Genomic DNA, 72,089 nt, shown 5'->3' with positions numbered 1-72,089 from the left:
CATACATGCTAAAAATAAATTTCATACAACTAACTATATAGTATACAACTTATTTACAACTTATCTATAACTTTCATATATTATTTTTATCCAGTTAAAATATATCTACAACAACATACAACTTAAATATAATTTTCATATAAATTTTATACAATATGTCTTTTGTATATTTTATATCTGATTTGTATATATTTTGTATGTGGTGTGTGCTTCTTTCTCTCTAAAATTCCAATCAAAACTCTCTCTTAATACAATTTTAATACATATCAACAACTTTATGTAAAAAAATAGTATTGATAACTTAAATACAAATTTTATACAACGATTCATACATTATACAACTATTTTTCAACTTTCATACAACATTCGAATAAAAAAAATAACAATAATAGAATACAATTTACATACAATTTCATAAGTATATTATATGTCATGTGTTCTTCTTCTTCTTCTTCGAGTTTCAATCTGAAATTCAGCCAAAATCAAGTCTAATCTTCATCAAACACCCTCAAAATTGAGATACAAACTTCAAACTAAATTCCCAATTGTTTGCAACAACACCCAATCAAAATAAATAATAATTTTCGAAAATTCAAATTCGAATTCAAAGCTTCAAAGCTTTTTAATGGCTGGGAATTCATTAGAGGAATGTGTCCAATAAAAATTGTTTGCTCTTGCATATCCCTACTATTTTTCCAAATTAATCACATGGATACATATAATTCAGAAGAATACGTGAGTAATTCATACACAACATTTCTTTCCTTTATCAAGGGTTCGACCAATTGATATGTTTCCACAAATAATTGAAATTCAATTTCTTGAGCTGTATCTTCAATTTTTGGAAACTCATAAAGTTCTTCCGTCAAAGCTTGATCAATGAACCTACAAAATCCTTTAAATTATATCTGATTAAATCCATGTATTATAGATATTCTCCCATTTTCATCCCTGAGCATTTTTAATTTCAAAAAATATCACTATCGGTTCATTCTTCATCTAGTTAGATAGATTAGATAAATGATCTAGCAATGATGGCATTTCTATTTTGTTTTACGAATCACATGAAATTTTACCCAACTCCATATCTGGAATGTATGAAATACGTATGAACATAGGAAGAAAGAGAATTTTCTTCTTAAGTTGAATTGGAATTTTCAACAGATACAAATGGAAAGAAATTGATAAAACATCCCTAGAAACAACATTTCATCTCTGATGGCACTTTTTTAGTTAGTGATAGGAATGGAGATAGTTATTCCATCTATTTTGATATTGAAAATCAGATTTTTGAGATTGACAACGATCATTCTTTTCTGAGTGAACTAGAAAGTTCTTTTTATAGTTATCGAAACTCAAATTATCTGAATAATGGATTTAGGGGAGAAGATCCCTACTATAATTATTACATGTATGATACTTAATATAGTTGGAATAATCACATTAATAGTTGCATTGATAGTTATCTTCAGTCTCAAATCTGTATAGATACTTCCATTATAAGCGGTAGTGAGAAATACAGTGACAATTACATTTATACGGCCATTTATGGTGGTGAAAGTCGAAATAGTAGTGAAAACGAGGGTTCTAGTAGACGAACTCGCACGAAGGGCAGTGATTTGACTATAAGAGAAAGTTCTAATGAGCTCGAGGTAACTCAAAAATACAGGCACTTGTAAGTTCAATGCGAAAATTGTTATGGATTAAATTATATTAAAATTTTGAAATCAAAAATGAATATTTGTGAACAATGTGGATGTCATTTGAAAATGAGTAGTTCAAATATAATTGAACTTTTGATCGATCCGGGTACTTGGTATCCTATGGATGAAGACATGGTCTCTCTGGATCCCATTGAATTTCATTCGGAGGTGGAGCCTTATAAAGATCGTATTAATTCTTATCAAAGAAAGACAGAATTAACTGAGGCTGTTCAAACAGGCATAAGACAACTAAACGACATTTCCGTAGCAATGGGGTTATGGATTTTCAGTTTATAGGGGTAGTATGGGATCCGTAGTCGGAGAGAAAATCACCCGTTTGATTGAACACGCTGCCAATCAAATTTTACCCCTTATTATAGTGTTTGCTTCTAGAGGAGGGGGGGAGGGCACATGCAGGAAGTTTGAGCTTTATGCAAATGGCTAAAATAGCATCTGCTTTATATGATTATCAATTAAATAAAAAGTTATTTCATGGATTAATCCTTACATCTCCGACAACTATTGGAGTGACAACTAATTTTGGTATATTGGGGGATATCATTATTGCCGAACCCAATGCCTACATTGCAGTTGCAGGTAAAAGAGTAATTGAACAAACAGTGAATAAAATAGTACCCGAAGGTTCACAAGCAGCTGAATATTTATTCCAGAAGGGTTTATTCGACCTAATTGTACCACATAATCTTTTAAAAAGTGTTCTGAGTGAGTTATTTAAGCTCCACACCTTCTTTCCTTTGAATCAAAAGTCAAGCAAAATCAAGTAGAGTACTAAGTTCAATTATTTTATTTGTGTTTTGTATTTCAAATCTTGTATACCTAAATAATTATATACTTAGTCAAAATATATGCAATAGAATCTTTGTTATATTCGGCTCAATCCTTTTAGTAAAAGATTAGGCCGAGTTTAATTGCAATTCAATTAAGAGAACGAAAGATAATTACTTGAGTTCTTTCTCCTTATCCTTCTTTATTTCTTGCTAATTTATCTGCTAATGTCTACTATTTTTACTTATCCAAAACGTCCACTGCTGCAAAATTAAATACGATCTCTTTCCATACTTCACAAGCATCAGCTAGTTCCGAGCTCCATTTGCAAGCTTCGCGATTAATTTCATTACATTCTTGAGTAAGATTTCCTTCATTACGAGCTTATACAAATGCTTCTAGAGCTACTCTATTAGCTACGGCACTTGGTGCATTACCCCAAGGATGTTCTAAAGTTCCTCCACCGAACTGTAGTACGAAATCATCCCCAAAGATCTCGGTCAAAGCGGGCATATGCCAAACGTGAATACCTCCTGAAGCCACGGGTAGAACACCTGGTAAACAGACACAATCTTGAGTGAAATAAATACCGCAACTTTGATCTTGTTCAACAAAATCATCACGCAGTAAATCAACAAAGCCCAAAGTTATGTCTCTTTGACCTTCAAGTTTACCTACTGTGGTACCAGAGTGAATATGATCTCCACCAGACATACGTAACGCTTTTGCTAATACTCGAAAGTGGATACCATGATTCTTCTGTCTATCAATAACCGGATGCATTGCATGGTGGATGTGAAGAAGTAGACCACTATCTTGGCAATAATGAGCCAAGCTAGTATTTACGGTGAATCCCCCCTCCCCCGTTAAGTAGTCATGCATTACGATCAAAACGCCTAATTCTCTAGCAGATACAACTCTTTGATCATTTCTTCGCATGTACCTGCAGTAGCATTCAAGTAATGTCCTTTGATTTCACCTATTTCAGCATGTGCTTTATAAATTGCTTCGGCAAAAAATAAGAAACGATCTCTCCAACGTATAAATAGTTGTGAGTTCACGTTCTCATCATCTTTGGTAAAATCAAGTCCACCGCGAAGATATTCATAAATAGTTCTACCGTAGTTTTTACCAGATAACCCCAATTTAGGTTTAATAGTACATACCAACAGGGGCGACCATACTTTTTCAATTTATCTCTTTCAACATGGATCCCATGAGGCGGACCTTGGAAAGTTTTAACATAAGCATGAAGGATTCCCAAAACTTCCAGACGTAGAGTGCGCAGGTGTATAGTCAAACACCTTCAAAATTTATTGATTGACAATTTTAATTTGAACACTAATTGTGCAACATAAAAGGAAATTGCTAAGTTAAAACGATTGATATCCATTGATGAATTTCATTAAAACTCTATACAACAAGAAAGCATAAAAACAGAGAACATCAAATGAAGAAAAATTGGAAAAAAATATCAGAGAAGGAGAGTAGATAGACGAAGACAGAGACAGAGAGAGACGGAGAGAGAGTGGGCAAGTATAAAGGGATAAGGAATTAATTGATATTCCTTATTCAATTCTTAATATAAAGGGATACTCATTTAAAACTTATTTATATATAATTGGTAAATTGTATATGACCATGTAATTAAATTGAAACTTGAGTACGGAGAGTAATAAGATTTCAAATAGTGTATAGGAAGGTTAAAATCCCTCTATTATGTGTATGACCCAATATATTAAGGCCCATAATTAATATTTAATGAAAGACAAATCTCGTCCGTCCGATCGATCGGTTACTTGATAAACGTACCGGATCAAATGAGAACCTCCATAAATTGGTTATCTCCCCACTCATTAGGGTTACCGTATTTTCTATTCTCTCTCCCACCACTAAAATCGGCGGCGCGAGAAACCAATTTCAATTAACGCTTTCGCTTCACGAAATAGCTTTCACTTCAGGTATGTTTTCTGTAACGATTTTGTATAAGATTATCATGTTCAAGATCCCGATATAAATTAAAGTTTATGTTTACATGTGGTATCATGAGCCTGGATAGTATGAACAAATAATCTTCGTTTACTCGTACGCCGTGGCTTTTGTCGAGAAAATTTTTCAATGACACTGTATAAGATTGATCTATTCTATTTTCTTTTTCCTTAAACAAACTTGGCATAATGTAAAGCCTTGAAGGTGGCACCGAAAGGAAAGAACGAAACATGTTTATAGTTTCTGGCATATTTTATAAACTTAGGTTATTGTGCAATATAATTATGAGTATTTAGAAAAAAAAAGAAAAAAAAGGGAATAAATTGTTTATGTTGAAGTTTAGACTATGACTTCAAGAATAATAATTCCTTAAAATTAACCATGAGGATTCTGCTAGAAACTTTTGGTGTTTAAATTGGTTGACAGAAAGAATTCACTGTTGACAATATTGAACCCGTTAAGCACATATTTTATGATGTGAGTTATGTGTAGGAATGATATGGCAATTTTTTTAATCCGTATCTTGTCCTATATATTTTGAAGCCATTATGTTATTATTTATTTTATGTATGTGACTAATATTTATATAGTTTGTTAGTCACCAAAGTGACCAAACTAGAATGTTTAAAATATACACATACATGATACTTTTATTTTATGCATGTACTAATGTTCATATAGTTTAGTCACTAAAGTGATCAAACCAGATTGTTTAAAGTATTTACATGCATAAAATCTTATGATATTTATTTTTTGTGTACACTTATTTTTATATAGTTTGTTAGTCACCAAAGTGACCAAACTAGTTTTTATGAAATTATGCATACATAAAATTATAGTTTATCTATAAAACTAATGAAATGCCTATTAAAAAAATAAATAAATTAATTTTTACTATTGCTAGAACTTAAGAATTTACAAAAGGCGAATCAATTAATCTATGAATAGTGAATATGATGAGGTAAAATTAATATTCTTTAGTCAAATATATATTGTATGTCCGCCGATGTCATATATATATGGGTAAAAATATTTAATTACCTATTAAAGATAAAATGACATTTAAATTATGATAGTGTGTCGTATATTTAACCAAAGGAGAATTGCGATATACTTTTATTATTTTACTGAATCTATATTGATTTGTGGGCATGTATTATCTATTTTGCAGTTATTCCTCTTCATTTGCATGCTTCGTCTGTTACTGTGTTCAATGGATTGAACTTCTCTAAATAGCATGAACAAGTCCAGTTCCACTTAGATGTAATGAATCTTGACTTGGCTATGCTGAATGATAAGCCTACTGCCATTACTGATATGAGCAGTGTAGATGAGAAGTCTTTCCATAAAGCATGGGAACGCTCTAATAGGCTGAACCTTATGTTTATGCGAATGAGTATTATCAACAATATTAAGAGTACTACTCCACAAACAGAAAGTGCTAGGGAATACCTGAAGTTTGGGGAATAACATTTTCGTTCTGCAGATAAATCTCTCGCTGGTACACTAATGGCTGAACTCACGACCATAAAGTTTGATGGGTCGATTAGTATGCAAAATCATATCATCGAGATGACTAACATTGCAGCAAGACTTCAGACTTTGGGGATGAAAGTTGATGACTCCTTCTTGGTTCAGTTTATTCTAAACTCATTGCCACCTGAGTATGAACCTTTTCAAATTAACTATAATATTATTAAGGATAAGTGGAATGTTAGTGAATTGTCTCATATGCTTACTCAAGAGGAGTCAAGACTTAAGAAACAAAGGAGTCATTCAATTAACTTCATGGGTCAAGGAGCTGGTAAAGGACTTAAAGTGAAGGCCAACAAGTTCAAGAAAAAGAAAGCACATGCTAAAGCTCCACAAGATGCAAACAAGAAACATAAGGTATATATGTGTCATTTTGTAACAAGGAAGAACACTATAAGAAAGATTGCTTTAAACGTAAAGCTTGGTTCGTAAAAAAGGTACAGTTTGTAACGGCCCAACCAGTCATTTTGAGCTCTAGCGTGTCGTTCGGTAGTTTGAGGCCATGAGTAGCTTCACTTCAAGCATTATGACTTGCATGCATGGTCGAAATTGAATTTTGGGAAGTTCGGAGTTGATTTGAAAAGCAAATTCTCATTTCAAAAGCTTTAAGTTGAAAGAATTGACTAAGGTTCTATTTTTGAGTAAACGACCTCGGAATTAGGATTTGAAGGTTCCAACAGGTTCGTATGATTATTTTGGACTTGGTCTTATGTACGAATCGGGTTTTGGATGATCCCGGAGCGTTTCGAAGCCTATTGTGGAAGTTGGCATTTTGGAAGAATTTCATAAATTTGGGTTGCAGTGCATTTCAATGTTATCGATGTACGTTTGGGATTTTGAGTCTGGGAATAGCTCTGTATGGTGCTTCTGGTATTGGGAGCGTGTTAAGAAGTGGATTCCGAGGTCCGTAAGTCATTTTGGGGTCATTTGGCAAAAGTTAGAAATTTGAAGGTTTTTGGAAAGTTTAACCGGAAGTGGACTTTTTGATATTGTGGTCGGATTCTGATTCCTAAAATAGGAGTAGGTTCGTAATGTCGAATGTGACTTGTGTGCAAAACTTAAGGTCAATCGGACGTGATTTGATAGGTTTCGGCATCGAATGTAGAAGTTTGAACTTCTAAAGTTCATTAAGCTTGAATTGGTGTGAGATTCATGATTTTGATGTTGTTTGATGTGATTTGAGGCCTCGAGCAAATTCGTGTCATGTTTTGTGATAGGTTGGTGTGATTGGACGGGGTCCCGAGGGCCTCAGGTGTGTTTTGAATCGTTTTGGGATACTTTGGATGCTGATTTACTGATATCTGGAATTGTTCTTCGCGTTCGCGAGGATCCTCTCACGTTCGCGAAGAAGGATCTGGCTTCTAGGATTTTGTTCTTCGCGTTCGCGAAGAAGGAAATCTCTGTTTCACAGGTCTGACTTCGAAGGCTCATATCTCGCAATCTATAAAGAAATTTGGAGATAATCCAAAATGAAAATTGTAGCCCTTTGTGGCTAGTTTTCATAAAAGTAAACCATTTAGTATTTTGATTTGTGTACAAAAAGTTATGGTTTGTAAACTACAAGCTATCCGGGAAGATGAAGAAGAAATTTATGTTGCATAGGGCTTAATTTGGCAGCTTATATCTCGAAATCTATAAGGAATTGGGAGATGACAAAAACTTGAAAGTTGTACATCTTGGTGTCTAGTTTTCAGAAAGTTAAATCATTTTTCATTTGGGGTTTGTACAAAAAGGTATGACCATTATACTAGAGGCCGTCTGAGAAGAATTTGGAAATGGCTTTCGAGGATTTTGTTCATCGCGAACGCGATGGGAAGCCCACGAACATGAAGAAGGGTTGCCTAGCAGTGTATGAGTTTAAAAAATGGGTTTGGCTCATTCAACTCATTTCCTCCATGGGAGACGACCTAGGAGCAATTTTGGAGCTTCATCTTTATCATTTATGTCAAGGTAAATGATTCCCACCTATTACAAGTTAAATACTTGGATTATATATAGATTTTAACATGGAAATTTATGGAAAATTAGTGAAAAGTTGGGGTTTTGGTAGAAAACCTAAAAAATTGGTATTTTTGGATTTTGATCACGAATTTGGGCATGGGATTGAGAATAAGTTATATATTTGAGTTCATGATGTTATGGGTAATGTTTATCTTTGAAAATTTTTGGAATTCGGGCATGTGGGCCCGAGGGTTGATTTTATTGACTTTTCGAGCAGAGTTGAAAATTATTGTAAATTGGATTATAATAAGTATTGGAGTATATATTTATGGATTTGCACATTTATTGACTTTTTTTGGAGCATTGGGCATCGGTTTGAATTGTTGGAAAGGCTTGGGAGCCAGTTATGGAACTTTGGAGCGAGATAAGTCTCCTTTCTAACCTTGTTAGAGGGAATTAATCCCATAGGTGAACTAAATTAATATGTGCTTCTATTTGTGGGGGTTACGTATGCACGAGATGATGAGAGTCCGTATGTAGCTACTAGTTATGCCTATGTCCTGGTAGTTTTAGGTTACATCATGCCTTGTTGATATTATTATTAGATTTATGGTTATTGTTGCCTTGAGAAAGAGCGAGATTGAGGTTGCTTATTAATTGTCTTGAAAAGAGTTGAAATTGAGGAATTTTAAATGTTTAAAAGTTTTCATTTGGACTTCGTATTTTCGAAAATAATTGAGGAATATAATAATAACTTATGAAATCTATGTGTAATCGCATCACAATTATATTCCACGAGCGGGGTAAATTTCCACTACTCTCATGGGAGCAGGTCATTCGTCTCGGCAAGTTAATAGATGTATCTATGGTTCGTGTCATTCGACCCTCGGCAGTGCACAATTTATATTTATATGTTGGATCGGGTCGTACGACCTCGGCATGAATTGCGCATGATTGAATTGATTGCTTTGAAATTTATAAGAAATGATATTGCCTCTTTGGCCTGAGATAAATTGTTAAATGATGAGAAATAAATTTGGAGATTTCTTAGTTATAAAAGAATTGCCTACTTACTTGAAAAGATTGAGCCTGCAACCATTTTATATAACACATGTTTAAATTATATCATTGACAATTTTATTTATAACCCATAGTATGTGTCGGAGTCGACTCCTTGTCACTACTTTTTGAGGTTAGACGGGATACTTACTAGGAACGCGTTGTTTTCGTACTCATACTACATTTGTTGTACATTTTGTTGTACAGTAACATTTATGTCAAGTGACCTTGTGGGCGCAGTGGCGTGGTTGATACTGGGACTTAGGTGAGTTGCATCTTATGTTACGATCCGCAGCTGGCAGAGTCTCCTTTAAAATATTTATAATTTTTTCTCTCCTGTCCAAAGTTGTATTCCGGACAGATGTTTATTTTTCCTAGTTCATGCTCATGCACTTGTGACACCGGGTTCTGGGATGATTATGCGTTATTCAGTATTGAGATTGTGAAAATATTATTATTTACTCTAAAATTTCCATCTTCTACTATTTAATTGAAGGAAAACTATAATTTCGAAAATACTAAAAAGAGAACCAAATTAATTATTTATTGTTGGCTTGCATGATAGCGGTGTCCGTCACAATCACGACCTTTAATTGATTTTGGGTTGTGACAACATGGTATCAGAGCACTAGGTTCATTTAGGTCTCACGAGTCTTGAGCGAGTCTAGTAGAGTCTTGCTGATCAATACAGAGACATCTGTACTTATCTTCGAGAGGCTACATGGTTGTTAGGAGCACTTTCCTTCTTAATTCCTCATCGTGCAATTTGATTCCTTTGAGGCTTATGCCTTCATTTCCTTCTTATTCAATCATATGCGACATGAAACACTTGTTACAAATTGGGAATCGAGGAATTGTAATGGTACTACTGATGTGGTATAGGATGTTTCTCCCTGCATACTTGATTGGGATATTGTCGTCGCCTTGCAAAAAAAACATTCTGCCATTTCCGTTTAGTATCAGTATTACCTAAGGTTGTGAGATTTTCCATTGGTGGTTATGACGATTTGTGTGTTTCTATCACACAGTGTTGTGTAATGGTAGGATGTTTTTCTATGCATTGAGGCAGTGAATGACATGAAAGGAGGTTTACTCAGTGCATAATCCAGAGATTCAGTATTTTATTTCCAGCGGAGGAAAGACAATCGGCCTACGAATGGTGAGATTTGGGTTGATGGAGTAATGAGACTTGGTATTTTTGAGCGTGGTAGAATTTTCATCAATAATGTGGTGTCATCGCCCTTTATTGAATGTGTTAAGTTCGTCGGTGTTATGGTCTTCGTCAAAATCTCCGTCGGGGCATGGTAGTGTGAAATAGTGCCAGAGAAGCGACTATCTGAGATAGCGGAGTACAACAATTTCAGAATCGAGTGGGTATTTATAATGATGGTGGCTCGAGAAAAATGATCTTCGGAAAGGTTTAAAGTTGGTAGCGATATATTGATCCAGATGCTACAGAGATGGATTTCTGATTTAAGGCAATGACTGGGCAGCGAAGGATGAGGAAGGACATGTGAGAGGAGTCTTGCGGTGGTTAAATTTCTAGAAGGCCAGGTGTAAAAAACAAGAATCCGGTAGTTTCTTAAATTAGTGAGTTGACCAAAGTGGGAGAGTGGTAGAGTAACATATGGATTCTGTGGTAGGATGACTACACACCTTGAGAAAAGTTTAGAGTGATTTGGGATTCATGTTGAACAGTGACTAGGTCTACGGACTTAATTTGGAACATTGGCTATTATACGGCGGGAGATTGGATACGACAGAAAGGAGTTGCTTGATATGAAGAAGGATACAACATAACTTTGGATTGGAATATATTGTCGCACCTTTAGTTGAGGCCCATGAGGAGTGAACGGACTTGTACAGCTGTAATGACCTGGCCGGTGTTTTATGAGTTACCGCTCCATTTTCCCAATTTCTGCTTATTATTGCCTTGTTCAGCTGTATTTTTGTGTTATCGGGTTGGTTGGCTTGGGTTCGGAGAGGTTTTGGTAAGGTTTGAGACACTTAGTCTCTTTTGAGTAAGCTTAAGTTGGAAAACTCAACCGGATGTTGACTTATGTGTTAAAGGGCTCAGATGTAAGTTTCGATGGTTCAAATATCTTTGGGAAGTGATTTGGGACTTAGGAGCGTGATCAGAATGTGTTTTGGAGGTACGGAGTCGATTTAGGCTTGAATTGGCGAAATTAGAATTTTGGCATTTTCCGGTTGATAGATGAGATTTTGATATATGGGTCAGAATGGAATTCCTGGAGTTGCAGTAGGTCCTTGTATCATTTGGGATGTGTGTGAAAAATTTCAGGTCATTCAGATGTCGTTTGATAGACTTTTTGATCAAAAGAGGAATTTGGAAGATTTTGGAATTCTTAGGCTTGAATCCGATGCAAATTTGGTGTTTTGATGTTATTTTAAATGTTCTGAAGGTTGGAACAAGTTTTAATGATGTTATGGGATATGTTGCCATGTTTGGTTGAGGTCTCGATGGCCTCGGGGGAGTTTCGGGTAGTTAAACGGACCATTTCAAGTTGGATAAAATTGCAGAAAATCTGCTGTGAGGGTTGCAGACCGTTGGCCTTCACGTTCGTGAGTGGGCCCTCACATTCGCAAAGGGTTAGGATGAGAGGCTAGAGATTTGTCCTTCATGCTCGCGATGGAGGTCCGACATTCGCGAAGAGTTGGAGTCAGGAAGCTACGCGTTCGCGAGAGGGAAGTCGCGTTCACGATGGATTGTGTAGCTGAGTCTTCGCATTCGCGTATCAGGGGTCGCATTCGCGAAGAAGGAGAAAGTGGTCAACGCAAAGTTTTTCTTCATGAACGCGAGGCGTTGACCGCGTTCGCGATGAAGGATTTTTAAGTACTGGGAAGAATGTTTAAAAGACCCATTTTCGCGAGTTTGGGTCTAAGTTCCTCCATTTTTGGGCGATTTTGAAACTTTTTGAAGGGGATTGAAGAGGGAATCAAGGGGGAACACTTGGAGGTAAGATTTATGGACTTAATACTCAATCCTAATGTGTTTTCTACCTAATTAATCATGGAATTTATAGAAATTAAGCCTAAATATTGAAGAACTAGGGCTTGTAATTGGAGACCTAAAATTAGGGATTTGAGGGGTCATTTGTGGTTGGATTTTGGTACTTTTGATATGATTGAACTCGGGGAGTGATAAAGAGTTTATTGATGTAATTTTTATTGGATTCCTAGACGTGGGCCCGGGGGTTGGGTTTGGCCAATTTCAGGATTTGTGTTGTAATTTGATTACTTTCAAGTGGGATTTGTTCCCTTATCATATTTTGATGGTTGTGCACTGATTTTTGTTAGATTTGGAGCATCCAGAGACCGATTCAAGAGGCAAAGGTATCGCGTGCTAGAGTTTGGACCGGATAGAGGTGAGTAATGATTGTAAATGTTGTTTTAAGGGTATGAAACCCTAGATTTCACATCGTTTTTCTATATTGAGGTGACGCACATGCTAGATGACGAGCATGGGGTCGTGCACCGTTGGGGATTTGTGACTTAGTCCATCCCGTATGATTGTTTTACTGCGAATATGATTGAAAAATGTTTGCTATCATTATGTTTTGGGCTGAATGCCTTGGGCCTCATGCCAACTGTTTTGGACCCTTAGGGGATTTTTACTGCTCTTTCCTTACTGTTTTGATTTTATATCTGTACTCAGTCATGCTATATTCTACTATTTTCATAACTTAGCCATGTTTAACACTTTAAATGATATTTTGGGCTGAACACCATATTTTACTGTTCCCGAGTAGCTTTTAGAAATTTCTGACTGAGTAGGGCCGAGGGCCTGTGTTGTGAGGATCATTATGGGATCGGGCTGCAAGCCGCAAAAATGTTGTACTGATTATGATTATGAGGTCGAGGGCCTGAGTTGTACGCCACAAGGTGGCTTGATATGAGGTCAAGAGCCTATTGATTATGCCACGAGATGGCTTGATATTGTGCTTGGGCTGTAAGGGGCCCCTCCCAGAGTCTGTACACCCCCAGTGAGCGCAGGTACCCAGTGTGATATGTGATATAGCCCGAGGGGCTGGTGTTGTTTCATGTTATTGCCTGAGGGGCTAATTCTGTTGATATTGTGCCTGATGGGCTGATTTTATGTGTTTATTTTATCTCGCTGCTTTTTATTTACTTGTTTAACCGTTAAAAGGGTGTTTTAAAGAAGCTTATACTGAACTAAGGTGTTTTTATAAGATCTTACTATTTTATTGCATTGTATTGGTTTTACACTGCCTCTTTGTAGCATTTTGCTGTGTTTTATGTGTTTTTTTATCGCTCAGTCTTCATTTATTTTCATTACTCATTGAGTTGGAGTACTCACTTTACTCCCTGCACCTTGTGTGCAGATTCAGGAGCTTCGAGTTCCACCAGTGAGGGTTGATTGCTCCCAGCAGGCTATTCGGAGTCCACTAGGTAGCTGCTCGGCGTTCGCGACCCAGTGTTTCTCCCTCCTATTTTACTTCTCTTGTTCTAGTTTTGTAATAGATTGTATAAACTCCTTCATACTCTCAGACTTATGTTAGATGCTCATGACTGGTGACACCCTGCTATCGGGCTATGTTGGTTTCCGCAAATTGTACTAGTTCACTTTTATTTTGGGATTATTAGCATATTAATGACTTAAATTTTGTTATTATAATTATTTAAAATGAATTAGGTGTTGTGTCGGCAGGCATTGTCTTCACGAGAGGCGCCATCATGAACGAGTCTGGGTTTAGGGTCGTGACAACAGCTGGTGAATGAGCACGGGCTCAGGATGGGTTACTGAGTTTGTAGTAATTGTACCCAGTGCGGCGACGTTGGAAGATGTCAGCATGTAATTTCCACAGGTGGGTTATCTCCTGTGGGCAGGTCAGCGGTCGCGTGATTGACGAACCTTCTACGAAGAATTCTACTGGCTATCTAGTAAGAGGTCGAATATGTAAAGGTGGTTAGTGATTCCGAGTGTTTATGAAATGCTAACAGAAGGATTTCGAGGAATTTTGGCGGGTTGATTGTGCAAGACCATGTCAATGGGGGATAAGGAATCTCGGTGTATTCTAGAGTTATGTAATAGGTGGCTTCAAGCTAAGTGGGAGAGCCCTACCGCCTACGATTAGATTGTATGGTTATCTGCTTGTGATGTTTCTGGTTATCGGCATATTGGTGGGTTATTACGACTAAGGAAAGAGAACATTAGTGGTGATTTGACCAAAGGATTTGAGGAAATATGTGCTATAATTGGCTTATCAATTTATGTTCAGGCTTTGGGAAGACTCATGATTTATGTTTCGTGTAGAGGTGATTTAGAAGAAAGGTGATTTAGCCGACCGTTTCTTTGAGAAGAGCGTTCATGTGCTAGCATGTCACGGCCCAATTTCCCCTCCGTTGGGTTTCGTGATCGCACCTAATCCATATAGGTAAGCCTAATATTTACGGAATAACAACAATAATAAATAACATCTAAAATATTTCTGGAATGAATCCTTTATACAATGAACATATTCCCAAAATCTGGTAGTATAAGTCATAAGCTCTATAGAGTTAGCTACCACTTATAGATATAACTATTTGGAAAAGAGTGAAAACAGTTGAATACAAGTATGATGGTGACTCCAAAGCCTGCAAACGCAGCAACAGGTTTACCTTGAGTCGCCTCAGCAATGATCCGCACAACTACTAACAATCAACACCTGGATCTGCACACAAAAAATGTGTAGAAGAGTAGCATGAACACACCACAGGGTGCCCAGTAAGTATCAAAACTAACCTTGGTGGAGTAGTGACGAGGAACAGTCAAGACACCTACTGGTTTAATAACTGTACAAATATAAGCATAGGAACAACAGAACACGATGTATATATAAAGACTACATGATATGGCTAACAATACAACAATCACAATAAGGGAAAAAAAGCAACAAGTAACAGCGAAAATACCATAATAATGACATAGAAGAGAGAGCAAAAACACAACCCAAATCCTACATCACAAATACAGTAAAGGTAAGCAATAACTTAGAACCTACGATAGTGTTCACATCAGGTCTTAGCCAACAAACTCCACGAAGTACCGAACCTCGGACAAACTTACAGCTCGCGGGTCCCAATACCTGAACCCTAACACATGGCATCTTGTACCCCCATCACACCTCATGATCATGCTGACAACTCACTTGCTAACTAGAGCCACTCTTACATATAGCCCACCTTGTCTCGCCATGTGTGCAATAATAATATAGTGAGTGCCCGCCTTGTTTTGCCACATGTGCAACAATAATGTTCCCACCTTGTCTCGCCACATGCACAGCCCACATATAAGCATATATATACATCCCGTCTTGTCACGCCGCATGTTCAATATATCAATAGTAACAATAGCACGGCAGAAACCTCGTGCAACTCCATAACAACAACCACACGACAGAGACCTCATGCAACTATATAACAACAGTCGCACGATAGAAACCTCATGCACCAAAACAATCAACACAATAACAACACTGACAGTAATACAAAATACAATGAGTGAATCCACTCCAAAACTTTAAATCACAAGGAAATGCTAGAACCAAATCATAAGGAATAACCACAGTAAGGAAAAGAAAGGCATAAAGGGAACAGTTCAACGAAAGGGAAAACTAACATGTAGTAACAATCCCACAATATACAAGTCAATAACAAGGAAAATAACACGAGTCTAGTAGTCCAAAATAAAGGCAAATCAACTAAGACATAGGTTATCTAAACTCCTTTTAAGGTTGGAAAGTTACGAGAATATTTGACAATTCAATTAAGGAAAGGTGATCTTAGCTTCACTTAAGACTAGACAATTATAGGAGGGACGATAATAAATCTCAAATAACACAGGCAGTTATATAAAAGTAGCATGACAATAAGAGAGACGAAATTTTTCAGTTACATCAAATAGGATGACAATTAGGCAATAAGAGGGAATTATGAAGCAATTAATTTCAATTAAGCATGTAGAGATGAAACTAATAAGCAGGAACTCAATCATATCAAGAATAACTCCATACATAGTGAATAAAAGAACCTAAGAACCCTAAAAGGCCAACCAAAAATAAGTTCGAGTACGCACTCTTCACCTCGCGTACACGAACTACAATTAACACAGAAGACTCAAATCCTAAGGGGGGAGTCTCCCGCACAAGGTTAGGCAATATTCTTACCTCAAAGACGACAAACCGATACTCAAAACTGCACTTCTCGGGTGAAAAGACCTCAGGACAACTCAAATCCAACCAAAATAACTTCAAAGCACAAATAAATCACATAAGAAACTATTTCGGATCATAAAGTCTCAATTTTTAACAAAATCCAAAAATCGGTCCAAAAGTCAACCCCCGAGCCCGCACCTCGGAACTCAACAAATTTTATCAAATTCGAATACCCATTCTAATATGAGTTCAACCATACAAAATTTATTAAATTTCGATACCATTTGGTCCCTCAAATCATGATTTTTCATTTTAAGATTTTTTTTCAAAAACCAACATTTTCCTCAACCCAAAATACAAATTAAAAGATAAAAATAAAGATAGATTCATGGAGTATTTTAGATTCTAGGTGAAGAACACTTACCCAACTGATTTACTTGAAAACCCCCAAAAGAAGCTCCCAAATCCGAAGTTTAAACCTCAAAATATAAAGAAAATGGCCAACCCTCGATATAAAGAATTCTTCTAGGACTTCCGCATCTGCAGTCAAGAAACCACATCTGTGGGACCGCATTTGCGAGAAAAAGACCGCATATACGAATTTGGGCTAATTGGCCTGGGACCACATCTGCGGATATACAGCCGCCCCACCGGCGCCGCAGAAGCGAAAGGGAACCACAAGAGCGTAAATTCTCCGCAGGTGCGATCGCTGGACCGCAAAAGCGTGCAAGCTTCCAAGCCTCTATGACAACAAAAGCGACCGAGCTCATGCAGAAGCGGAGCCGCACCTGCGCTCCAAGGTTGCAGGTGCAAAAACACCAGAACCAGACCTGTTTCAAAATCATGCAAAACATCTAAAACTCATCTGAAATACACCCGAGGCCCCCGTCTAAACACACACACAAGTTTTATAAACAAGAATGGACTCGCTCGAGGTCTTAAATCATATTGAACAACGCCGAAAATACACCTCGCGCCAAGAATCAAACTATGAACTTCCAAATCATCCAACTTTGAAAACTCGTGCCGAACCCAATCAAATCAACTCGGAATCACGCCAAATTTTGCAGACAATCCAAACTGACATAATGGAGCTTCTCCAACTCTCGGAATCACATTCCAACCCCGATATAACAAAAGTCAACTATGGGTCAAACTTCTCCATTTTCCAAACTTAAACTTTTTCAACTTTGACCGAAACGCTTCAATTTACCTTACGGACCTCCAAATCCGAATCCGGACGCATGCCTAAGACCCAAATCACAATACAAAGCTATTGAAATCACTCAAAATCCATTCCGGAGTCGTTTACTCAAAAGTCCAATTTCAGTCAAATTCACACCGTTTAAGCTTCCAAAACTAGATTCCTTCTCCTATTTTGACTCTGAACCATCCGTTAACTGAATTAAACTATGCATGCAAGTCGATACCCATATTATGAAGTTGTTCCAAATTTTGCTCCGCTGAATGGAGCATAAATTTTCAAAACGACCGGGCGAATCGTTACATAGCAGAGCCTAGGAGTTTAATCATATTTGGAAACAAGTCAAAGTGGGTGACTCTCAACAACGGTCCTAGTGGATTCTAAAGTTAAAGTGCGGTGTCTAAGGATTTCGAGTTCATAGTATGGTTAAGTATCGAGCTTTTGCAGCGGATTATGAAAGGGGCTTGGAATGTTCTATGTTATTTTCGGTCTGCGATGTAGCATTGGAGGAATAGGAGAAAATAAATTCGGACTCATAGAGGAATAATCTGAATGGGTATACCAGTTGAAGATGCAAATATGCGCACAAGGAGGTATGAGATGGTTCGTGTGATTTGGGACAACGTGATCTTGTGAAATAAGGTTACTCGGGATGAGTGCAGATTTAGGTTCACGATGTAATGAAGGGAGCTATTATTATTTCTAAGGAAAGTTAAGAATAAATTGGGAGAAGACGTGTCGGCTAACAATGGTTGAATTGGCATGATGGTGGCAATGATCAGTTCCTTCAGTGCGTGGAGTTATGCGTGTGATTTGTGGCGGTACGTGCGAGGCTTGATGGCTGACATAATTGATTTTATTTGGAGGTATTCAAGTATTATGGCATGTTATGTGTAGATGGATTTCGGAAGGATCATGGTGGTTTAGACCACTGCTTGAGGATTATATTTTCTGCGTTTATGAGAATTCAATCGTGTGTTGCTATGGTTCTCCTGAAATGAGTTAAGTGAAAGTTTTCTATATGATGAAGTGTTTAATTTATTAGTGGTTTAGGAGTTATGATGAAATTCTTGTACTGTCGCGTATTTACATGTTAGGTGCAGTGAGCGACATGGGAATTAGAAGTTGAGGATCAAGGTTGCCATTTGGTGTGGCAAGAATATCACGAGCTCGGGTGAGCAAGAAAGGATTCATATGGTTAGAGTAAGATGGTATTGTCTTTAGTGACACCTGAGATCGATGTCCTATGTAAGAGGATTTGCATACTGATTCCGGATTCTTGATTTTCTTTACGAATTAGTGTGACCGGTGGTATGGATGTGCAGACTTATTACCTGGTGCAGAAGGTCGTGAGAGCTTATCCCACGGGAAGATTGTATAAGTGTGGCATGTAGTCACTTGATTGATAGAAGATTGAAACCAAGTGTGGAGATTTTTGACACTATCGCTAATGTGAGAGTTTAGGCCTGAAAGGTGCTTTATTCAATTGGTTATCAATTGTGGAAGTTTGGTCTGGATTCAACGATTGTTCTTATATGTCATGAATAGGTCATTATGGGTCCTTGAGAGGTTATTTGCCCAAGCATGGTATGATCAAAATCGAATGAGGTCTGTTGATGGGTTCAAATGTGGATGTGTTCTCTACACCAGCCTGGGTGTGTTCATTCAACATAGCACTCTTTATCGAAGAGTATTCGGACGTTGGATGTTATTTAGTCATTGGCTATTTCATGTAATACTCTATTGTGCCATGTGGGATGTGAGATGGTTTGATTAATTGCACATGTGTTGAGGTTCCGCATAGAGATAGTGTTATGTGAGCAGGATGGCTCTCAAAATCCAGATCATATATCGCACCTTAGTCGTGTTTGAGTTTTGTGGTGTACGATGCTATCTGTCTCTCCAGGGATGGTGTTATGCATTCGGCGTGCTTGTGGTCGATATTCGGGTATTTCGTAGTTATGCACATTTTAGCTCGGTAAGTATTTCCTTATAGATTCTTATATGTGGAGCGGGTGGCATACCGCAAAGGGTATCATGGTTGGATCAGGATGAACGCCGCAACAGTATCATGATTGGATCGAGTTGCACACCGCAACAGTGTGATGTTGAGTACAGTTTCCCATATCTATTCTTGTGTGTTTTGCTTTTCATTTATGAGGAAGGTTCATAACATCTTTTCGCTTATTAAATTAGTTATGTGGGTTGAGAAGTTCTTTCTAGAGCTCATTTCTCCTTACGTTTCGCATTCAAGGTTGTGGCTTGTTACCACTCTGTGGCATCATATGAGACTTTTTGCAGTGTCTGAGGTGGCTTATTGCATGAGCAGATTACACTGGGTGAGACGAGATAATTGGACCTTGGATAAGTGCGATCAGATTTATATGAGGCACATTAAAGAGTAAATATTAATATTCAGTCTAAAGTGAGGTAGTTGTTCTTGTTGGGAGGAGAGACTCTATGAATTATGACTCGGCAGGTGGTTATGAGTTTCTACATATCTCTTCTATCATGGCAGTATTGCAAGAGTTGAAACGGGACTTATATGATTCATGAGGTGTGTTGAGGGCATCAGATTCGTAGAATTTCGACTATTTGCTTTAGAGAATGATATTATGGTCACGTGAATTATGTGGTGCATGGTGTGAATTCGTCAAGGGCATGCAATCATGTTTCGGAACAGCGTGTAGTGACTGATATGTATTCGTATGTTTAAAGGGGGCATGGTGGAAAATTTCGGATGTTGGAATTTGGCTCTAAGGCTAATTTGACTAAGCAAAAGCGGAATCTTCAGATTTTCTCGAGAAAATATCCTCAACTGAGTTGTGGTAGCACGAGTAGGTGCATGAGGTATTAAATCATAACTTTAGACAACTCCAGTGTAGTTCTTAGCACGTTCGAGGATGAACGTATGCTTAAGTGGGTGAGAATGTAACGACCCGACCGATCGTTTTAAGCTCTAGCGCGTCGTTTGGTAGTTTGAGGCCATGAGTAGCTTCACTTCAGGCATTATGACTTGCACGCATGGTCGGAATTGAATTTCGGGAAGTTCGGAGTTGATCTGGAAAGAAAATTCTCATTTTAGAAGCTTTAAGTTTAAAGAATTGGCTAAGGTTTATTTTTTAATAAACAACCTCGGAATTGGGATTTGAAGGTTCCAACAGGTTTGTATGATAATTTTGGACTTGGGCGTATGTCCGAGATCGGGTTTTGGATGACTAAGGAGTGTTTCAGTGCCTATTGTGGAAGTTGGCATTTTGGAAGAATTTCATAAATTTGGGTTGCAGTGCATTTCAATGTTATCAATATCTATTTGGGATTTCGAGTCTGGGAATAGCTCTGTATGATGATTCTAGTATTGGGATCATGTCCCGAAGTGGATTCGGAGGTTAGTAGGTCATTTTGGGGTCATTTGGCAAAAGTTAGAAATTTGAAGGTTTTTCAGAAATTGACGGGAAGTGGACTTTTTGATATCAAAGTCGGATTCTGATTCTGAAAGTTGGAGTAGGTCCGTAATGTCGAATGTGACTTGTGTGCAAAATTTGAGGTCAATCGGACATGATTTGATAGGTTTCGGCATCGAATGTAGAAGTTTGAAGTTCCAAAGTTTATTAAGCTTGAATTGGGGTGCGATTCATGATTTCGATGTTGTTTGATGGGATTTGAGGCCTCAAGCAAGTTTGTGTCATATTTTGGGACAGGTTGGTGTGATTGGACGGGGTCCCAGGGGCCTCGTATGTGTTTCGGGTCATTTTGGGCTACTTTGGATGTTGATTCACTGATATCTTGTGTTGTTCTTCGCGTTCGCGAGGATTGTCTCGCATTCGCGAAGAAAGATCTAGCTTCTGGGATTTTGTTCTTTGCGTTCGCGAAGAAGGATGTAACGACCCGACCGGTTGTATTGCTTTCTAGAACCCGATTCCCCTAAATAGGACTTCTCGTACTTGCTTTTACTGATTTATAACTTGTTGGGATGGTTAGTTCGGGATTTGGAAGAGTTTGTGTTGAAATCAGGACACTTGGTTCCTGAAGGTTGGCTTAAAAGGCCAAGTTTGACTTCGGTCAACATTTTGAGTAAACGACCTCGGAATCGAGATTTGAAGGTTCCAATAGGTTCGTACGATGATTTTGGACTTGGGCGTATGTTCGGATCGGGTTTTGGATGACCCAGGAGCATTTTGGCGCCAAATAGTGAAAGTTGGTTCTTGAAGGTTTTAGAAGTTCCTTAAATTTGGTTTGGAGTGGATTTTGGTGATATCAAGGTCCAAACGGAATTCCGAGGCTGGGAATAGTTCTGTAGTCTTATTTATGACTTGCACGCAAAATTTTTTGTCATTCCGAGTAGTATAAGTACGTTTCTGCGCATTGGAAGTAAATTGAAGAACTTGAAGTTCTTAAGTTTGATTCAATTGGTTTTAGGGTGTGATTCTTAGCCTTAATGTTGTTTCGGGCTTTCCGAGAGTTCGAGCGAGTCCGTTTTATGATTCCAAACTTATTGGTATGTTCGAGCGGGGCCCGTGGGCCCCGAGTGCCAATCGGACGAGGCTCGGACCAAGTTGAGAATTTGGAACCACAACTGAGTGCACCAGATCTTTCATAACCGCACCTGTGGTTGGTCAGCCGCAGGTGCGATCCAAGATGCGCAAAAGCGGTCCAGGAGGGGTAGGCCAGGCTTTGCAGGTGCGGCCCTCCTTCCGCAGAAGCGGTACCCTTCCGCAGGTGCAATGCCAGCCAACCCAGCCCATTTCTGCAGAAGTGGACACTTGTCCGCAGAAGCGAGGGTGTGAATGCGGCACTCTGACCGCAAGTGCGGAAACGCTGGATGCATTGGCTTTCATTTAATACGGGACTTAGGCATTTTGACTTATTTTTCTTCCACAATTGGGCAATTGGAGAGCTTTCAAAGAGGGGATTACGACCTAGCTTTCGGAGGTAAGTAATTGATCGTGGCCAACCCTGCACCACTACAAAGTACCGAGAGTGGTCGAAGCAGCTTTTACCCTAGAATGTCGGGATCGATTTCCACAAGGAGCTAGAAATGGGAATTGAGTTTCTATCTAAATTGGAGTTTCGTAATTGTCCCTAATTGCACTTCTATTCATAGTTGGTTTAGATATTACTTCTAAATTTAGACTACTAAGACGCTAAATTAAGTTAAGTTGAGCTAAGAGTAAACTATTGAAGGTTGTCTAAATAGTTAAGAAGGCACTAGCGAAGTGACTTTCTCCTAGGTGGATACTTGACGGGTTCTCGAGTCTAAGGCTAGGTTTTCATATTTGGGGATTACGATATAACCATCGCACGATACTACTCACTCTATACCTCTCGGTAGTCTGAGTGCTTTTTCCCTAATTGACTTTCTCAAGACCAATTGGGTATGATAATTTGTGCAAGCAATTGAGGTTCAAGTCGAGTATTACTATCTCTAGGTTTAACCTTTTAGTTGGAGCTATCAATCTCTTGAATACGCCCCAATTCCTTGTTGGACTAATTTTCCTAGACTTAGGCTCTCTTTCTCAAGATGAGCCCAAGTCGAATAGGCATAAATTAGTGTTTGCAACCACTAATCCAACACTAAAACCATAAATTAGTCCAAATATCAAACACCCATAGACATTCAAGCCTTAAAACACAAGACCCATCAAATACCCACACTAGGGTTGAGCCACAACCCTAGCTAATAGGTTTAGCTACTCATGATAATAGAAGAAAACAAAGAAATAGATGAAGAAAAAAACCATAATATTAAATTACAAGCTAAAACTTGAAGATTCAATGATGAAACTATTGTAAAATTACTCAAAATAGAAAGGGACACTGTTCATGAGCGCAGCTCTGCCCTAAATTATATCTGATGACCTAAAATTGGGAAAAGAAACTATTTATACTAGGTCGAATTTTCTGGACAAAAATGCCTCTGCGGGGATAGTGAGGACCGCACAAAATCGAGTGCGGACGCACTGAGACTCTTGGCTTAAAACTTCTGCTCTCTGAACTTGGCCACCGCGGTGGCTTCTGTTGTGGTCCGCACAAAAAGGACCGTGGACGCATTGGTAATGTTTCCTCAAATTGGTAACTCTCTGAATCTCAGCTTTGCGGACCGCACAGAATCGAATGCGGCCGCAATGAAGCCAATGCATTCCGCATGAAATGCTTTGCTGTCGCATTGCTTGAATGTCTAAAATGAGCATCTCTCTGAACTTCCTCTTTGTGGACTGCACAGAATGGAGTGCGGCCGGATTGGTCCTGTTGCACTGTGCTTGGATTTGTTCTTGGTACTTGTGCATGTCTTACTCCTTTTTGAGCTGGTTTTGACAAATTGTCACCTTGTTGACCAAACCCTGCAATCAAGTACAACATGTAAGCCTTTGGGACTATTTGGTACACATTTCTAATCAAAACTCAAGTAAGAAGTAGTATAAATTGCATCATAATCCCTAGTTATCAACTCCCCCAAACTTAAGCTTTTGTTTGTCCTCAAGAAAACAAAATAAGACCCACCCCTTAAGAGTAAACCCAAGAAAATTCAGCTGACCTAAAGTTACCTCATCTAGCATCAATTGGGACTAATAATTGCCCTCAATTCACATGAATCATTAACAACATTCACTCTTTTAAGCACCATGGATTTAGTGCGACACAAGAGCATCAAGAGTTAACTCAACACATCAAAGAAACTCTTTCTATTACTTTGCTCGTTGTAGAACCCAAACTCACACATACTCAACTCTCCCTAAGAAAACTTCACCTTTAGGATTGTAGCTTCAGAGCGAGGTTAATGGGAATACACTCATCTCTCTCAAGGAAAAGTCACAAGTCCGGCTCTAAGTACCATATGTTTGCCCCTTATGTGAGTCACCACTAATGTAATCTTCATTCAACTCAAGATCATATAGGGCTTTTGTGGAGTCATAGTGAAGGCTTTTGGTTCAGGGTAGGAAATGTTTGGTCTAAGTATGTTCTATATTCCCTTTAGCACTTCTTTTTCTTCATTTTGGCACATATTCTCTTGACTTTTAAAGTACTTTAACTTCTTTCTAAGGGGTTAGAGAGACACACTGTCACTCTTTCTTGCTCATTTCAAATCTTTTTCTCCTTTTTCAACTTTCAACACCTTTTGTCTTTTTACCTTTATTGAATCCCTTCATTCTTTTCTACATTGAACATTCTTTTTGTCTTTTTGATTTTCTTCCTTTTTCATTGCATTTCCTTTTCTTCATTTTGTACCTTTTTCCACTTTGTTACATACCTCGTCTCTCCCCCCAAACTTATACTTTTGCCTAAGGAAAGATCGGGTACCAAGAGAGGGTATTTTAGAACGGATAAAGGCTTGTATCATGGTTTATGAAATAAAAAGGTCTATGACCCAAAAGGGTTGATTAAGGATTTTGTCATTGATAGGCTATGGAAGTGTTCAAGATATCATTCGGATCAAAGAGATCCTATAATTACATCTCAATTCAAATTACACTTAGGATTTCGCCTAGACAAACATTCAGGGCAAGTTCTAGACCAATGGCTCAGGACTTGGACTTGCAATTCAAATTCTCACCACACAAGCTATGGGGTTGCTAAAGAAACAGAGTCGGGGACCTACAACAACCTTAGCTAAGATTTGAGTAACACGATGGTCCCAAAAAATCATTTGATGATAATCGGCCAACACAAGAGTCTCAAGGTCACAACTTTCACCATCCTATACACAACGATTTGTTTTTGACCATATGATCAAAGGCAAATGTGTTAGGCCCAAGTGAAGCTTTGCTTGAGGCACCCTTACCAACTAAATACTAAAAAGCAAAAAGAAAACAGACTCAAACCCTTAAGAAGGTTGTCATGCCATCTATCATTGGGAAGATCCACCCGGTTCACATAAATTCCACCTTTGGAAAGAACCGTGGCATTAAGAAAACCAAAGGCTTATTGCAAAAACTCAAAACAAGAAGATACGAACATAAAATAAGAAGCTAAGAAAGGAAAAATATGGATAGTAAATGAATATGTACAAGAGGGATTTAGTCGAATATACAATAGGGAGAATGAATATATACATAACAACGTAACTTCATATACATACTCAAAGTAAAAAGTACGAAAAGTGCAATGAAATGATAAAATTATATATATACCAAAGATAAAAAGAAATAAAGCATAAAAATTGTCATATATATAGTCATCCAAATAACCAAATAAGGCTACCCTCTCAAATGAAAGCTGGCATTGTCCTCAATGCCAACTAACCAAAATAAGCACAAAATAAGGAAAGAGAGGAAAAAAGAAACTCCCCATAGGCCCTCCGTCTACATAGGCTCCTGAGTCTGGGTCCCTGGGTCCTCTGCCTGCTCGGGAACCTGTAACTGGCTCTCTGTGTGGCTCTACTAGGACCTGGGCCTGGACCTGGACGGAGTTCTAGGGCTGGCTGGAGGAACCTCCCTACGGGTCCTCCAATTGTATGACTACATCGTCAAAACGTGAAATCACCCTCTTCCTCTTGGGTGGCCTCTCTGACTCCTACTCTGGCTGGGGCTGTGTTGCAGGTGTCGGGTCATGCAATAACAAATCCAGAGACAGGTGATCTACCTTCAACCTCTCTACCTCTACCCATAGCTCTTTCACCGACTCTTTTAAAGCTCGAGTATTTCTCATTTTCTTCGCCTCCCTAGCAATCTCCTTCAAGGCCTTTCCATGAGAGTCAATAGCATCTATGAGCTTCTTCTGGTTATCCAGAATCTCCTTCAAAGTGTCCTCAACGGACTATGGGACCTGAGGTGAAGGATGTGCTGACTGGGTTGCAACCGTAATAGATAATACAGATAGCTTAGAAGTAGTTGTATGCATCCAGTTATTGATGTTGGCGAGGGTCTGGCTCAGGCGGTGGGCAGTCAAGGGGTAGGCAGTGGATGATGGAATCTCTGGAGCTGAAGAAGTAGAAGGTCCTGGGGCCATGTCTGTTGTGGTGGACAGAGGCTGAATAGGAGCCACTACCACTACTGGCTCTTCAGACTGGCCAATTGGAGTAGTGGCTTTGCCCTTGAAGTGCTTGCCTTTAGGGTTGTCATCACCCTGTAGGCTGTACCAGGAAAACGGTGCCTTCGCATTCACTTTCATATCAAATTTCCACTTCTCCACATCTAGGTCCACGAGGTACATAGTCAGGAAGTTAGGGAAGGGATAAGATATGTCACCTTCGTTCACCAACCGGGTAATTACCTGGGACATCACATTCACGATGTTAATCGGATACCCCGCCATTATTGATGCTACCAATATAGCCCGGTGGATAGGAAGTGAGTTGTCGTGGGTGGTGGGGTCTAGCCTGCTACATACAAATGTTTTCCACCCTTTTGCTTCAAAGTTCTATGTCCGCCTTAGAATCTTCACTCCCACAGTCAACCAATCCGGTATGGTACCTAGGATTTCCAGGTACTCTACCAACCAAGGACAAGCAGCCTCACCCAATGTCATCTTCTCCAAATACAATGACTCATCCTCCTCTGGGAAGCCCAACTAATCATTTATTGTCTTGCCATCAAATTTCACCTTCAAATTCCATACTTTGGTCATTGTGGTGCCCTTTTTATGTGGCCAACATTAGTGTAAAACTCCTTCACCAAGTGCTCATTGGCATCCTCCACATGGCCTATGAAATAATCCCATCCAGCTCTCTCTCTGAACTGCCTCAACATATTGGTGTTGTGAGGCAAAAGGTCCTGGGTGATAAATTTATGCTCAGGTATCAATTTCCTCTCCGGCCACCACTCTCTGAACTTGTGATAGGCAACCTCACTCACAAACCGGTCCTGCCACACTTCAGGATTTCTGGTCCTCTCTACCCCTCCTACTTGGGGCTCACCCCCTTCTACTTCTTCCCCTTCTTCTTTTATGGTCCCCTTCCTGGATAATAAAGTTGTAGGAGAGGTTGAATATTCATTTCCACTACCTGCAGCTGAGCCCTCAAACGACTCAGAAGATACGTGCACTGATGCTTGGGCAGTGGGAGAGACTGGAGGTGTATCCCTCAACCTGTTTCTCTCCGGCCAGTCAGGAACATACTCTGTCACGGAGTCTGATGATACCTCCTGGGAAGGCGCATATTCACTCCGCGATTGGTCAATGGCTCTGTCTGCAGCCTTTATGAGCTTCCTGGTGTTTTTGATGTTTTGTCAGGCTTGCGGGGTCTATTTGATCATACTCTTTCCTCTACCCCAAGAGGACTCTCCTCTTCCTAATTTTCATCCCAAGGTCCTAGTTCCCCCAACAACGAAATGGGGAGAATTGAAATGATGTTTGAATAAATGATGAAAAAGAATGCGGACTCTAATGCTCAGTTGTCTTCCCACAATAATTCAATTAGAAACGTGGAGGTTCAATTAGGCCAAATCTCACAATCCTTGAATACTCGGCCTAAGGGGGAACTACCAAGTGATACTATAGTTAACCCGAAGGGTGGGAACAATCATGTGATGGCGGTGACTATGAGAAGTGGAAGAGGCGGTGATGTGAATGCCTCCAAGCAAAAAGTAGTTTTGAGTGATGAAGTTGAGTTGCAAGAAGATGAAATTCCTTTGGTGGTTGAAAATGTGATTGATGAGAATGTGAATAAAGAAGTGAGGATTTATATTCAAGATGCCAAGGTGGAGACTCAGAATGACATGAACCCGTCTATGGAACACGTAATAGACATGTCGGAACCGGTTGTGCCTAAAGCCAAGGCTCCTTTTCCAAGGCCACCTCCACCTTATCCTCAAAGTCTTGTGAAACAGAAAAATAAGAATCAGTTTAAAAAGTTCATTGACATGATGAAGAGCTTATCCATTAATGCGCCTTTGATGGAGGCTCTTGAAAATATTCCGGGCTATGCTAAATTCATGAAGGACTTGGTGACAAAGAAAAGATCCATGGATTGTGAAACTATCAAGATGACCTACCAAGTTAGTGCAATAGAGCATTCAATGGCCCCGAAGCTTGAAGATCCTGGTGCTTTCACCATTCCTTGCACCATTGGGAGTGCGGACTTTGCTAAGGCTCTATGTGATTTGGGGGCAAGTATCAACTTGATGCCCTACTCAGTTTTCAAGACTTTGGGTATTGGGAAACTAAGGCTGACTTCCATGAGATTGCAAATTGCGGATAGAACTATGAAGAGACCATTGGGTATTATTGATGATGTTTTTGTCCGGGTGAACAAATTTATCCTGCCAGCTGATTTTGTGATCTTGGACTGTAAGGTAGATTATGAAGTTCCAATCATATTGGGAAGACCTTTCCTTGCTACTGGGAATGCCTTAGTTGATGTGGAAGCAGGGGAACTCACATTCCGGGTGGGTAATGAGAAAGTGGTCTTTCATGTGTGCAAGTCAATGAAGCAGCCCAATAGTTCTGAGGTGTGCTCTTTTGTGGACCTTGTCACGGTAGTGATAGTTGATGATACAAGTGCAATGATCAATGTGGAGGACCCTCTAGAGGCTGTATTGTTGAATCTTGATGTAAATGATGATGAAGGCCGAGTGGAGTGTGTGAATGCTTTACATGGAATGGGCTCTTACTCTTATGAGCCTAGGAAACTATCTTTGGACCTTGAGAATAGGAAGACTCCACCAACAAAACCTTCAATTGAGGAACCTCCGGTGTTGGAGTTGAAGTCGCTGCCTCCACACCTCAGGTATGAGTTCTTAGGCCTTAGTTCTACTTTGCCAGTTATTCTTTCCTCTTGTCTTACTAACATGCAGGTTGATGCCATATTGGTGGTGGTCCAAAAGCAGAAGAAGGTAATTGGATGGACTTTAGCTGATATTCGGGGGATAAGCCCCGCATTTTGTATACAGAAGATTATTCTGAAAGATGATGTGAAACCCCCTTTGGAACATCAAAGGAGGTTGAATGAGCAATGCAAGAAGTTGTGAAAAAAGAGGTGATCAAGTGGTTGGATGCTAGGGTTGTGTACCCCATCTCTGATAGCTATTGGACTTCGCTGGTGCAATGTGTACCGAAGAAGGGTGACATTACCATGGTTGCAAATTTGCAATATGAGTTTATTCCTACCAGGATCGTCACTGGTTGGAGTGTATGCATGGACTACCGCAAGTTGAATAAAGTAACCCGCAAAGATCACTTTTTGCCTTTTCTTGATCAGATGTTAGATCGACTTGCTGGGAATGCCTTCTACTATTTTTTGCATGGGTATTTTGGATACAACCAAATCTTGATTGCTCCGGAAGATCAGGAGAAGATCACATTCACTTGTCCATATGGCACCTTTACCTTTTCTCGGATGCCTTTTGGGTTGTGTAATGCACCGGTTACATTTCAGCGGTTTATGATGGCCATTTCCACCGATATGGTGGAAGATATCTTGGAGGTATTCATGGACAACTTTAGTGTTGTGGGTAATTTATTTGAGGAATGCTTGAAAAATCTTGATAGAGTGTTGGCCCGTTGTGAAGAAACCAATCTTGTTCTTAATTGGGAGAAATGTCACTTCATGGTGGAAGAGGGCATAGTTTTTGGGCATAAAATTTCAAAGCATGGTATAGAGGTAGACAAAGCAAAACTTGATGTTATTTCAAGGCTCCCCCCTACCTTTGTCAAGGGAGTTCGAAGTTTTCTTGGTCATGTGGGGTTCTACCGGAGATTTATCAAAGACTTTTTGAAGGTAGTGAATCCTTTATGCGAGTTATTGGAAAAAGATACCAAGTTTGTGTTTGATGGGAGATGTATGCAAGCTTTTGAACTTCTCAAGCACAAGTTGACTACCACTCCTATTATTACCGCACCTAATTATAGCTTGCCTTTTGAGCTCATGTGTGATGCGAGAAATGTTGCGGTTGGGGCGGTTTTGGGTCAAAGAGTGAACAAAATGTTTTATTCGGTGCACTATGCAAGCAAGACAATGAATGATGCTCAAATGAACTACACGATGACTGAGAAAGAGCTTTTGGCTATTTTGTTCGCGATGGAGAAATTTCGGCCATATCTTATGGGTGCCAAAGTCATAGTCCATACCGATCATGCCACACTCTGGTACTTGATGACGAAGAAGGATTCCAAAGCTAGACTGATGCGATGGGTCATGTTACATCAAGATTTTGATTTGGAGATTGTGGACCAAAAGGGTAGTGAAAACCAAGTGGCGAACCACTTGTCCCGCTTGGAGGAGGAAGGGAGGCCTCGTGATGGCCTAGAGATCAATGATTCATTTCCCGACGAACAACTCCTTTCGATGTCGGTGAATGGTATGCCATGGTTTGCAGACGTTGCTAATTTCCTTGTGACTGGTATAATCCTGTATGAGCTCTCTTCTAACCAAAGTAAGAAGCTCAAACGGGATAGTTTGGATTTTTATTGGGATGAGCCATACTTGTTCAAGATTTGCACGAATGGTATAATCCGAAGGTGTGTCCCGGAGGAGGAGCATTTGAGTATCTTAGAGGCTTGCCATTCCTCTTCCTATGGTGGCCATCATGGCGGGGCGAGGACGGCTTCCAAAGTTCTTAGTTGTGGATTTTATTGGCCAAATTTGTACAAAGATGCAAGTGAACTTGTGAAGAGGTGTGACGAATGTCAAAGAGTGGGTGGAATTTCGAAGAAAGATGAGATGCCTCTCAATACCATCCTTGAAGTTGATATTTTTGATGTATGGGGCATTGATTTTATGGGCCCATTTGTTAGTTCGTGTAGGAACACATACATTCTTGTGGCGGTTGACTATGTTTCAAAGTGGGTTGAAGCCTTGGCTTTACCCAACAATGAGGCCCGGAGTGTTGTTGTGTTTCTCAAGAAGAACAATTTTACAAGGCTTGGCCCTCTTCGTGCAATCATAAGTGATGGGGGTCTCATTTTTGTAATAGAGCTTTTGACACTTTGCTTGCAAAGTATGGTGTCAACCACAAAGTTTCTACTCCTTATCATCCTCAAGCGAGTTGCCAAGTTGAAGTCTCAAACAGGGAAATCAAGAGTATATTGTCAAAGACGGTCAATGCAAATAGGACCGATTGATCAAAGAAGTTGGATGATACTCTATGGGCTTATAAGACTGCTTACAAGACTCTGATTGGTATGTCTCCGTATCGGTTGGTGTTTGGAAAAGCTTGCCATCTACCCGTTGAGTTAGAGCACAAGGCCATGTGGGCTTTGAGGAAGCTGAATCTTGAATGGGATGTGGCAGCAAATCTTCGTGTGGGGCAGCTTAATGAACTTGATGAATTCCGATTCCATGCCTACTCCAGTTTGTCCTTGTACAAGGACAAGATGAAGTACCTTCATGATAAATATGCTCATGGCAAGGAGTTCAAACTGGGTGATTTGGTTCTCTTGTTCAACTCTCGGTTGCAATTGTTTCTGGGAAAGTTTAAGTCAAAATGGAGTGGACCTTTTGAAGTTGTGTTTGTGACTCCGTTTGGTGTACTTGACTTGAAGAATAAAAATGGTGAGGTTTTCAGAGTGAATGGGCACAAGGTCAAGAACTACCTGGGCAAGATTGATGACAGCCACGTGGTGACACTTCTTCATCTAAAGTGATTTGATGGTAACCTGCATCATGCCGCAACGTTAAATCAGACGCTTCTTGGGAGGCAACCCCTGTGTCTTTCATTTTATTTTCATTTGATTCTCTTTGTAAGTGTAGGATTTATTTTTGGACTGACTGGTTGTGAGATGCTGTAGGATTGAGTTGATGCAGTGCAGGTCAAAGTTGAAAAATGATCATTCTTTGAAATTTGCAATGCGGACCGCACTACATTTTGTGCGGCCGCAAAGGCCTTTGTGCGGGGGAAAGAAATCAATGCGGACCGCAGAGTGATTTGTCAAAAGTGAGGAGTCTATGAAGTTCTCCACCGCAGCCGCATTGCATTTTGCGCGGTCCGCGGTGGACTACTGCGGCCGTACTGGATTTTTTGCGGTCTGCAATGGCCAACCTCCTAATGCTTCATGTTTCTGAGCACCGTGGACCGCAGTACCATTTTGTGTGGTCCGTAGTGGGTAGGTGAGATGGGCCCCAAACCCTTTTTCTATAAATAGGACCTGAGGCCCTCCATTTGAACTTTTCGATCTTTTTACTCTCAGAATCATAAAAATTACTGTTCATCGCTCTAAATTGCATGAGTTCAACTGCTTAGTCTTGATTAATCATCAGTGTATCTTATTTCTGGTAACTTTAATTCCTTCTTAGTTGTTTAACTTTGCTAATTGCTTTTGACTTTCATTTTCTCTTAGTTTTTCTTCTTTTCTTCCCATTTGTTCTTTTAATTTAGTAGCATAGGTTAGTTAATCCTTGTTTATTTAGGAATAATTAGTTACAACACCGATGCAACACCTAGGGATTCATTAATAGGTGAAAATTTGGACTAAAAATGTGAAAAACATGAGCCCTAGGTTGGTGTTGGTGTTGGGCACTCACCGCGAACCGCGGTGAATTTTGTGCAATCCGCGGAGCCTTTGTGCAGTCCATACTATTTTGTGCAAACCGCGGTGGAATAAGTTCTGAAAGCTGACAATTGAGGATCGGCAACACAATGGATTTTGTGCGGTCCACGGTGCCTCAATGCGGACCGCAATGCATTTTGTGCGGTCCACATTGCATAGATTCAGAGAGTGGATAGTCTGAACCCCACCTTTGTGCGGACCGCAATGGATTTTGTGTGGTCTGCGGTAGCCTCTTTGCGACCGCACCTCATTTTTGTGCGGCCCGCATTCTGCAATTTTTGACTGTCTGCAATAATTTTCCTGCAATTCTGCATTTCATTAATTATAGTGATACTAACAAGGCTTAATTAAATGTTCTTTGCAGATAATGGTTAAATCATGAGGCAAAGGTGGTAAACAAGGGTAGATTGTTCGGTTGTTGGTACATTGGGGCCTTTGAAAGTCTTGCCCCCGATTTCCTTGATTGCCATTGTTCTAACCTCCCTGATTGTTGTTATCACCCCAATTGTTGTTGTTGCCATTTACCCTTATTATTCTGATTATTGTTCTAATTGTCCCAATTGGAATTTTGGTTGTTGTTCCCCCAATTATTGTTCCCTTGTTGTTGTTGATTACCCCAATTGCCTTGGAGTCTCCATTGTTGTTGGTTGGAAGAATTGCCTCTTTGGCCTTGATAGTTGTTCACGTATTGTACCTCTTCATTCTGCACATCATAACCATCATTTCTGAATCTACCAAAATCATTGTCAAATTGATCCAAACTCCCTTGGTTCTGTTGACCTCTTTGTCTTCTTTTGTTCACTAGCATGTTGATACCCTCCATAGCATTCACTTGGCGCAGATTTTGAACTTTTTGCAATTGTGCCTTTGCTAGCCGATTCATTGTAGTTGTCAGCTCTTCTATAGGTTGCCCATGGTCATGTAGCTCTTTGTGCAAGTGAGTGACTGTGGGGTTACCCTTTGGTACATTGGCTCTACTTTGCCAAGCAGAAGACGTGTCAGCCATCTTATCAAGAATGTCACAAGCCTCATCATATGACAGCTTCATGAAGTTACCCCCAGCAAGTTGGTTCACTATGCACTGGTTTGTTGTGTTAATGCCCCGGTAGAAAGTCTGTTGGATCATTGCCTCAGTCATATCATTGTTGGGGCATTCCTTTATCATTGTTCTATAGCGCTCCTAAATCTCACGTAATGGTTCGGTGGGCTCCTGCTTGAAAGCTAAGATCTCATCTCTCAATTCTTCCATGTGCCCCGGTGAGAAAAATTTCGCAATGAATTTATCTGCCAACTCATCCCAAGTAGTGATGGAATGGTTGGGAAGTCACTCAAGCCAATCCAATGCCTTCCCTCTAAGTGAGAAGGGAAGAGTCTCAACCGAAGTGCATCCTCGGACACATTAGTTTACTTTCTCCCCCAACAGGTATCCACGAAACCCTTGAGATGTTTGTAAGCATTCTGGTTGGCAGCTCCCATGAAATACCCACGTTGCTCTAGCAATGTCAGCATCACATTGGTAATTTGAAAATTGCCCGACTGGATTCGGGGTGGGACAATTGCACTTGCATAGCCTTGGTGGGTAAGGACTCCATGAGCCACTCTTGGAGGTGGCGGGGGAGGGTTTGGAATATTATCATTGGCCTGGCGGCCTCTCCTTTGTCCTTGAGGCACAATAGGGACCTCATCATCAACATTGTCATCTACCTCCTCCCCCGGCAGAAGATATCCAAGAGGTGCGTTGTTTAAGTTTGCTGCCATTTTGTACCTAAAGTTGTGACACACATAAATTAGTAACACAGAAGGAAAGAAGAACAATATGCAAAACTATTTAGATAGATAAACAAAACCATTAGCTCCCCGGAAACGGCGCCAAAAAGTGATCGTGGCCAACCCTACACCACTACAAAGTAGTGAGAGTGGTCGAAGCAGCTTTTACCCGAGAAGGTCGGGATCGAACTCCACAGGGAGCTAGAAATGGGAATTGAGTTTCTATCTAAATTGGAGTTGTGTAATTGTTCTTAATTGCACTTCTATTCGTAGTTGGTTTTGATATTACTTCTAAATTTAGACTACTAAGATGCTAAATTAAGTTAAGTTGAGCTAAGAGTAAACTATTGAAGGTTGTCTAAATAGTTAAGAAGGCACTAGGGAAGTGACTTTCTCCTATGTGGATACTTGATGGTTCTCGAGACTAAGGCTAGGTTGTCATATTTGGGGGTTACGATATAACCATTGTACGATACTACTCATTCTATACCTCTCGGTGGCTTGAGTTATTTTGCCCTAATTGACTTTCTCAAGACCAATTGGGTATGATAATTTGTGCAAGCAATTAAGATTCAAGTCGGGTATTACTATCTCTAGGTTAAACCCTTTAATTGGATCTATCAATCTCTTGAATACGCCCCAATTCCTTGTTGGACTAATTTTCCTAGACTTAGGCTCTCTTTCTCAAGAAGAGAAAGTCGAATAGGCATAAATTAGTGTTTGCAACCACTAATCCAACATTAAAACCATAAATTAGTCCAAATATCAAACACCCATAGACATTCAAGCATTAAAACACAAGACCCATCAAATACCCACACTAGGGTTGAGCCACAACCCTAGCTAATGGGTTTATCTATTCATGATAATAGAAGAAAACAAAGAAATAGATGAAGAAAAAAAAACTATAATATTTAATTACAAGCTAAAACTTGAAGATTCAATGATAAAATTATTGTAAAATTACTCAAAATAGTAAAGGGACACTGTTCACAAGCGCAGCTCTGCTTAAAATTATATCTGATGATCTAAAAATGGGAAAAGAAACTATTCATACTAGGCCGAAATTTTTGGACAAAAATACCCCAGCGGGGATAGTGCGGACCGCACAAAATCGAGTGCGGCCGCACTGAGGCTCTTGGCTTAAAACTTCTGCTCTTTGAACTTGGCCACCGCGGGCCGCACAAAATGCACCGCGGCCGCGGTGGCTTCTGTTGCGGTCCGCACAAAAAGGACTGCGGATCGCATTGGCAATGTTTCCTCAAATTGGCAACTCTCTGAACCTCAGCTTTGTGGACCGCACAGAATCGAATGCGGCTGCAATGAAGCCAATGCAGTCCGCATGAAATGCTTTGCGGCCTCATTGCTTGAATGTCTGAAATGAGCATCTCTCTCAACTTCCTCTTTTCGGATCGCATAGAATGGAGTGCGGCCGCATTGGTCCTATTGCACTGTGCTTGGACTTGTTCTTGGTACTTGTGCATGTTTCACTCCTTTTTGAGCTGGTTTTGACAAATTGTCACCTTGTTGGCCAAACCATGCAATTAAGTACAATATGTAAGCCTTTGGGACTATTTTGTACATATTTCTAATCAAAACTCAAGTAAGAAGGAGTGTAAAATGCATCATAATACCTAGTTATCAGTAATTCCTATCAAATGTGAGTTAAATACCTAGATTATGGGTAGATTAACATGTAAAACTAGTTAAAATCAAGGGTTTTGAGGAAAACCTAGGTTTTTGATAAAAACGAGATTTAACCACAAAAATTTATTATGAAACTCAGTAAAAATCATATATTATGTTCCTAAGGTTATGGGTAACGACTTTCTTCGAAAATTTTCGGAATCTGAGCATGTGGGCCCGGGGGTGAATTTTAGGAATCTTGAAATTTGGGTTGGGTAATCACTTTAATAGTGGAAATATGAACTTTTGAGATTAAATTGATTAGTTTATGTAATGTTTGATTAGTTTCGAGTCGTTTGGCATCGAAATTGGAGGTTTAGGCGCATTATTGAATTGGGAAGTAGGCTTTGAGACGAGGTAAGTCTCCTTTCTAACCTTGTAAAAGGGAATTAACCCCATAGGTGAATTAAACAAATGTGTGTACCTATTTGTGGGTTCTACGTACGTACGAGGTAATGAGAGTCTGTACGTAGCTACTAGTATGCTATTGATCGGGTAGTTTATGACCCATATCATGCCTTATTTGAAAGAAGTTTAAGAGGCTAAATTCACAAATTTGAAGATTTAATGGAATGTTTGACTATAAATGTGAAATTTGTGCTTTGAAAAAAATTGCTATTTGTGGATCGGTCGAGCGCCTCGATAGTATATAGATGCATTTATGGTTCGCGTCGTTCAACCCTCCAGCAATGCACAGTTTAATATTATGTTGGACCTGGCCGTACGACCTCGGCATAATTTGTGCATGTTGATTGTTTGAAACTCTCTGTGGTTTATACTGCTTGAATGTCTTGAAATGTGAGCTGTTAAATGATATGACTGAAATTGAAAACATATTTGTGAAAGCAGAACTTATCACTTTCTGTTATTGAGCTTTCAGTATTGTTCATGATATCCATGCTTAGCATAACACTTTAATTATATTATTGTTAGCCCATAGTAAGTATCTAAGTCCACCCCTTGTCACTACTTCTTCGAGGTTAGACTGGATACTTATTGGGTACATATTGTTTATGTACACATACTACGCTTCTGTACTTAATTGTACAAGATCTGAGGCAGGTGCATCTAGTAACCCCCCCCCCCAGCGCGCATACTTGATCTTAGATCGAGACTTCACGGTGAGCTGCCCCCTTCCGAGCCGTTCAGTAGCATGCCGGAGTTTCTCTTTTTTGGTTGTATTTGTCTATTCTATTTTAGGCAGTACGATAGTCATCCTTTTTGTATATTCTACTAGTTTCCCATGTCGCGCCCCCTTTTTCCCTTTTTGATGGGGAAGTCCGGGTTTTGACATTCATGGGGGAAATAACTCGTTTTCTTTTGGGAAATGGGTATTTGAAGAGTCACCACCTAACGGATTATGGTGCATTAGGGCACCTAGAGCAATTAACTCTTATACTAGTTTGCATTACCAGATATTAGGGTAAGGGCTCGAAATAAACTCGAGAGGAAGGTGTTAGGCATCCCTCGCAGTCCACAACGGTGGGTCTCGGCCGAACTTAAACTATGTGAATTAGTCATTTTAACACATAAACAATTTTAACACGTACTTGCAAGTAAAGGCATGTTTTTGACATATATGATTCAATTAATAAAAGTAAGGAAAAAGGGTTTGAACAATTTGCACATTTGTAAAGAAAAGTAAATTTATTTAAACACCGGGAGTTGGGAAAGAGGGGTCCTAGGTTAGTTAGCCTATAGGATCATATCCATACAATGCCTGGTAAACGCTCCTCAACGAGGGGCTACACGTGACATTAGCATGTAGTCATCATATTCCTTACTACCCAATTCCCTCTCCTTGGTCATAGACTAAAGCATTCTAGCAACCTTGAAAGATATCATATGCATGCACTACCCGTCCCTTCCTCGTGGCCCTAGAGGTATTTAAGACCTCTAATTTAGGTAGTTCTAGACCATCCTAAGGTTTTTAAAGGATAAAAGTCTAGGCGTCAATCAAAAATAATTAGGACTGCATTTAGAGATGGAACAATTAAAGGACCACATTTACATCCACAAACATAACAAGTAAGTGCACGTCTCAAACAACAGTTTCAATTATTTAAGAGAAAACCTTAGAACATGATATCTAGGTAAGCAGAGATTATGCAGTATTGAATTAGGACCAAAGTGTCATAGAACTGAATACTACTTGCCTATTGATTCTTTTAAACCTGTTGAGTGTGAGCAGTCTCAAATGACAAGGCGCAGATTTATAGTTTGCAGAATTTTAATCGCCCTACAGGCTTGCCTAGGCGCATAACAGTGATGTCCTATGAGCATGATATCTATATTAATTAGGAATGTAGTTAAACAGTAAAACGATTTTAACGACAATTTGGATCTTATAGGCATGATTTCTAGCAATGTTACTTAAAGCAGCGTTGAAGACCTGTTAAAGAAACGGACAGACTAATTAACTAAACCAATCCAGAATATATAAATATGAATTACACCGACTTTTCTAACTGAACTGTTTTAAGTCTTATGGGCACGATTTCTAATTAAGCAGGGTAAAACAAACAACATTCATTTAACCAAAGTGAAACCCCTATAGGCATGATTTCTATAGAGCTGATTTTAACCCTATATGCAGGATCTCTATTATTAAAGTCAGTTTAGACCCTATAGGCATGGTTTCTAACTATGTGGAAGTAAAGCAAACATAACAAATACATTTGAATCAACATGGACCCTATAGGTATAGTATCTACCCAATTTTACCCATAATATATAACTACCCTCCCTTTTTCACTAATCACCCCACTTTTTGTTTACAAAAATTATTACAGACCAAAGAATTGAATAAAATATTACATAAATAAAATAGAAATTAATCTATAGGGAGCCTGAAGTAGGCCCCAAATGACTTCTAAGCCTCCAGTAGTCTCAAATGCGAAAGTTCATAGCCAATTCCATGTCTAGGTGTGTCAGAGTTCCCTGAGAACCTCAAGGATCCCGGGCAGTGCTCACACCTAGACCTTTCTCAAATAATAACTGATTTAGGTGCAGTGTGGAAAGTCCAGCCCTGACATGCCAGAGTTCAGAGAGATCTCAAGGATCTCAAGGTAGTACACATATCAGAGGGGCAGGACCTAGTATTCTAGGAGTAAGTGGAAGTGCATAGTGGTTTGAAAGAGTTTAATAGAAAGGTTTTAGGACTGAAAAGAACTTCTGAAAACCATTAGTGATAAAAGAGTTTGAAGGAAAGTGTAAAGAAATAATTTTACAATCAGAACACAAGACAGAGAACAACAAACTTTAGGAAGTAACTTTGGCAAGCAGCTTTCACACAAAGGGAAGAAGGATTGGGAACATAGAGAGTACACCTTAATGAAGCATATAGACAACATGATACATAGAGTTTTGAAGGGGTTCTATAGAACTAGTAGGTAGAATGCAGGTCATGCAGCAAAGATCACAACAAAAACATGTTGAAGTCATTCTAGAGAGAGTAATTAACTTAGCAGGAGTGAGGTAGAACAAGCAAAGACAGGTGAGGGCGTGCTATTTACACAAAGGCAGAGTCTAAGCATGCTATATAAACAGAAGTCAGTCAAGCGGTCCAGTTACATATGTAGACATGTCAAACAAAATAACAAACAAACAAGTAGAGTGGAAACATGTTGGTCATAGATTTGAATAGGCAGTATTAGGCAATGCTGGGTAAGCAGTAAACAGGAGCAAGAATAAACTCAGGCCATATGAACTAAAGCAGTAAGTAAACACATAGGTTTTGATTCTTAAAAATTAATCAAAGGCATACCTAGTTAAAGAAAGAAAACTAAAGATTGTGAGCAAGGTATTGTGCAGTTTCCAGCCTTGGCTTGCAGCCGGCTAGAATAGCAAGTATCACAAGTAGCAAAGAGAGCAAAAAGAGAGCCTTTTTAGGGTGTAAAAAGTAGTAGTTTTGAACTATGTCCGTTGTCCAGAAGTTAAAATAAGAGGGAGTTTATATAGTAATCAAAAGCTTAACAAAATAAGGTAAGGGATCAATTAAGTAGCAATTAGAGAAATTCATAGAATCAATCACATGTAAAATCAGTAAGTCTTCCCTTAATCAAGGGATAATCAATCAATGGTAAAAGTAGGACAGATACTTAAGGAAGGAAATCGAGTACGGCTTAAGTACAGAGTAGGTAATTAGGGGTGAATGAACAAGAGTTTCAGTTAAGGAAACAATCAGCAAGAATCGGCAAAAAAATAAATAAGGCAAGGAAAACTAATTAAGGCAAGAAGTTCAATCAAACCGAGTAAAGAGGTAAGAATCAAAAGTTTTGTTAAGGAAAAGAGTTCAAATCAAACCAGGAAATAAGAACTTCAGAATAATCAAGGGTTCAATCAAAGAGAAAATCACGTAAAGAGTCAACAAATTTCGCAGACAAAATAAGGTAAGAAATGAATAGTCAGGATTCGACACGAAACAAATTGGTAAATCAAGAAAATGACACTGATTTAAGGAGAAAGATATAGGTCTTAACACGAATAGTCATAATGAACACAAACATATAGAATCGGTAAAATAGTTGAACTAAGAAACTGAGTAGAGGCATATTAGGATAAGAAAACCACGAGACATTCAAATGGCTGAAGAGAAATCACAAGAACCAAGGCAAGAACACAGTCAATACACCAGTACTCAGAAACCAAACAAAGAATGTCAAAAATTAGGGCTTTTAGTATAAACGAGTTAAAGTTGTAGCAAACTTATGAAATCAGTCAAAACACATAAGAAGCAGAAGATCAAACACTCAAAAATCATCAAACATTTTGGAAAAGAAATTTGCAGAAATCCTAGTTTAGAAAAAATGAAAAATCATTCAAAAATCACACGATTCTTGTAAAAACCAAAAGGCTCTTGTAAAACTCATATGAAATAGGTCTAAACCATCTCAGATCCATACAGATCTAAGAAGTTCAGAAGAGAGAAATTAGGGTTTCGAGAAGAACAATCACAGAGATGAAGAATCAAGCCTAGAAACCCATAGATATAGGAATATCTCACTCGGAATCAAACTAGGATAACCTGAAACAGGCGAAAAATGGCCATGGATGCAAGCAAACTAACCCTGGTCCCTTGAGGACCCTGAAGATGGTGATACCAGTACAAGAGAGGCTACTAGAGGCCTGGGGGTGGTCAGGAACCACCATAGATAGTCATAGATGAGTGACGGCGAGGTCCGATTAGGGTTAGGTTTGAGAGCATTTGAGAGAGGAGAGGGATTTCAGGGCGGCAAACGGTGGGAAATGAAAGGGTTTGGGGACCATCTGTGACTAAAAAAGAAATGGGCTGATTGTGGCCGTTGATCTCTATAATCAACGGCCAAGATTAAAAGGGTTTGGGGTCGGATCGGGTATTAGTGTTTGGGCTGAGTAAGTTTAAATTGAAATTGGGCAGGTGTTGGGTTGAATTAGGACCAAATTGAAACAAAAATTGGCCTGATTTTAAATAGCCACTTTTAATAACTACATAATTTATGAAAATAATAAATGAGTTCTAAAAAATATTTCGTGTAGTAAAATGATTTAAAAATAGTTATTTAATATTTTAAAAATATAAAAGACCATTTTATGAATCGATAATGTAATTATGCATTAATATGGGCTATTATTTCAAAGATGTGCAATTTAGCCTAAAAACGTAAATGCAATTATAAAAATGCACTACAAATATTTAAACTTTATGTTGGCATAAATAATTAATTTAAATGGCTAAATCACCACAAAAGATATGAAGGATAATTATTGGATATTTTATAAATAAAAAAGAGAAGAAATAAATTGATTTGGAGCTTTTAAAATTATAGAAAAATTATAAAAATCCTTATGCATTCTTATAACTGCATATGTGCTATTTTGAAAGTATATATATGTATTAAAAATATATAAGGAAAAAATGGGTATCAACAACCCACACACTTGTGACACTAGATCTTGGCGCATATTAGTAGACTTTGATTTTTGGGTTGTATTTCTACAGTTATGATGTTTTAGTCTGTTTCCATTTTGGTTGCTTTAAAAATCCGTTATTTATCAAATGTTTTAAATTTAAAGAAATTTCTTTGTTGGAATAACTTAATAAAGATGGAAAATCACTAAGTTTTTCATTGTTGGCTTGTCTAGCAACGGTGTTGTACGCCATCACGGCCTAACGTGGAGTTAGGTCGTGACAAAGGAAATCTCTGTTGCACAAGTCTGACTTTGGAGGCCCATATCTCGCAATCTATAAAGAACTTGGAGATAAAATGAAAGTTGTATCCCTTTGTGTCTAGTTTTCAGAAAAGTAAACCATTTAGAATTTAGATTTGTGTACAAAAAGTTATGGTTGGTACACTACAGGTTGTCCGGGAAGATGAAGAAGAAATTTATGTTGCATAGGGCTGGTTTTGGCAGCTTATATCTCGAAATCTATAGGGAATTGTGAGATGACCAAAACATTAAAGTTGTAGATCTTGGTGTCTAGTTAATTAACTCCAAAATTTAAAATATTTGGAAAATAATTAATTCTTGTAAGCTTAATTCTTAAAGGGTAAAAAATAATCAGTCATCATTTCTTGGTGAAGCACATATATTTTGTGTGAATTTAAAAGGAATATATTTTTTTAGAATATATTATGAAAACTATTGTCACTTATATGATATAATACTGAATCTAAAGTAATTGGATATTTGTTATAAATTTGTATACCGATTCTTTAAAGAGTCGTCAAATTAACACAAATTTTAAAAAATGAATCACTTGTTCTTTTAGAGATTTGGGAATGAAGAGGTTGGTCATATAGATCCTACAAAAAATGGATAAGTAAACAATAAATAGTCTAAATTAAAAATGATTAACATTGATGGAAATTTTACAGTAATTAATTTATATATTAAAAAACTATCGATGGCTATTTTGTTGTAATTGATCAAAAAAGAAAAATAATAATTATTGACATAGTTAGTACATTTGTTTGACTCAAAAGATATCGGAATCCTTTTGAATAAATCAATCAAAGAAAATAAAGTGGTAAATCTTAGTCAGATATAATAAATTCCAGATCAAAGAGCTAACAAAATAGATAGTGTATAAGATAAAATAGATATAATCGATCTTATTGAAATTCTTCATTGTGGCTCTCATCAATCGATGAGAGAGGTAGCTTTACATGTTTTTCTCCAGATTACTCCTTTCCTATGAAGATTACAAGAAGAGAGCTTGGCAGAGAGAAAGGGAAGGAGAGAGCCCCCTTATCGAGGGTTTTTCCCTACTATATATAGTCAAGGCTTCCTTGCCATTTACTTGGTCCGACGCTCTCTCGCACCAAGTGTGCCTTGGTCGTTCTTTAGACATTGCTCCTTCTGACTCGACGGGTGTCGAGAATGGGATGTAAAGTGGGCCCTGCTATCTTTTACTGCCCTATCACTTGGGTGGTACGTTGGTTAGCTTGGCCATAACGGTCAGATTTTGACCAATACAGTTAGTCTCTCCGTCTGTCGGGGTCGAGCCCGGCAGACGGATCATAATTGCTACGAATTCGAGCGAAATCTGACTTTTCGTTCCTTAGTTACGTTACTTGGGTTTTAGGTGAGATGGCAGTGTTCTTTCGATATCCGTGGACCATTGCAGCTGTTTCGGAACCAAAATGTCGTTTGGTATCAAAGTGTTATTTCGTGGTTATCGCCATTATGACACACGTTCCTAGGGAACTGAAACGTTTCGTGTCCTATCAGGTTCGATTAGCGACTCTTGGGTTTCGTGCTTGGGGGATTTATATCCCCTATAAATAGAAGGAACTCATCATTCGATTGACACACTTCTTTGCCTTTTACTCGAAAGCATTCTGCAGATATACTTCCTTCCTGACACTCCAAGTTTTTGTTTGCCCTCAGTTAATTGAAAATTTTCATCCTTTCTCTCCGTTGTCTTTTTGTCGCATCATCTGGGAAAAATGGTTGGTGATTCCTCTCGCACCAATCTCCCTGTCATAATTCCGGCACCGGAAAATACTGCTCAGGCCACTGGAAGGGTAGATGCGGTAGAAGACGAGGAGGTCTCGTCGATAAATGAGACTTTGCCTCACCTTAGGAGAGAATTGACCGACTTCAGCAGTTGCGTCGGGGCAGAGCCAGAGCCTGTCCCTTCTGTTATGAGAGAAGAAGACATTGCAGAGTTGAAAGCTAGGTGGGGGATCCCCGGTTACGTCGACATGCCACCGGCGGTAGGAAACGACATAGTTTATTTTGACCATCCTTGGTACTGCGAATTTGACGCCTACCCCTTTCTTATTGGATACACACTTTCTCTCCCTCTCCTAGTGGTAGACTTCTGCCATTTTTATGAGGTATGACCTGCCTAACTTTCGCAGTACCTGTACAAGTTGTTCCTTATGTTGCTCAAGTTTGTGGAACTCGCCGATCGTGAGATCACCTTAGATCACTTGCTCAATATCTTCGCCCCTCAGCTTATCCGCGGCATGATGCTTCACATACGTCCTCGGGGGTCGAAGAGTCTGGTGGTAAAAATGGACGACAAGGCTAACCATCGTTTTTATGAGAATTATTTCTATGTGCGGACTGAGCACATTGTGGCAAATCCGATGGGGTTCCTTGAGAAATGGAACTTTGCACGTAAGTTTTATTCTTTCAGTAGGAGATATATCCGACCATTTTCCGTTACGGTACTAAACCATGTTATGTCTTTGCAGCCGAGAAATTGCCTCCTCCATCTGTCGAAGGAATCTGCTAATGGGTGAGCTCCATCCTTCCCCATACGGCGGGGGTTCGCACCTGGTTGGCCTTTTATGAAAAATTTGGATGCATGCCCCTTACGGGTGAGATGTTATTTCCGTTTGTTACTTTTCCTCTCTTTCTACTAATTTCTTATATGATGTTTGTTGATGCTAGGGAGAGTGCAGAGAGCGAGGACTCCTCCATTAGCTTTTTGTGAGCCGGTATTGTCTGCTCGCCCTGTTGCAGCACCTGTCATTTGGCCTTCGTCGAGGGCTATTTTGGTTGAGTCGGCAGCTACGGTTATTCTTGTGAAGGCCACTTCTCAGGCTGAAGTTCCGACTCGTGTTGCTCGTCAGATGTGAGTCTCCCCGCACTAAGGAAGAAGAATGGACATCTAAGAGGCAGGCGAGTGGAATTCGAGGTAGCCCCTCCAACTGTAATTCACCTGGACGACTCTCCCCTGACAGAATCTGGGGGGGTTGATACCGCTCCGCCCGTAGAGATGGAGGTAGCCATCGCATCTGCCCGTCGATGGAAATTCTTGCTGATGTTGTTGATCAGCGACCTGTCGTGATAGGGGGCCAGATGTCTGAGGCTACTGTTGTAGTTTCGGATGTACCCTCATCCTCCGTACCTGGTTGTGCTTCATTCTCAGCTGCTGAAAGAGGAAAGGGCGTTGTGGTTGATGATTATGACTCCGAGTCGGGCCTCGATCCTGAAGATGTTAGGATGTTTGAGGAGGGTATTACCCTCTCGGTGGTTCAAGCAAGGGGGCCAGCCCGTATTCTTGAGATTCCATCGGATGTTAATCTCCTAGGGGACACAGAGGACCTGGTGCCGCAGTTTGACCTTCTGTGTTCTTCCGTCGAGAACGAGGCTTTTCGGAGTGTTCTTGATGTCGATTTGATGAATAAGGTGGTTGCTATAGGTTTGAGGGTACATTGCCTTTTTCTTTTATACTTCTACCATTTTTCTTGTTGGTATGGTTTTAACCCACCTTTTCATTTTTCAGACGTACATGGTGGAAGTGGAGAGTATGTGCAGGGCCGACATTCGGGCCAAGCTTTTCTTGAAGATGTTGGAAAATTATCGACGCTATCGCGACAAGTGTCATGCACAGGCGACTGAGGGAGAATCCTGGTGCTCGATCCCTCGGCGAGGAATTGGAGAAGAGAGATCAGCAGTTGATAGAGGCCATTCGTAGGAACAATGTGCTCGAAGAGCAGCTTCGAGTGAAGGATGAAGAGCTTGAGATGGAAAAGGGAGTGGCTGCAGAGTGTGACTATCTGCAAGGGAGGCTGAGGTCAATGCAGGCCGAAATGGACCAGAACCTTATCAAGGTCGAGGCGTTGCGTGCAGAGTGGATGGGAAAGATGGCCGAGTTGGAGAGAAAGGTCGTCGGGCTGGAGATTATCGAGAGTGCCTGGTCTGCGGCTTCAGCAAGGGCGGCGACATTAGAGAACACTATATGTGTCCTCCAATTTGAGCAGGAGTCAGAGAGAGAGACGACAATGCTGATGGAGGCGAGGCTTGAGGAGCGCATTGGTGAGATCGGTCGGGAAGCTTAGACCTTAAGAGATCGGGTCGCCGCTCTCGAGGCTGAAAATAAGCGACTGTTGGCCCAGATTGATTCTTCCCCCGCCGTTGTTCCCCGCCGCCTACACAAGCTTTGGGTTCATTCTGAAGCTTAGTGGGATATATACAAGAGTCTGTGGGAGGCGGGAAATATCACTGAGGTCGCATATGAAGAAGCACGAGCAAAGGCGCAGGAGGCCCGTGTCAACTGTTGTTATGACTCTGTGACTCCGGAGGCTGAAGAGCGCGCAGATGATGAGGGGGAGCTTCCTGGGATGATGGTGGCAGTGATGATGCTTAGTGAAAGAATGTTATCTTAGTCTGTTTTCTATTTTTTTATTCATCGTTGATTGTTGTTGTTCCTTGCTTTTTCTTTTTTTATATTGTTGGCTTGGGCCGTATGTAATCTGTGACTGTTAGCGCGGTGACCTTGTATAAAGAAGAATTTTTTTGTTGTCATCTGCCTCGTGCTTTATCTATGTTTTCATTTTTTGTGACTTCGGCGCGGGATGGATTCCCATGTGGCGAGTCCTGGTCTTTTCTTCCCTTTTTGTTAACTGACAGCCATTGGCCTTAGATATATTTCGAACCTTTCCCCGTGGCGATGGCTTGTGTCCTTGAGGGTATGATTTCGAACTTTTGTCGAAAAACCGGCCTGTCGCTATTTGATTAAGGTCGAACCTTTTTTTGGCGAAGGCCCTTGGCCTCAAAGGGTGTTCTTTCGAACTTATCGAAATAGTAACCCGTCGTCGTTCGATCGAGGTCGAACTCTTCTTTTTGGCGAAGGCCCTTGGCATTAAAGGGTGTTATTTCGAACTTATCGAAATAGTAACCCGTCGTCGTTCGATCGAGGTCGAACTCTTCTTTTTGGCGAAGGCCTTTGGCCTTAAAGGGTGTTATTTCAAACTTATCGAAAGAGTAACCCGTCGTCGTTCGATTGAGGTCGAACTCTTCTTTTTGGCGAAGGCCCTTGGCCTTAAAGGGTGTTATTTCGAACTTATCAAAATAGTAACCCGTCGTCGTTCAATCGAGGTCGAACTCTTCTTTTTGGCGAAGGCCCTTGACCTTAAAGGGTATTATTTCAAACTTATCGAAATAGTAACCCATTGTCATTCGATCGAGGTAGAACTCTTCTATTTGGCGAAGGCCCTTGGCCTTAAAGGGTGTTATTTCTAACTTATAGAAATAGTAACTCATCGTCGTTCGATCGAGTTCGAACTCTTCTTTTTGGCGAAGGCCCTTGGCCTTAAAGGGTGTTATTTCGAACTTATCGAAATAGTAACCCATCGTCGTTCGATCGAGGTCGAACTCTTCTTTTTGGCGAAGGCCCTTTGCCTTAAAAGGTGTTATTTCGAACTTATCGAAGTAGTAACCCATCATCGTTCGATCAAGTTTGAACTCTTCTTTTTGGTGAAGGACTTTGGCCTTAAAGGGTGTTATTTCGAACTTATCGAAATAGTAACTCGTCGTCGTTTGATCGAGGTCGAACTCTTCTTTTTGGCAAAGGCTCTTGGCCTTAAAGGGTGTTATTTCGAACTTATCGAAATAATAACCCGTCGTCGTTCGATCGAGGTCGAACTCTTCTTTTTGGCGAAGGCCCTTGGCCTTAAAGGGTATTATTTTAAACTTATCGAAATAGTAACTCGTCGTCAGTCCCAGTTTTTGGAGAATCAGACATCTTCTGGGGGAGTCCCAGTTTGTTTGACATTGTTTGCATCAGAGGGTAAAACATCGGAGAGTACGAAATGTTGCTATTTCGCTTAGGTTCATTCTGCGCACACATTGTAGTTTCCTTGTCTGACTCCTGCCTTCCGGCTTGGAGGTGTCACCGGCGGGCGGTATTTTGGGTTTTGTAGTAGTTTCTCGTTCTTTAATTGAGATGTTTCTTTACTCACTTGCCCGCATGGAATTTGTGTTCCTGCTTGAGCAAAGAGCAGAAGGTGAGTTAAAATGATACTTTCCTTACCCCCATCTGGTGGTCCGATGAAGGAGAGCAGGTTTGTAACGTTGTTCATTTTTTTGGCATTTCGATAGTTGATGGGGCGAGGATTTCTAAATTCGGTGACTCTACTCGGATCTCCTTCCCCTACTGTGTTGCGTCTTTGTCCCGCGTGGGTTGGGTTTTGCCTTAGCACACTTTTTGGTGGGTAATCGTATTTCTTGTCTTTTATCTGGGAGAGACTAGGAAATTTTACTAAGAAATCCCCACAGACGGCACCAAATTGTTTGACTCAAAAGATATCGTAACCCTTTTGAATAAATCAATCAAAGAAAATGAAGGGGTAAATCTTAGTCAGACATAATAAATTCCAGATCAAAGAGCTAACAGAATAGATAGTGTATAAAATGAAATAGATATAATCTATCTTATTGAAATTCTTCATTGTGGCTCCCATCAATCGATGAGAGAGGTAGCTTTACATGTTTTTCTGCAGGTTACTTCTTTCCTATGAAGATTACAAGAAGAGAGCTTGAGAGAGAGAAAGGGAAGGAGAGAGCCCCCTATCGAGGGTTTTTTCCTACTATATATAGTCAAGGCATCCTTACCATTTACTTGGTCCGACGCTCTCTCGCGTCAAGTGTGCCTTGGTCGTTCTTTAGACATTGCTCCTTCTGACTCGACGGGTGTCGAGAATGGGATGTAGAGTGGGCCCTGCTATCTTTTACTGCACTATCACTTGGGCGGGACGTTGGTCAGCTCGACCGTGACGGTCAAATTTTGACCAATACAACATTGTCTTCCACTATTTCATCCTTGTTTGTTCAGGTTTGCTTTTTAACTAAGTTAAATTTAATAATATATATTAATTGATTTTGCTCTAATTCTTATTTCTTTCATCGCTAGTGGTCTAACAAATTTATGTACTCTAAGATTTGTAAGATTTATATGTACTCTATGATGATTGTGGAAGAAAATAGAATTGAATTCTTTTATTAATAGTTAATTTAAATGCTTAATTATTTATTTTTGACATTTAGTAAAATAATTTATTTTTTGTTATTTCAAATTATTAATATTAGCTTATATCAAATTTTAAATATTGTATTTTAATTACATTTTTATTCAACAATTAAGAATTCTATGTCCAATTGTGAAGATAAAACTTTGTACTTTATTTTTGTCGAAGCATAATATTTTTGACTTTTGCCAATATGTTTCTTACTATCTTTTTCTCTTAAACTACTTTAAGTAAATACTTTCTTATTTGTTCTACTTGTTAAAGGGTTATTATAGATTAGGCCAATTTTTTTGAGAATTTATTAATTTGGTTGAGTGATAAAACGTTTTAACTATTAATTTGATCATACTTAGGATGTTAAACCCCTTGTTGGGGGGGGGGGTTGATCTTAGTATCAATTTGTTTATAAGTTGGATGCAAAACTGTTACAACCCATATTCACATGTGTTAGTTCATGCCATATATTAGTTAACATAAATCCAAGAAGGAATTATCTTTTAGATGATAAGAAGTCAATCCTATTGGTCTTAAGTGATACAAGAGTGTATAAGGGTGATTAACCAGTATTAGAAGTTAAACGAATCAAGGATGTTGTAACTCGTATTTTCAGGTAATCTAGCGGTGCTTAATACACTCAAGAGGTCATTTATTAAGGTATTTTAATCATATAATATCCGTATCATAAGTCTTGAAGTCAAACGAGTTATGAAACAAAAGTCGACAAAAGTTGTCGCAACTTAGGTTCATAATTTTACTTAAACATTGGGTCAAATATTTCTAATCTTTTCTCATAATTTACAAGGAATTACGGGGTGATCTACCAACCAAATTAAATATCTAGGAGTCTAGTTTCCAACGCATTAAACCGTTCATCGATACGATCTCGGAGTAGAGAGATATTCGCATTTTCGCGAGACTGCGCCAAGCACCTCTCTATGGGGCCCACTAAGTCGGTTTAAGATATTTGGGCCTATATAGGATGACTCCAACCCGTTTTAAGTCATTTATTTTCACTATTTTCAGACCTTAGAACCCTAGGAACATCCTCTCAAGGTTCTCTCAAGATTCAAGACCCAAAAAAGGGCAAACAACACAAATCAAGTGTCGGGAATTCCGTGGCGCTAGTAAGTCTCTTGTTCTTCTTGTTGTTGCTCATTTTTGTGTCGTTCCAGCTCGTGTGGGAGGTTGTTTTAAAGGGTTTATGTTCTGTAAATACTCCCTCATGTTCTTAATATCAATCCTAGGTGATTTCAAGCCTTCTAAAGTGATTCTAGTGCCGAAAAACACTAATTGATCGCTAGTTTTGCTTTTTTGTTGTTGTGGCAGCATTGGAGGGATATTTCATGGAAATTTAAGGTCAAATTGGAGTTGTTATTTCTGTATAAAGGTAAGGAACCTCTTACTCTATATGTATTTAAGATTATCCAAGTTGCAGCTAAGCCATTGAAGCTAGAACTTGTGAAATATATATCGAAAGGCTTGGAAGTAATGTTATTGTTTTGTGGACTGTTTTGCGTTGTTGTTGGGCTGCGTATTTTACTACTATCTTGTGGAGTTTTGGAGGAGGAAGGGTGTGGAGAAACACCATATATATGTAGGGTTATGGGCTGATAGTTATTCGTAACATTTCCAGGTTGTTTGACACGACTACGGTGGTCGTCGTATGTATGGAGTGATTAGGCTGTGTGTGGACTATTTTGGGAGGCTCAATATGTTTATTATTGATGTTGTTTGGGCTGTTTGGTGATTGTTTTGAATGGTGTGAGGTCATATATATAGGGGAGGTGCTGTCCGTTTCATCGTAAAATAGGTTGTGGTCGATACATAATAGTTATGACGCTTAAATGATAACGATAGTATCGTTTCTCTTATTGTAGACTAAGGAGTTTTGACAATTGCATAGCTTGAGATTGGGGCAGTATATACAAGGTATGTGAGGCTATCCCTTTCCTTCTTTTGCACGACTCCGATTGCACATAATGTAATGAACGATCTTCCAAGATACTCTACTCTTAGAAGCTAGCAGTACTTACATTGTTTTCCCTCTTATGGAACGATTGATGTTAATGTTGCTTCTCTTAGTCTTATGTTATCAATGTTGTTGGTACTTCCTAATTCTTATAAGGTTCATAGTGAAGAGTTAGTCCTAATAACGTGTACAGAGGATACCGACCTTACGTCACTCCGAAAGGTTTAGAATGTGATTCCATGAGTCGAGCATGCATTATATATATGTATCTATTTTACTCTACCGAGCCACGCTATAGTTGGCCGGGTACGGCACCTATTGTGCAACCACTGATCAGTTGGGTTTTACCGAGCTCCACGTGGCCGGGTACGATTCTACCGAGCCTATTATGGCCGGGTACGATATGATGATGATGATGCCCACAGAGGCGAATGCTTTAAAGGTTTATGTATTTATACATATGTATCATGCATTTCATGTAAGTAGCCCTCAGAGGTACTAAGATGTTACAGGTTGTATATTCTCTATCCTTGCTTACATTACTGATCGTATTTATGGTTCCTTGCCTTACATACTCAGTACTTTATTCGTACTGACGTCCTTTTATTTGTGGACGCTGCATGTCGTGCTGCAGGTCCTGATAGACAGGCAGGTGCAGCTCCCCCACCACAGTAGACTGTCCAGTTCAGCGGTGATTGGCGAGATCCCTTCTCCGGACTTGCCTTGGTCTTGGTATGCAATTTTTGTTATAGACATTATGGGTATGTCGGGGCCCTGTTCCGGCTATGTTGCAACACTTATGTTCTTTTAGAGGCTCATAGACAGGTGTCGGCTCATGTATAGTTTGGTATGCCTTGTCGGCTAGTTTTTGTTGTATAGTCTTTCATAGTAGCGTGGTAGCTCATACCTTATATGTAGTTTCTTGATTGTCTGGTCATCCCCTGCTATGTATGTTCATGCCGTCATATTTTATTGCTGGTTGTCCATGATCTAGGTCTACCATTTATATTGATCTCTTTAGCCTTAAAAGATAATAATGAAGGTTAGATGAAATGTACGTTGGTGCTCGGCAAGTGTGGTCGGGTGCTAGTCATGGCCCTTCAGTTTGGGTCGTGACAAACTTGGTATCAGAGCAAGTTTGTCCTAGGGGTTGTCTATGAGCCGTGTCTAGTAGAGTCTTGATTATGGATGTGTAGCGCGCCACATTTATAATCAGGAGGCTACATGACATCTAGGGTTGTTACCTTCTTCCTGAATCTAGATCGTGCGTAGAGTTGAGTCGTAAGTGTTTGTCTCTAATATTCACCTTGTTTTTTTCAGTGATGCCTTCGACTAGGAAGCAAACGATTAGTAGACGGCTTGATACAGCAGCGGGAGAGGGTACCAGTCAGGTGCCCCAAGTCAGAGCAGGACAAAGTGAGGCTCAAAGTGAGATGCCCTCTCATACCTCATCTACTCCATCTCCTCCAGAGGATATTAGAAGGCACCCAGCGCCTCCAGTTCCTCCGTCTGGCACTCCAGACCAGGATATGCAGAGTGCTTTGCAGTTATTGACTAGCTTGGTAGCTGCTCAGGCTCAGAGGCAGAATACAGGTGCTGCTGAGAAACCAGTTAGTACAAGAGTTCGTGATTTTATTAATTTAGACCCTCCAGTGTTTACCGGATCAGACCCCAAGGAGGACCCACAGACTTTTATTGACCAGGTTCATCGTACACTTCGGGTTATGCATGTTAGTGATACAGAGGCAGTAGAGTTGGCTTCTTATCGGCTACGGGATTTAGCGGTTCTCTGGTATGATAGTTGGGAGAGATCCAGGGGTCCGAACCCTCCTCCAGCTGTGTGGAAGGAATTTTCTGAGGCCTTTCTTCGTCACTACTTGCCAGTTGAGATACGACGAGCTAGAGCTGATAAGTTCTTGAACCTTAGACAAGGTAATATGAGTGTGCGAGAGTACAGTATGCAGTTTGATTCTTTGGCAAGGTATGCTCCCCATATGGTGGCCGAGATGAGTGATAGGGTGCATATGTTCGTGAATGGGTTGGGACCACATCTAATAAATGAGTGTACGACAGCCTCCTTGGTGGAGGGCATGGATATTTCCCGTATTCAAGCTTATGCCCAGACCCTAGAGGATCGTAAGCGCCAGCAGAGGGCAGTTAGGGAGCAGGATAGAGGCCAGCATAAGAGGGCGAGATTTGCAGGGTATTCTGATGACTTCAGAGGCCGCATCAGGCCACAGTTTTCGAGGAGTTCGGCGCCACCTGTAGCTAGTGCTCCTCCACAGTTTCAGAGGCCTCGATATGATCGATCCTATTCTGGTCCAGGTCAGAGTTCGCGGGCATCTGGCTCGCAACATCACAGGGATACTAGTCAGATGAGACCCCCAACACCACATTGTGATCAGTGCGGCAAGGCCCACTTTGGACTGTGTCGTCGAGGTTCTGATGCATGCTATTCGTGCGGGCAGCCTGGCCATATGATGCGGGATTGTCCTAATAGAGGAGGTGATGGTATGGCTCAGCCGACTGGATCTGTGTCTGGTTCTTCCTCATCAGTTCGACCTCCAGCACGGGGTTTTCAGCAGTCGACAGGTCGTGGTAGGGGTAGAGGTGCAGTGCCGAGTTCGAGTGGTGCTCAAAATCGAACCTATGCTCTAGTAGGTCGACAGGATCTCGAGTCGTCTCCAGATGTTGTTACAGGTATTATATCTGTGTTTTCTTATGATGTATATGCGCTGATTGATCCGGGATCTACATTATCATATGTTACACCCTTTGTGGCTAATAAGTTTGGCATTGAACCTGAATTGATAAGTAAACCCCTCGCGGTATCTACTCCGATAGGAGATTCTGTGATTGCTAGAAGGGTATATAGAGGTTGCACTGTGATGATTTGTAGTCGTCAAACCTCGGCAAATTTATTTGAGTTAGAAATGGTTGATTTTGATGTGATAATGGGAATGGACTGGTTGGCCTCATGCTATGCAAATGTTGACTGTCGTACGAAGATGGTTAGGTTCCAATTTCCGGGTGAACCCATCATTGAATGGAAAGGGAACATTGCTACACCGAAAGGTAGGTTTATTTCCTATCTTAAGGCAAGGAAAATGATCTCAAAAGGTTACATTTATCATCTCGTTCGCGTTAGGGATGCGGAGGCGAAACCGCCTACTTTACAATCAATCCCTGTGGTTAACGAATTCCCAGATGTTTTCCCAGATGAACTCCCGGGCCTTCCTCCTGAAAGGGAGATTGAGTTTAGCATTGATGTGTTGCCTGACACTCAACCGATCTCTATTCCTCCATACAGAATGGCCCCGGCAGAGTTGCGAGAGTTGAAGGTGCAGTTGAAGGACTTGCTGGATAAGGGCTTTATTAGGCCTAGCACTTCACCTTGGGGTGCACCAGTCCTATTCGTGCGGAAGAAAGATGGGTCGTTACGGATGTGTATCGACTATCGACAGTTGAATAAGTCTACTATAAAGAACAAGTATCCACTTCCAAGAATTGATGACCTGTTTGACCAACTCCAGGGTGCCAAGTATTTCTCTAAGATTGATTTACGTTCAGGGTATCATCAGGTGAGGGTTAGGGAGAAAGATATTCCAAAGACGGCCTTCCGGACAAGATATGGGCACTTTGAGTTCTTGGTGATGTCGTTCGGGCTAACAAATGCCCCAGCAGCTTTTATGGATCTCATGAATACTATATTCAGGCCCTATCTTGATGTGTTCGTGATTGTATTCATTGATGACATTCTAGTGTATTCTCGTTCGGAGGCGGAACATGCGGGCCACTTGCGGATAGTATTACAGACGCTTCAGGATCGTAAGTTATATGCTAAGCTCTCCAAATGTGAATTCTGGCTGAACTCAGTAGCATTCCTTGGCCATGTGATATCTGATGAGGGTATTAGTGTCGACACTCAGAAGATCGATGCAGTAAAGAATTGGCCGAGACCTACAACACCATCAGAAGTCCGCAGCTTCCTAGGGCTAGCAGGATATTATAGGCGGTTTGTAGAAGGATTTTCCTCTATATCATCACCATTGACTAAGTTAACACAAAAAGCTACCAAATTCCAGTGGTCTGACACTTGTGAACGTAGTTTTCAGGAGCTGAAGAATCGATTGACATCTGCACCAGTGCTCACTCTTCCTGAAGGAACAGAAGGTTATGTGGTATATTGTGATGCCTCAGGTATAGGTTTGGGGTGCGTATTGATGCAGCGTGGGAATGTGATTGCTTATGCATCAAGACAATTGAAGAAGCATGAAAAGAATTATCCAACCCATGATTTGGAATTGGCTGCAGTAATATATGCTTTGAAGATATGGCGGCACTACTTATACGGCGTCCATGTTGACATCTACACAGATCACAAGAGTTTACAATACATCTTCAAGCAGAAAGAGTTGAATTTGAGGCAGCGTAGGTGGCTTGAATTATTGAAAGACTACGACGTCGAGATATTGTATCATCCCGGTAAAGCCAATGTTGTGGCAGATGCTCTCAGCCGTAAATCAATGGGAAGCTTAGTACATATTGAGGCAGGTAGATGGGGGTTGATTAAAGAGCTTCATCAGCTAGCCAATATGAGAATCAGATTGTTAGACTCTGATGATGGAGGTGTTACTGTACAGAATACATCAGAATCATCTTTGGTAGCAGAGGTAAAAGCACGACAATATGAAGATCCTATCTTAGTACGATTAAGAGAAAGCATTCAACAGTGTAAAAGTATGGCTTTTGGGATCGGAAAAGATGGGGCACTGAGATACCAGAGCCGATTGTGTGTGCCTAATGTGGCAGGGTTGCGAGAGAAGATTATGAATGAGATTCATCAATCCCGATATTCCATCCATCCCGGCTCGACAAAGATGTATCATGATGTCAAGGAGCAATATTGGTGGGATAATATGAAGAAGTCTATTGCAGAATTTGTAGCCCAGTGTCCCAATTGTCAACAAGTAAAGATAGAACATCAGAAACCCGGTGGATTGCTTCAAAATATAGAGATTCCGACCTGGAAGTGGGAGGTGATTAATATGGACTTCATTATTGGATTACCTCGCTCTTATCATAAGTTTGACTCCATCTGGGTAATAATTGATCGACTTACAAAATGTGCCCATTTTCTGCCAGTGAAGACAACTTACACGGCTGAAGATTATGCAAAGTTGTATATCAAGGAGATTGTTAGGCTTCATGGTGTGCCCATATCTATTATATCAGACCGAGGAGCTCAATTTACGGCTAACTTTTGGAGGTCTTTCCAGAAGGGTTTAGGCACACAAGTAAATCTCAGCACTGCATTTCATCCGCAGACTGACGGACAGGCTGAACGTACCATTCAGACACTGGAAGATATGCTACGAGCATGTGTTCTAGATTTTAAGGGGAATTGGGATGATCATCTTCCACTCATAGAATTCGCCTATAACAATAGCTACCATTCCAGTATTAAAATGGCCCCATACGAGGCACTATACGGGAGGAGATGTAGATCACCAGTTGGATGGTTCGAAGTCGGTGAAACAGAATTATATGGGCCAGATTTGATTCACCAAGCTATTGAGAAGGTGAAAGTGATACAGGAGCGATTGAGGACGGCACAAAGCAGGCAAAAATCTTATTCTGATGTCCGACGTCGTGATCTAGAGTTTGAGGTTGGTGATTGGGTTTTCCTGAGGATCTCACCAATGAAGGGTATTATGCGTTTTGGGAAGAAAGGTAAGCTGAGTCCAAGGTATATCGGGCCGTATAAAATTCTTCGACGGATTGGACAGGTTGCTTATGAGTTAGAATTGCCATCCGAATTGGAATTTGTCCACCCGGTATTCCATGTATCTATGTTGAGAAAATGTATTGGAGACCCTTCTCGAGTCGTCCCTATCAAAGATGTACAAGTTACAGAGGACCTATCATATGAAGAAGTGCCAGTGGCGATATTAGATCGGCAAGTCCGCAAGCTGAGAACAAAAGATGTAGCTTCCGTCAAAGTATTATGGAGGAACAAAAATATGGAAGAAATGACATGGGAAGCAGAAGAGGAGATGAAGTCTAAATACCCTTACTTATTCCAGAATGAAGATAACAAGGATGCTGGTGGAAGACAGGATACATTGGAAGGTGAAACGGCTCTATGAGGTAAGCAATAATTTGAGAATACTCCTCCTTAATACAAAATGGTGATATGTAGATAATGTAAATACGCATAATGCTTTGTGTAGCCTTGTGAAGCCATATGTTGGGCTTAATTACATGCAAGTTTTGCTAGTGACCATTTTATAGGGGAAAATTGATCGGAAATTTCCATTGGAATCCACGATGATTTAAACTCCCCATAAACCCTTACATTCGAGGACGAATGTTCCTAAGGGGGGGAGGGTGTTACAACCCATATCCACATGTGTTAGTTCATGCCATATATTAGTTAACATAAATCCAAGAAGGAATTATCTTTTAGATGATAAGAAGTCAATCCTATTGGTCTTAAGTGATACAAGAGTGTATAAGGGTGATTAACCAGTATTAGAAGTTAAATGAATCAAGGATGTTGTAACTCGTATTTTCAGGTAATCTAGCGGTGCTTAATACACTCAAGAGGTCATTTATTAAGTTATTTTAATCATATAATATCCGTATCATAAGTCTTGAAGTCAAACGAGTTATGAAACAAAAGTCGACAAAAGTTGTCGCAACTTAGGTTCATAATTTTACTTAAACATTGGGTCAAATGTTTCTAATCTTTTATCATAATTTACAAGGAATTACGGGGTGATCTACCAACAAAATTAAAGATATAGGAGTCTAGTTTCCAACGCATTAAACCTTTCATCGATACAATCTCGGAGTAGAGAGATATTCGCGTTTTAGCGAGACTACGCCAAGCACCTCTCTATGGGGCCCACTAAGTCGGTTTAAGATATTTGGACCTATATAGGATGACTCCAACCCGTTTTAAGTCATTTCTTTTCACTATTTTCAGACCTTAGAACCCTAGGAACATCCTCTCAAGGTTCTCTCAAGATTCAAGACCCAAAAAAGGGCAAACAACACAAATCAAGTGTCGGGAATTCCGTGGCGCTAGTAAGTCTCTTGTTCTTCTTGTTGTTGCTCATTTTTGTGTCGTTCCAGCTCGTGTGGGAGGTTGTTTTAAAGGGTTTATGTTCTGTAAATACTCCCTCATGTTCTTAATATCAATCCTAGGTGATTTCAAGCCTTCTAAAGTGATTCTAGTGCCGAAAAACACTAATTGATCGCTAGTTTCGCTTTTTTGTTGTTGTGGCAGCATTGGAGGGATATTTCATGGAAATTTAAGGTCAAATTGGAGTTGTTATTTCTGTATAAAGGTAAGGAACCTCTTACTCTATATGTATTTAAGATTATCCAAGTTGCAGCTAAGCCATTGAAGCTAGAACTTGTGAAATATATATCGAAAGGCTTGGAAGTAATGTTATTGTTTTGTGGACTGTTTTGCGTTGTTGTTGGGCTGCGTATTTTACTACTATCTTGTGGAGTTTTGGAGGAGGAAGGGTGTGGATAAACACCATATATATGTAGGGTTATGGGCTGATAGTTATTCGTAACATTTCCAGGTTGTTTGACACGACTACGGTGGTCGTCGTATGTATGGAGTGATTAGGCTGTGTGTGGACTATTTTGGGAGGCTCAATATGTTTATTATTGATGTTGTTTGGGCTGTTTGGTGACTGTTTTGAATGGTGTGAGGTCATATATATAGGGGAGGTGCTGTCCGTTTCATCGTAAAATAGGTTGTGGTCGATACATAATAGTTATGACGCTTAAATGATAACGATAGTATCGTTTCTCTTATTGTAGACTAAGGAGTTTTGACAATTGCATAGCTTGAGATTGGGGCAGTATATACAAGGTATGTGAGGCTATCCCTTTCCTTCTTTTGCACGACTCCGATTGCACATAATGTAATGAACGATCTTCCAAGATACTCTACTCTTAGAAGCTAGCAGTACTTACATTGTTTTCCCTCTTATGGAACGATTGATGTTAATGTTGCTTCTCTTAGTCTTATGTTATCAATGTTGTTGGTACTTCCTGATTCTTATAAGGTTCATAGTGAAGAGTTAGTCCTAATAACGTGTACAGAGGATACCGACCTTACGTCACTCCAAAAGGTTTAGAATGTGATTCCATGAGTCGAGCATGCATTATATATATGTATCTATTTTACTCTACCGAGCCACGCTATAGTTGGCCGGGTACGGCACCTATTGTGCAACCACTGATCAGTTGGGTTTTACCGAGCTCCACGTGGCCGGGTACGATTCTACCGAGCCTATTATGGTCGGGTACGATATGATGATGATGATGCCCACAGAGGCGAATGCTTTAAAGGTTTATGTATTTATACATATGTATCATGCATTTCATGTAAGTAGCCCTCAAAGGTACTAAGATGTTACAGGTTGTATATTCTCTATCCTTGCTTACATTACTGATCGTATTTATGGTTCCTTGCCTTACATACTCAGTACTTTATTCGTACTGACGTCCTTTTATTTGTGGACGCTGCATGTCGTGCTGCAGGTCCTGATAGACAGGCAGGTGCAGCTCCCCCACCACAGTAGACTGTCCAGTTCAGCGGTGATTGGCGAGATCCCTTCTCCGGACTTGCCTTGGTCTTGGTATGCAATTTTTGTTATAGACATTATGGGTATGTCGGGGCCCTGTTCCGGCTATGTTGCAACACTTATGTTCTTTTAGAGGCTCATAGACAGGTGTCGGCTCATGTATAGTTTGGTATGCCTTGTCGGCTAGTTTTTGTTTTATAGTCTTTCATAGTAGCGTGGTAGCTCATACCTTATATGTAGTTTCTTAATTGTCTGGTCATCCCCTGCTATGTATGTTCATGCCGTCATATTTTATTGTTGGTTGTCCATGATCTAGGTCTACCATTTATATTGATCTTTTTAGCCTTAAAAGATAATAATGAAGGTTAGATGAAATGTACGTTGGTGCTCGGCAAGTGTGGTCGGGTGCTAGTCATGACCCTTCAGTTTGGGTCGTGACAAAAACCCTCGTTGGAGGACAAGTGATCTATTTAAGGTGAAAATTTTATAATTTTAAAATTCTAAATATTGAATTTCTTACCTAGTTTAAATAAGTTAAAATTTAATAATCAAATTTTTAGTTGATTTTAAACCCTTAAATATTAGGAAAGTAACTTAAATTATAACTTTATCCAATATAAAATACGTCTTAAAGGGTAAAAAAGGCAAACGACGTTTCACTAAGTACCTTCGTGCTTTTACTATAGTATATAAATTTTTACTTCACATTTTATCTCGCATAAATAAACATAAAAATTTATGTGAAAAAGAAAAATAAAAACCCAAAATTATATGAGACTTTTGTTATAAATATATTATATTATGGTTGTTCATTTAGTACTCCGTTGTAAATAAGCTTCCTGAAGAAACTTATCCATATGGGACTCCACCGTAAATATGTTTATCTATTTAAGTACTCTATTGGAAATAAGCTTCCTGAAGAAGCTTATCACTTCGGTACCCGGTTATGGATAAATATTACCCTAGGTCGAAGATTATCCATGCCGGGTATAATAAACTTATCCATTCAGTACTCCATTATGGATAAACATTGCTCTCAGTAGAAGATTATCCATATCTGGTATAGTAGCAGCTTACACAGCAGCTTGCAGTAGCAGCTTACACAGCAACTTGCAGTAGCAGCTTACACAGCAACTTGCGTAGCAGCTTACACAGCAGCTTGTAATAGCAGCTTACACAGCAGCTTGTAGTAGCAGCTTACACAGCAGCTTGCGTTGCAGCTTACACAGTAGCCTCCTTTCTTCTATAAATAAAGAGATTTCAGTTCATTATGTACATGAATTTGAATTCGAATAATATATCAGTTTCTCTCTATACTTGTCTTTACTTTATAGTCTTTATTTTATAACACGTTATCAGCACGAGACTCTGCCATCTCGAGCAAATATTTTGAAAGTATCTGAGGTAAGAACTTTCTTTTCCTAAATAATGTCAAATCTTTCTAAACTTGAATTTGTAGCCCTGGATATATCGGGCAAAAGCTACATGTCTTGGGTGCTTGATGCTGAAATTCATCTTGATGCGATGGGTCTGGCAGACACCATCAAAGACAAAAATCAGGCATCAAACCAAGACCGTGCCAAAGCAATGATATTCCTACGTCATCACCTTGATGAGGGCCTGAAAATGGAATATCTTACTGTTAAAGATCCAGTCATACTGTGGAATAATTTGAAAGATAGATATGACCACCTGAAGATGGTCGTTCTTCCACAGGCACGATATGATTGGACTCATCTAAGGCTACAAGATTTTAAATCTATCAGTGAGTATAATTCTGCTATGTTCAGAATTATTTCCCAATTGAAGTTATGTGGTGATAATATTACTGATCATGATATGTTGGAGAAAACTTTCACCACTTTTCATGCCTCGAATATGCTCCTGCAGCAGCAATATCGAGAGATGGGATTTAAAAAGTATTCTGAACTTATCTCACATCTTCTTATAGCAGAGCAACATAATGGGCTATTAATGAAAAATCATGAAAGCCGACCTATTGGTTCTTGTCCATTCCCTGAAGTGAATGAGACGAACTTCCACCAAGCTAAACGTGGAAGAGGTCGTGGCCCCAGTCGTGGTCATGGCCGTGGTCGGGGAAGAAACCCCAATCATGGTAATAATAATGCACCAAAGAAGCCTCCTCACCACCAGCAGTGGAAAAGGAAGGAACAAAAGCATGAAGCGGTGCAAGCGCCAAATGCAGAAAATGCATGCTATAGATGTGGAGGAAAAGGGCACTGGTCACGTACTTGTCGTACGCCAAAGCACCTGGTTGAGCTTTATCAAGCCTCCCTGAAGAAGACAGAGAAAAATGCTGAAGCAAATTTTATTTCTGAAGATAATTTAGACTTCATGCATTTGGATGTAGCTGATTACTTTGCACTCCCAGAAGGAGAAACAAGTCATGTAATCGGTGGTGAATCTGTAGAAATGTAAATATTTTAATTTTTGTTATTTGTAATAGATAGTATGGTTATGTAATTGTTGTACATAAAGAAAAATTATGATTTGATAATGATGTTTACTATAATATATCTTATTTATGTCATTTTAAAGAATATGGATAATATTATTAGATCAACTTAAACTCTAGCAGAGTTTGCAAGAAATATACAACCACCAGAAGTAGTTATATTTCATATATCTCATTGTAATTATATTTTGTTAACCACCAGAAGTGGTATATGTCTATGATCACCAGAAGTGATAATTTAGGCTTTCTATGGTTACAATTGAAGATAAGCTACATAAATATTCTCTATATTAAATGCACGCCTCGATTTGCTCCTGAAGTAGTAAATATTTTAAAAGAGATTGAGGCATCACAATTTGATGTGATTAATGCGCATTCAGATAATTATGTTCGATTTCCTGAAGGATGAGAACTTTGGATAATATTAATCCATTCCCTGAAGTGAATGTGACAATATTAATAAATTGGGTAAATATGAACGCACTCTTGATGTGAATATATCACAATTCACCTTCTAAAGAGGTAATATAATTGAGAGAATATATACTCAATATTTCGTATTTTAAATTTGCTCCTGAAGAAGTAACACAATTGAAATTGCCTCCTGAAGTAGGAAAATATTATGAAGAAGAGTTTTCTTGTGCTTAAACAATTGTTTTACATTGTTTATTTGATTGTGATTTTCTCTCATGATACCAGAAGTGTCTGAGCAATATTTGATAGTACAAAATGTATCAACAACTCCTGAAGAGCTAAATGTTTGCCTAAAGAATACATGACACCAGTAGTGCCAGATAAATATTAGATTGTGGATAATAAATGAAGGCTCTCGAAGAGCTTATATACAAATATATCATTCATATTATATGATTATGGTCAAAACATATGTTGTAGTAAACCTGAAGTTTACTAATACAAATGGCTATCATATTGAGACTACAAATGATTGAAAGATTGATAATCTTCATGTTTCCACAATCATAGGGGGTAAAATAATATGTATGTGAGAAGTTACCCGCCTTATTCTTTAATTTATACTATATCATGTATCACAGTAAACCAGAAGTTTACTAAAGCAAAAGTTTATGTCATAGTAAACCAGAAGTTTACTAAGAGATAGCACATGACATGATAAACTTGAAGTTTTCATTTGGCATTTTTAAATGAGCTATTTGAGAATTCAGATAAGCATATACTAAAGAACTAGAAGATTCTTCAGGAATTCTCATGTGTTGCTTGCTCTCATAATGAATTGATTATACCAGCTAAAGTTGGGACTAAGACCCCTGATTCTGAAATATATAAAAGGTGAATATGGGCCCGTTCACCTATCATGTAAACCACTTATAGGTGCATATATGAGATGGTTACATGTGTAATTATTGTCAACCTGCAGTTTGGCATTTGGAATTGCTTTTCTCGATTAAGAGCATAATTTTCAGATTATGAAATCAAGACAGTTCATCTTGATAATGCTGGTTTATATCCAAGCTGGTTTAGCATTGAATACCTCCTATTAATGGCTAAACCATTGCTTATGAGAACAAAGCTTCATGTGTTGGTCTAAGATTTTCTAAATTGCATATAGCAGCACTTGTATGCATCAGATCAACAATATATGATAAGTCCTCCCTTCACAATTGGTTTAGGATCAGAAACCAAATATTTTTACTATCTTTTGTTGCGTGGTATATGATTAATTTCTCTATCATAATACACAAAGATATGTTTCCCAAAGATGTTTGGGGATATATTTTAGTTTTTCTAACATTTGGGGGATGGAATAAACAGTTGAAAAATATGCTATATGAATCGAATTATCATGATCCTCACTTAGAAGATAATTCAAGTCGAATGCCAGAAGCATTTGTTGATCCAAAATTAAATATCATATTTCAGCTGCAAATGCTCCTATTAAAATTAAAGTCCCTGAAGGATAGAGTTTACTGTACGCATGAAGCGTGGTAGACCAATCGATTCCAAAGGTAACAATCCTTGAAAAATAGTAGGAGCTAATGATCAAAATGATCATAATGAGGAGGAAATATGCTCTAGAAGAGCCCACGACATAACATTTCATGAAACTCCCGAAAAAGTTTAGGTACCTGAAAATAAAGAAAGTGATGAGATCTCCACAAGTTATGTCGCTTCGGAACTGACACAAAAGAATCGTCGATGATATATTTGATACAATATAGTGCACAATATTGTAAAAGATTGTGAGGATCGGACTAGCAGTCCAGACACTTGAAGATGTCATACCATTTAGATACAAGTCTTAACCTATATGACTTATTTGGCTAAATCTATATGAAGATCCTTGAAGGATTGAAAATGCCCGAAGCATATAATTCAAAGTCTTGAGAAATGTACTCGATCAAATTATAAAGATCTTTGTACGGTTTAAAGCAATCTGTGCGCGTGTGGTATAATCGCCTCAGTAAATATTTGCTGAAAGAAAGTTACATAAATTATGTTATTTGTCCATGTATTTTTATAAAGAAAATGTCATCAAAATTTGTTACACTTGTTGTTTATGTTGGTGACATAAATCTTATTGGAACTCCGGAAGAGCTCCAAGAGGGTCTTAAAAATACTTTTACATGGACAAAGTGTACCCATTAAGTACACCAATGAATATTCAATCACTTAAAGTGAATAAGGATCCGTTCCAACCTCTAGAAGAGGATGAGGAGCCCCTTGGTCCTGAAATACTCTATCTCGGTGTAGATGGTACACTTATTTATCTTGCTAATGCTAACAAAAGTGGTGCAGATCGTATTGGTAATACAGATGCAGGTTATTTATCCGATACCCATAAAGCTCGATTTCAAACCGGCAAGCAGGGAGTGCATATGATTGAGATCAGTGATTTATTCGAGAAAAATGTGGTTTGGAATGTGAGAAAAGACCCACAATTTTATACGAAGACAATGCTGCATGCATAGCCCAATTGAAGGGAGGATTTATAAAAGGAGATAGAACGAAGCACATTTCACCAAAATTATTCTACACACACGATCTTCAGAAAAATGGTGACATTGATGTGCAACAAATCCGTTCAAGTGATAATCCAGCAGATTTATTCACTAAATCTTTGCCAACTTCAACTTTTGAGAAGATGGTATACAAGATTGGAATGCGGAGACTCAAATATTTGAAACAAGGTTTTCATCAGGGGGAGTAAAATACGCGATGCACTCTTTTTCCCTTACTAAGGTTTTTTCCCATGGGGTTTTCCTTATAAGGTTTTTAATGAGGCACCTAGCAATGCGTATTACTAAATATGTGTACTCTTTTTTCTTCACTAGGATTTTTTCCCACGTGGTTTTTCCTAGTAAGGTTTTAATGAGACACATTATCTTTTAATGAACATCCAAGGGGGAGTGTTATAAATATATTATATTATGGATGTTCATTTAGTACTCCGTTGTAAATAAGCTTCCTGAAGAAGCTTATCCATATGGGACTCCACCGTAAATATGTTTATCTATTTAGTACTCTATTGGAAATAAGCTTCCTGAAGAAGCTTATCACTTCGGTACCCGGTTATGGATAAACATTACCCTAGGTAGAAGATTATCCATACCGGGTATAATAAGCTTATCCATTCAGTACTCCGTTATGGATAAACATTGCTCTCAGTAGAAGATTATCCATATCTGGTATAGTAGCAGCTTACACAGCAGCTTGCAGTAGCAGCTTACACAGCAACTTGCAGTAGCAACTTACACAGCAGCTTGCGTAGCAGCTTACACAACAGCTTGTAATAGCAGCTTACACAGCAACTTGCGTAGCAGCTTACACAGCAGCTTCCTTTCTTCTATAAATAGAAGAGATTTCAGTTCATTATGTACATGAATTTGAATTCGAATAATATAGCAGTTTCTCTCTCTACTTGTATTTGATTTCTTTACTTTAAAGTCTTTATTTTATAACAACTTTCTAGTTTTTATATGTAAAAGAAACCATATATTGTATAAACAATACGGAGTACTATTTAATTTTATATGAAAATTAAATTTTCTACTGCTCCCAACCAGACGTGACGTTTACCAGAAGTTTAGTTATTTTTCCTTTACATTTCACTTTTGGAGACTAATAGCCCGTTTGGCCAAGCTGCAAAAATCAGTTTATTTTAAGAAGTGCTTTTTTTCAAAAGTGTTTTTCTCAAAAGTACTTTTGGTGAGAAGCAGTTTGTATTTGACTAATTAGTTTGAAAAGCACTTCTGAGCAGCAATTAGTGTTTGGCCAAGCTTTAAAAACTGCTTCTAAGTGTATTTTTCTCAAAAGTGCTTCTCAAACAAGTGTTTTTGGAGAGAATCTACTTTTTTCTGCTTCTCCAAAACTGCTTCTGCTTCTCCTCAAAAGCACTTTTTTTTCTTCCAAAAGTTTGGCGAAACACCTCAAATTGAGGCCAAAAGTGCTTTTGGTAAAATAAAAAAAAAACACTTTTGGCCAAAAATAAGCTTGGCAAAAAAAAAAAACTTTTGGCCAAGAAATAGTGTTTTTTTACTCCAATGCAATACTAATTCTTGCACTATTATAGATCATGAATAATTTGGTGCAACACTATTCATCACTCTAAATTTGGTTTAATATTATTTTATTTAATTTTTTTATTTTGGGTACTTTTAATTTATCATATATTATGTATATAATTAATTTTTATATTAAGATCTTTATAATTTTAATTTTATATCCTATTTTTTGATATATTAATTTTTGTATATATTATATTTATATAAAATTATAAGTTAATTTTATTATTATTATAATTGTATAAAAAGACATATAACCATTATTTAAAAATAAAAAATGCAAATGTAAGATATCTAATGTTGCTAAAATTGAAAAGTGAAAACTAAAATTTAAAAAAGAAAATTAACAATACATAAAATAAAAATACATTATAATTAAAGTACATAAAAGGAGGATACATTAAAATTGAAATTACATTAAAAACATAAAACATAAGTTTAGTAATCCCCTATGTCATTTCTAGGTGTACCAAAATTACCAAAATATTGAAAGAACGGGGTAATATTTATTTAATTATCTTCTATTAATGATTTCACTTTTAGTTAATTTATCCTTTAAAATAATTTTGTAATAAATGAAAAGTATTAGTTTGAAGGAAATTAAAAATGAAAAGTAAATAGAAAATAATAATATAATATAGAAGAGAGAGAAGATTTGATGTAAAATATGGTGTAATAATTGGAGTAAATTTGATGTTATACCATTTTGGTACGAAATTTGGTGCAAGAAATGGTGGCCTAAAAAGGTGAAAATATTAAGCGGTAGCCCAAATTTTAGTTTTTACCGTCACGTGACCTCATTGAACCGTCACCTACTGCTAGTCACGTGCCATACTGACGGACAAATCTATCACTAGCTTCTCCTCTTTGGCCCCATTATATAATCAGCATGACGTGTAATCTTTTTGGGTCCCACTATCAGTGCCACGTGGAAATGAAAATTTCCAAAGATTGACGGTGACAGTGATCACCTGAGATGACATCTAGCGTATGAATTAAAATTTACTGAATTTTTCGATTTGATAGTCTAGTCACTAGTGCAAAGGACACGTGTCAACAAACTGTAGATTATTTGTTTTCTCTAGTTTTTTTTTTTAAAATAAATAAGAATGGAAAAGTTTTATAGGAAGAGAAATTCAAATTATATTTGTATAGATATTAATTCGTTTGTAAAAAAAATGTTGAATTGTGTAAGTGAAAATTATTTTTTCACCTTAAATACTTCTTATATAAAATTTACAACTTTGAATTATATATTTCAAGTTGGAGTTAAAATAGTAAAGGTGCAAATAATGTTGAAAAAATTGATTCTTTAATAACCAAACGTAAATTAGAAATCAGCGTTAAATTTTTTATAGAAGTCGCATCACGCGAACACCAATGCAAAAATCTAATGGCTGCGTGTGATACTATAAATAAAATATTCTCCTTCTTTTCATAAAATAACTTTATACTGTAATTCCTTTCTATTTTGAAGTATTCGTACTACAAGTCTTGAGTTGGTGACGTCAATGAGAATTATTTGAATATAAGTAGCTGGATAGATTTGCCTGTATTAGAACTTGATTTCCTTTTACTAATTTATTTCCTTTTATAGAAGTACTAGATGAGGAAATAAAGAAGTAAGAGTCTGTTAGGCCAATGTTTATTTCTAAACGCATAGTTTATCCAATAAAATTTGTAAAAAAAAGATGTTTTTGAACGGTGTAGCAGTTTGTTTATGTCAAATTATTTGTCAAGCATTTCTTTTTAAGTATAAAAGAACAAAGAAATATAGTACTAATTGTTTATATTAGTAAAAGAACAAAAAAATATATAGTAATTGTTTATATAATTTTATCGTATCTTTTGCAAGTCAATTCTACCTGCTGATGGCAAAGTACAAGAAAAGGAAGGTGTATTTTTAGGTCATTTACTTAGCTTTGAATACTGGAAATTGGACGATGTTCTCTATCTTCCATTGGAAACATTAGGGATCTATCACTCCAGTTCATACATTTATGTGTAATTTTTTGGTCATATTTTTCAGTTTGACTATTCAAATGTCAAATCCTATTTTAGTCAAGAAGATACGTGGTGTATATTACTAGTAGGTAGGAAACGGGCGGGTCATATCGGATATAGTTCGGGTCGAAAATGAATAATATATCCGGCTTGATTCGTATTTAATATGGATAAAAGACGGGTTAACCGGCCGATAATATGACCATATATTATCCATGACTTCTTGAATATAATCACTTTTGGGAGAATTCATAGTCTCCCAAACTTGAGGAACCTCCAATTTGAGGCATTACAAATGTAAAAGTTAAATTCATTAGTTATCCATTGGTTAACCATTTTCTAAATGGATAATATGGTTCTTATCCATATTTGATCCGTTTTTAAAAAGTTTATTATCCAACCCATTTTTTAGTGGATAATATGGGCGGTTAACTATTTTCTTTTAACCATTTTGCCACCACTATTAGTAGTAAATAGTACGAATAATTATATGAGTATTTCCTCCTATCCATTTTATTTGATACACTTTGACTGAATATGAAATTTAAGGAATAAAAGAAAGAATTTTAAAACTTGTTGTCTAAAAAAAGTCTTAGAAATTTATATGGATATAAATCATCTCAATAAAGATAAATTAAAATATTTAAAGTTGAATTATTTTTTAATATAGAACAATATCATTCTTTCTGGAACATACTAAAAAAAATACATTACATAAATTAGAATAGAGGGATCCGAGTAATACTTTTATGTAGTTTGTTACTTTTGTCTTTTCTCATACTACATGTAAGATGCAATTGTAAATGTTGAACTCTTTGAACATCTTATTTAAAAATTTAAGTTACTAGAGATAATATATTTTTATTTACTTAACTATATTTTCAATACACCAATTATTTGAGGGTGTTATTCCTTTTTATAGGTCAATTCAAGTATGTGAAAATTCTTTTCTATAATGGATAATTGTGAAACTTGAACTCGTCAGTTTGTCTATTCTAATACCAAGTTAAATTGTATAACTATTTCATCCGAAAATTTATGTTAATCGAAAGCACACTTTTATTTACATAAGTATACGTCCGATAATATATAACGTTCACCTGAATTGACTTCTGAATGTTAATTTTGAGCAAAAATAGGGACAGAGTCGAAGAGCACTAATAATCACTTTATAATTCCCTATAGCTTCACTATCCCATGCTCAAACACTCATTAAAAAACATACTTTATATAATGCAAAAAAATAAAAATAAAAATGTTTTCCCTTATTTTCTTTATTTATGTTTCCTTTTTCCCTTTTTCAAACTAATAGACTTAGGGTACGCGCTCTGCATGTGTTTTCCATGTCAATGAGTAGATATTTTTAAAAAAATAAGATAAGTATTGAATAATGTATTTAAATTAAAAAAATAAAATAACTATTAAGTGTTTGCAAACTGCGAGGAAATTTACTCATTTAGAATATATTTTTACAATTATTGAGTAAAATTTACTCATTTAGAATATATTTTTATTTATATTGTACGTGATTTTTGAAGGTTGAAATAATTATTGACTATAGTCGTCAAATATTATACAAACAAATCAATAAATAAAACTTTAGTTGGTTTTAAAGCTCTAAATAGTAAACATATTAACATTAAAGATGTTATAATTAGAAAAAAATAGACTACACTTTAATGGCATAAGTTTATTTTTCAAGAAAATAATTATATAAGATAATGTATATACGATAGTTTAATTATTTAATTTGAGGGAAAAAATGTATATTGGATGGAACTTTGAAATGCTTTATAAAAATATGATATGTACATTCCTAATGTGTATCTACTTACAAAACACAAAAGTATGGAGGAAAAGAGCCGAAATAAGCAAAACCTCTTTTTTCAAAATTATTTGATTTATCTAAGATAAATTTAGTGGACTTTGATATCCTGAATATTATGATTGATTTACTATGTAGTAATTCAAGTAAGAAAAATTTTAATAAGAAAAGTTTTAATTGATTTCAAAGTGATAAATATTAGGAAAATAATAAAATAACTATTTTATCCAATATAAACTCTATTTTAAAAAAGACGAACAACATTTCGCTAAGGTATTGAATTTTTAACTAATTAGTTAATTCACATACTTAATTATTTATTCTCAACAGTAAGAAAAGTATTGTTTTTTTAATTCAAATACATAATATTAGTACATCACAAATTTCAAATTGTTTAACTACATCTACACTAATGTTTAATCGTAACTATACTTTTTTTGGTAATTAAACTGTAACTATACTTTTATGTAATAAGAATTTTATGTTCAAAAGATAGAAAAATCGGTTTGAGGTTCACTTGGAATTTTTTAGGTTAGTTTAAAGTCCTAATATTAGAAATATATTTTATATTCTTTTCAATGTAATCTATTTTAAACCATAAAAAATCAACCAACATTTGGTTATATTAAATTCCAAAAATTAATTATTCTTTAATCATTTTATTAGAGTGTACAATTTTGAATTTTAATATATAAGAGTAAGTACAAAATTGATAAGAATAATACAACAAAAAATAGAAACCTTAGAGTCACAATGTCAGCATTTATATACGTTTGGGAAACTTTAATAGGAAACCTTAATCAGAGTGTGATAATAATCCTAAATATTAGGATCTCTTGCCTAGTTTAATAAGGAAAGATTTAGTAACAAAATATTTAATTGATTTTAAAGTTTTAGATATTAGAAAAATAATATATATATATATAATAACATGATGCTTTTTGTTGGTTAGGTTTTTGAAAAGGAGAAAACCCTAGCTAGCTCACCCTATGAAACGACAACTAGGGCTTCTTATCTTAGATACGGATCTTTACCGATCATTCAAAAGATTTTTCTTTAGCCTTTTTTAGCCAACGTCCTCTACTAGTAATTCTAAAATAGAATAAGAAAATGGAAATAAATTACCAAAGTTGTTTCTTGACAGAA

This window comes from Nicotiana sylvestris, chromosome 6 (assembly GCF_000393655.2).
Source record: "Nicotiana sylvestris chromosome 6, ASM39365v2, whole genome shotgun sequence".
Lineage (NCBI taxonomy): Eukaryota > Viridiplantae > Streptophyta > Magnoliopsida > Solanales > Solanaceae > Nicotiana > Nicotiana sylvestris.
The sequence above is the reverse complement of the archived record's forward strand: the minus strand, read 5'-3'. Positions refer to the sequence as shown.